Source organism: Camellia sinensis, chromosome 15 (assembly GCF_055761805.1).
Source record: "Camellia sinensis isolate YWXY chromosome 15, ASM5576180v1, whole genome shotgun sequence".
In the NCBI taxonomy this organism is placed as follows: Eukaryota; Viridiplantae; Streptophyta; class Magnoliopsida; order Ericales; family Theaceae; genus Camellia; species Camellia sinensis.
This window is the reverse complement of record NC_138975.1, coordinates 72,507,185-72,579,273: the sequence shown is the minus strand read 5'-3', so window position 1 is coordinate 72,579,273 and position 72,089 is coordinate 72,507,185. Positions and strand designations below refer to the sequence as shown.

The 72,089-nt window shown below is 37.6% G+C and overlaps 1 protein-coding gene across 6 annotated transcripts; it reads right to left on the bottom strand.

Moving 5' to 3' along the window:
* Positions 1 to 17,296: 17,296 nt before the first annotated feature.
* Positions 17,297 to 43,816, bottom strand: LOC114315579 (argininosuccinate synthase, chloroplastic). Of its 6 annotated transcripts, none has more exons than XM_082909391.1 (10): positions 43,501 to 43,816; positions 43,339 to 43,425; positions 40,972 to 41,056; positions 37,241 to 37,367; positions 36,820 to 36,868; positions 36,457 to 36,639; positions 19,088 to 19,162; positions 18,806 to 18,991; positions 18,124 to 18,212; positions 17,297 to 18,016 (listed from the first exon to the last, which is right to left on the bottom strand). In XM_082909391.1, the coding sequence occupies exons 3-10, from the start codon at positions 41,042 to 41,044 to the stop codon at positions 17,464 to 17,466; spliced, it is 1,335 nt and encodes a 444-aa protein (XP_082765517.1). In that variant the 5' UTR covers positions 41,045 to 41,056; positions 43,339 to 43,425; positions 43,501 to 43,816; the 3' UTR covers positions 17,297 to 17,463. The 6 variants fall into 6 exon arrangements, with proteins under 6 accessions (XP_082765517.1, XP_028117985.2, XP_028117983.2 ...); XM_028262184.2 differs by having other exon boundaries at positions 43,577 to 43,813; XM_028262182.2 differs by having other exon boundaries at positions 37,241 to 37,370; positions 43,577 to 43,798.
* Positions 43,817 to 72,089: the final 28,273 nt, after the last annotated feature.

The window sequence follows — 72,089 nt, the reverse complement described above, 5'->3', positions numbered from 1 at the left end:
AGAGCAACGCTAAATATGCAATAGGTGTAAAATGTAAGCATATAGCCTGAAGTAGCAAATAGCAAGGTAATAACCACATACCATAAATCCCTTGTGCACTGGCAGGATACACTCATCTACTAGAACAAAACCCCGCTGTGTCACCACATTGATCTGCAGAAAAACCAATACAACACTTGAAACACATCTTAACAAGATTCTATTGTACCACAAAACACTTAAAAACTACATTATGGGTTTAAATTACAGTCTTCCCCTATTTTAGATTGTTGACTCAATGCCTCTGCTCTGTATTTTTGTTGAAAGGGTTATGGATTTTAGATTGAGATTTGGGATTTGGTTTGTTTGTTTTGACACAGATAAGGAGATCATCATACCATGATGTGATCAAGGTTTCGGAATTATTAATTCAATTATTAATAATTTTACCATCACTTGCAAGGTAAAATTTTAAATTCTTAATTCAATTCTTAATTCAATTATTAATTCAATTTTAAATTTTAAACAGCAGGTTCATAATGGTTATGAGTTTTAGTTTTTTGACAGTTCAAAAGGTGGCCCACCAGTTACATGGAGTACACCTGGGCATACAAGAGAAAGAATCAAACAACACTTCTCAATAATAGAGGTTTCTGATGGGAATGGACAATTAGCTAATTAATTTGTTGATGCCTAAAAGTGATGTTACTTTAACAATCCAGACCCACCAGCCCAAAAACAAAAAAGAGATAAGTGAAGACCTGGTTAATAATATGTTACATATTAATGCCATCAGATTTAATATTCTTAACATTCTACAGCTGTAGATCACATTGTAAGTGGTTAATACTGAACTAAAAAGGCATAGTTATAGAATTTGCCATACCAAGAAGAAAATGAAACCAAAATTGACCACGACAAGGCCCTAAGGGAAGCATTATCGAACCATTTAAAGACAAAAAAAAAAATCAAGGATGACGTATCTGTATTACTATGCTTCCAGTATATAACCAAAATACAAGTATGAGGAATTAAATGGGACAGGGAAGTTGACCTAGTGGTCCATCTAGTTGTCCCTGGTCAATAATTTATTACACTTTTTCAATGAATATAGCATGAATTGATAACAAAAAAAATAAAATAATAATAATAATAACTAAAAGGTATTGTTTCGAAAGGATAATCTCATATCTAAACGATATTGTTTCGAATGAAAAAATTCAAATCTCAAACAAATATTTTTGGATGAGAAATTTCGAATCTTAAACATATATTTTTGAAAGATAAATCTCAGATCTGAAACATATGTTTTTGAATAAGAAATTTCAAATCTCAAACATAATTTTGAATCAGAAATCTCAGATCTGAAACATGTTATTGAGTAAGAAATTTCGATTACATGAAGACATTGGTGCTTCAAACTTCAAATCTTACCTTCTTGAGGGGGAAAAAGAGATGACCTAGTCTCAATAACTGTAGCGGTATTGCCTTCAAGGAACAAGAAGAACCCCCAAAACACAACAATCTAGGGCTTTCTTTACCGTTCGAACTCAGATCTCACAACATAGTCAGGCAAGAGGAGAGTTGATCCAAACCCTAGGAGAAGAATAGACGGAAGGAAGAGCTTGAAAGAGAGAGAGAGAGAGGATACGAAACTGAGATTGTAGACGGTGGTGCTCACCGAGCTGAAGAAGGTTGAATCGTAATCTCTGAGACCGAAGGGTTTAGAGAGAGAGAGAGAGAGAGAGAGAGAGAGAGAGAGAGAGAGCGAGTGAGTGAGAGATTTGAGAGATCAATAATGAAGTTTTGAAGAAAGAGTGAGGTTCTGATTCTCAGAGTTGTGGAGAGAGTGAGAGTGGGATAACATGGTAAGACATTTGAAGGCGTTCAAAAACGACTTCTATTAATAAACGGTACCGTTTTAATTAAATCAAAATGCGACGTTTATAAAGCGTCGCTAAAAATTAGAAAAAGTGACGTTTATAAAAACGCCATTAAGTAAACGCCGCTAAATCCCATTTTTCCTGTAGTGACACGTAGAGATGGCAATGGATAACCTACCCTGTAGGTATACATGGAGACCCAACCCAAATATATGGGTTTTCCTCTCTTTTTCTTATCCATTGGGTAGGGTAGGTGATATTCTTTAAATATCCACAGGGGATGGGTTGGGGATGGATACCCACTAATTTCCCCATATGTTTTTTTTTTTTTTTTTTAAGATTCATAACTAAAACTAAATATACATTCAATCTTTTTTCTTTTTTTTATTTATTTATTTTTTTAGGTTCACAACCAATTTTTTTTTTTTTTTTTTTTTTTTAAGATCCACAACCAAAGCTAAATATACCTCCAATCTTTTTTTATTTTATTTTTAAGGTTCACAACCATTTTTTTTTTAATTTTTAAGATTCACAACAAAAGCTAAATATATATTTAATTTTTTTCCTTTTTTTAATTTTTTTAATTTTTTTTAAGGTTCACAACCATTTTTTTTTTTTTTAAGATTCACAACCAAAGCTAAATATATATTTAATTTTTTTTTCTTTTTTTTTAAATTTTTTTTTTTAAGGTTCACAACCTTTTTTTTTTTTTTTTTTTTTAAGATTCACAACCAAAGCTATACATTCAATCTTATTTTATTTTATTTGGCTCAACAATAAAATCAAATACACATTAATTAACATTGTCACATTATTCTTGTCAAATTTTATGCATATCTAGAATTTTTTAAATTTATTTAAAAAAATTAAGGACATTGTCTAGTGTAGGTTTCGGTTTGCTTTTCTATGTTATTTTATTTTGTTGTGTATTGTAATTTTCAGAATGGTTTGCTTGTTCTGAAATTTCAATTAACGAGTATGAATCTATTTGTTTTATGTTATCACACAATTTATACAACATATATATATATATATATATATGAATGTATTTGAAAATAAGGAAATTGTAGAGAATCAAAACAAGCATGAGTTGTGATTGGTTAGAAATGATGGGTACATAGATGTGGGGATGTATTTTCTGAATACCAACACGTGGCATGGTGACGCCGACGTGTCAGCCGAGGTGCCACGTGCCCTGGTAGTTAAGCCGAGGTAATCTCGGAAAAGCCGAGGTCATCTACGAAGATATCGGAATCCGAGATAAGGGGCAAGAGTCCTAAGGCAAAGAGGGGGACTTAACCAAGATAAGGATAAAGCTCTTAGGGAGTTTATCTTTATCTCTTGAAGAGTCCAGAGTAAACAGTAAATTGGAGTTCATAGAAGTCATACTTCTAGTGGGACTTGGATTGAGTATATTATAAAAGAGAGGCACCCCCGTGGGTCTAAGGTATGTAATTTATACTTTGAGTATTCAGTTTAGTACTTAATTATCTTTGAAAGATATACTGACTTGATCGTCGGAGTGCCCCCGGGTGGAAGAACCACCGCCGGAGCTTTTTCTTTCTGTTTCAGGTTGCTTAAGCCATCTATTCTGCTTGTGCTCTCCAGCTGATCACTAAACGGTTAGTATGGTCAGATTTTCACCCACACAATTTGGCGCCGTCTGTGGGAACGAAGGAAGAATAGATGGCCAGTAACGGACAGCAGGAAAATATTGGGGATGACGCTCCCACTGGGAGTGGCAGACCAATTGACCTTGACATCGAAGGAGATAACCACAATGCAGAAGCCCGTGACCAGGGTCACAGAGAGAACGACATCATCCCAGAAGGCGACACGTCAAAAAGAGCAAACCAAGGAAAGTACTACAATGAAGATAACCTCCAGGTGTGGAGGGACAGGTGCCTACGGAGGGATGAGGAAGTGAAAGAACTAGCAAACAAGTTGGCGGACCTCCAGTCAGTCGTCAACTTCATGATGCAGAATAATGTTATGCAGCCACCATACCCGCTGCAAGATACGCCGATGCCGGCGAACAACACTCAGAAGGATGGAAGAAAAACAATCCCCGAGGTCCCTCAGCATACCAGAAGCGGAAGGCATTCTCACCGGCCTTCCAGGGAAGTCGGACAGGAAAAGCCGAGAGAAGAAGAGTCCCGAAGGACACACCACATGAAGAATCTAGACCCCAAAGAACATCGACATGTTCAGGGGCAAGTACTCCATTTTGACACAACCCATGAAGAAAGATCCAAACGACCCCACCACGAGGCCGAAAGCAGTGTACCAAAAAGACTAAAATCCAAAGACAGCCGAGCTCCAGGGAGGAGCAAAGAAGACTTAAGGGACTACCTCAAGAGGAGGCAGCAGAATGCAGAAGCCGAGGTAAACTCCCCAGTAAAACCGAAGACAGCCTTCTCGGTAGAACTGGACAAATTTGAACCGCCCAAAAGATTCAGTATGCCGAGGTTTCAAATCTATGATGGTAAGTCAGATCCAAACTTTCACGTCGGGCTATACCTAAATTCAATGGCGTTATATAGCGGGAACGAGCCGTTGCTCTGCAAAGTATTCCCTTCATCCTTTGGGGAAATTGCATCTGATTGGTTCCACAAGTTACCAAAAGGAAGCATAAAGACATGGGAAGGCTTGGCCGAGATGTTTGTGGCCAGATTCGTGACCAACAAGCTGCAACCCCTGAGGGTTGATGCTTTGATGGCTCTACGAATCACCAAGGAAGAAGGCCTCAGGGCCTATGCGAAGAGGTACTACGAGGTGTTCAACCGAATACCCGAATGCAACCAGGAAGTAGCAGTCGTGTCCTTTAAGAACGGCCTGAAAGATGACTGCCCACTACGGAAGTCTTTGGCAAAAACATTGCCAAAAAGTATGGAAGAACTCATGGCAAGAATTGAGAAATACGCCAGGGCCGAAGAAGATACATCGGGAAACAAAGAAGTGAAACAAGAAAAAGGAAACGGCTCGCCAAAGCGAGGCCGAGTCAACAATGGGCCGACTAAACAAGAAATAGAATTAAGAAATAAACAGGCGGTAACCACGGTATTCCGGATCCCAATCCATAAAATCTTAGATCGGATTCGAAATCAACCTTATTTCAGGGCTCCGGCAAGAGCACCGGGGGAATTCATGGGAAGGAACGTTGGTAGACGTTGTGCCTACCACAATGAAGAAGGGCATCCAACTCAAGGTTGCAGAGCCTTAAAAGCACACTTGGAGGACCTGGTAAGACAAGGCCTTCTGAGGGACCTGGTCGATGAGGCCAGAACAAAGGAAGAGCAGGCAAGGTTGCCTCAAGCACCAGCAGCACCCCCTCCCCCAGCACAGCTACTACAAGCAGGAGAACCGAGGGTGGTTAATGTGATCCACTCAAGGGTCAACGAAAACGAAGTCAGAGGAGAAACCCAGAGGGTAAGACATTTACAGCATATCTACCAAGTCGGGGAAAAGAGACATCGGCCAGAAGAATGCCAAGGGCCAATGATAGCCTTTACTGAAGCCGACCTAGAACTGGTCCAACATCCGCATAATGATGCCTTGGTAGTATCCCTCCAGGTTGGGGATTGCCAAGTAAAACGCATCCTAATAGATCAAGGCAGCTCCTGTGACATCATGTATGTCAGATGTTACAAAGAGCTAGGCCTTCACCCCGATGACCTAGAACAATCAAGCGGCCCGATGGTCGGCTTTAATGGAACACCGACATGGCCACTGAGTGCAACAAGCTTAGAAGTACAAGCCGGCACTAAGAAGATCAGGACAGAATTCCTGGTAATTGACACACCCTCACCATACAACATCATCATGGGAAGGCCGTGGTTGCATGCAATGGGGGCAGTTCCCTCAACGTTGCATCAACTACTCCGGTTCCCAACAGAGCATGGGATTGAAGAAGTTAGAGGGGATCAACTACAAGCCAAAACTTGCTCCATGGCAGCAATAAAATCCACCTGTAGTATACGGGAGCCAAAGAAAGCGGAAGTTGAAGATAAGGACATGGAAGTCCTAGAAGATGTCGGGAAAGAACCAGCCGAGAAAAGCGAAGAGGCGCTAAAGAAAATCCTCGTCCAGGAGGGCGACGAAGAACGATTTTTTCTTCTCGGCTCAGGCTTAGCTAGAGAAGAAGAAAAGGAACTGGAAGATTTTTTAAGGGCAAACATAGAGGCGTTCGCCTGGACACCTTATGAAATGCCTGGCATTGACCCCGAGGTCACCTGCCACAGTCTGAATGTCGACAGATCGGCAAAGCCAGTGATTCAACGAGCCAGAAGGCCGACGTTAATGCACGTCGAAGCAGTAGAGGAAGAGGTAGACAGACTCCTTGAAGCCAGGGCCATCCGAGAAGTCCAGTACCCAACATGGCTGTCCAACACAGTAGTAGTAAAAAAGAAGAAGTGGAGGGTTTGTGTAGACTTTACCAGCCTCAACAAAGCTTGCCCGAAAGACAGCTTTCCCCTGCCCAAAATCGACCAACTGGTAGACGCCACTTCGGGACATGAAAGGATGAGTTTTTTAGATGCATACAGAGGGTACCACCAGATTGTTATGTACCCTCCAGATGAGGAGAAGATCGCGTTTATCACCCCGAAAGGCCTGTACTGTTACAGGGTAATGCCTTTTGGGCTGAAAAACGCAGGAGCAACCTATCAGAGGTTAGTAACAAAGATGTTTAAACACCTGATTGGCAAAACGGTAGAAGTTTACATCGATGATATGGTCGTAAAGACCAAGGAATCAAAAGGTCATCTTGCCGACCTAAAAGAGGTCTTTGACATACTCAAAAGATATCGGCTCCGACTGAACGCCTCAAAGTGCGCCTTCGGAGTTGGGTCAGGTAAATTTCTAGGATATCTGGTAACAAGAAAGGGCATTGAAGCCAGCCCAGACCAAATCAAGGCCATCCTGGAACTACAGAGTCCAACATCGGCAAAACAAGTTCAAGTGCTCACTGGAAGGGCCGCAGCCCTAAACCGATTCATCAACAGAAGCTCAGACAAGTGCAGACCCTTCTTTAACCTAGTGAAAAAAGCCACAGACTTCCTATGGACGGAAGAATGTGAAGCTGCCTTAGCCAACCTAAAAAAGTACTTGACCACAACCCCGGTCCTTTCTAACCCAATCCCAGGGGAGGAATTGTTTTTGTACTTAGCAGTCTCTGAACACGCAGTCAGTGCAGTGCTAATCCGAGAAGAAAAAGGGGAGCAGAAGGCTGTCTATTATGTAAGCAAGACTCTGGCTAACGCAGAAACAAGGTACCTACCACTGGAAAAATTAATGCTAGCCTTGGTAATGGCCTCAAAGAAATTGAGCCATTACTTTCAGGCACACAAGATTGTGGTTCTAACAGAGCACCCACTGAAGTCCTTATTACATCAAAGAGACTTAACAGGAAGGATAGCAAAATGGGCAGTAACACTGGGCCAGTTTGACCTGGGATTCAGGCCAAGAACAGCAATAAAGGGCCAAGTTTTGGCCGACTTCATCGCAGAACTCACACCGGAAGCCATCACACCTCGGGCTCCGTCGAGCCAAGATGAGCATCACCCTAACAAGCAAAAAGAATCCCAGTCAAAGACAAAAAAGCAAGAGAAAGAAAAACTCAGACCGTGCAGCATCTACATCGGCGATTCATTCAGACTATTCGTCGATGGAAGTTCAAACCGCCAGGGAGCAGAAGCAGGAGTACTGCTGATATCTCCAGATGGAGAAATTGTAGAACAGTCCATCCGTCTGGGGTTCAAAGCCTCCAATAATGAAGCAGAATATGAAGCATTAATTGCAGGACTAAAGCTAGCAGCAGCAGCAGAGGTAGACGAGGTAATTGTTTTTTGTGATTCACAACTAATTGTTAACCAGTCAACAGGAGAATTTGCAGCCAGAGACGAAAGAATGTCGGCATATGCAAAGGAAGTCATCCGACTGGCAGCCCTATTCCAGAACTGCAGATTACTCCAAGTTAGCCAAGATGACAACACCCACGCCGACGCGTTAGCCAACCTGGCCAGCTCAATTCAAACTGGAAAAACAAGAACAATTATGATCGACTACATGTCGGCCCCGAGTATAGATAAACAGAGCAGCGAACAAGAAGCAATGTGCGTGGGCCTTGGACCAAGCTGGATGGATGCAATCATTGCATTCCTAAAAGAAGGGAAGCTGCCAGAAGACCATAAAGAAGCACATAAAATTAGGCTGAAATCGGCCAGATTCAGTCTAACAGCGGAAGGCCATCTCTACAGGAGGTCCTTCACTGGACCACTTTTAAGGTGCGTACACCCTTTGCAGGTTGAAGATTTTCTTTACGAGATTCATGAAGGAATTTGTGGAAGCCATGTTGGGGGCAGATCGCTAGCCCATAGGGCCATTACCCAAGGGTATTGGTGGCCCTACATGCAAAAGGATGCCGAAGCCTATGTAAAGAAGTGTGAACAATGTCAAAGGTTTGCACCTTTGATACATCAGCCAGCCGCCGACCTAAACCCAGTATCCAGCCCTTGGCCGTTTGCCCAATGGGGCATGGATCTGGTTGGACAACTTCCCCAGGCAACTGGGCAGAGAAAATACTTGCTGGTAGCAACAGACTACTTTACAAAATGGATAGAGGCAGAACCTCTTGCCAAAATCCGAGATGTGGACGTCAAGAATTTTATATGGAGAAACATTATCACCAGATTCGGGATTCCAAGGGCAATTGTTACCGACAACGGAACACAGTTCGACAGCAAACTTATCAAAAAATTTTGTGCAAAATTCAAGATCAAGAATTATTTCTCAACACTAAGTTTTCCTCAAAGTAATGGGCAAGCAGAGGCATCCAACAAAGTAATCCTGGATGGAATAAAGAAGAGGCTGCAGGCAGCAAAAGGAAAGTGGGTGGACGAGTTGCCCAACGTACTTTGGGCATATCGGACTACACCGAGAAGATCAACAGGAGAATCCCCCTTTGCCATGGCCTATGGCACAGAAGCAGTTATCCCATTAGAGATCGGCATCCCAGGGATCAGAACCCAGGGAGTAGAGAATGGCACCAATGACATACTCTTAGCCCGAGACCTAGATTTATTGGAAGAACGAAGAGAGAAAGCTGCGATTCAGCTCGCAGTATACCAGCAACAGCTTGCCAGAGCTTACAACAAGAAGGTTAATCCAAGAGATTTTCAAGTTGGCGACCTAGTCCTAAGAAAAGTCGTCGGAAACAAGAAAGATCCCAGAGAGGGCAAGCTTGGCCCAAACTGGGAAGGACCCTACAGAGTTACTTCAGTATTAGGCAATGGAGCATATCGGCTTGAGGACAATGAGGGCAAAGCATTGCCCAGACCTTGGAATACTTGTAATTTGAAATTTTTCTATCATTAGATAAACATCATTGTTTGGCCGATATTATCAATAAAGTCTTTTCAGAATCCTTTCAACATGTTCGATTGATAAAGTTATGCATGGATGTTTATTGAAGACATATCAAACTCAGGCAAAGTTAAGCCAAGATTATTCCTTAATTCACTTGTTGAAATTTGTAGCAATTTACAAGTTGGAATTAAGCTGATTCCTTATCTTCACTTGTTGAAATTTGTAGCAATTTACAAGTTGAAGTTAAGCTGATGTTATTCCTTAATTCACTTGTTGAAATTTGTAGCAATTTACAAGTTGGAATTAAGCTGATTCCTTATCTTCACTTGTTGAAATTTGTAGCAATTTACAAGTTGAAGTTAAACCGATGTTATTCCTCAATTCACTTGTTGAAATTTGTAGCAATTTACAAGTTGGAATTAAGCTGATTCCTTATCTTCACTTGTTGAAATTTGTAGCAATTTACAAGGTTGAAGTTAAGCCGATGTTATTCCTTAATTCACTTGTTGAAATTTGTAGCAATTTACAAGTTGGAATTAAGCTGATTCCTTATCTTCACTTGTTGAAATTTGTAGCAATTTACAAGTTGAAGTTAAGCCGATGTTATTCCTTAATTCACTTGTTGAAATTTGTAGCAATTTACAAGTTGGAATTAAGCTGATTCCTTATCTTCACTTGTTGAAATTTGTAGCAATTTACAAGTTGAAGTTAAGCCGATGTTATTCCTTAATTCACTTGTTGAAATTTGTAGCAATTTACAAGTTGGAATTAAGCTGATTCCTTATCTTCACTTGTTGAAATTTGTAGCAATTTACAAGTCGAAGATAGGCCGAGGTTATTGCTTAAGTTCTCATAGCAATATGTGGGTTGTTTAAACCCTAGCGAAGATGCTTAACACTTGTTGAAATTTGTAGCAATTACAAGTTTATATTAAGCCGACATACGATCACCCGCTGAGGTACACAGAAAGTTACAGGCTAAGTATATTACTTGTTGAAATTTGTAGCAATTTACAAGTGGGTAAGACTAAGATAACCGTTTAAAACTTGTTGAAACTTAAAGCTTGCAAAAGTTTACATTCCGAATTATATGTTCTATACTTGTTGAAATTTATGAAAAGATTGCAGGACAGTTTCTTGCCGAAGTAAAAGTTTTATGATTATACCCGAGGTATGTAACCCCGAGAAGATTGCACAAAGAAAGCAACATGCAAAAGATTTTTTCTAAGTACAAGACTATGCAGAAGCAGTCAACAGAATATCACAAGATCAAAACATCCAGAGAAAGAACTGTTGCAGTTATATATTGAAGAAACCACGTCGGCCAAAAGAAAGAGTTTTTGCATTATCCAGAAAGTAAAAAAGTACAAAGTGCAAAGTACAGAAAAAGAAGGAAAAAATATAAAAGGCAATTTTGTCAAGCTTCTTCAATGTTAGCCACTGCAGGGACTGGGACCTCGGACGATTCTGGAGGAACCTCGTCGGCCACTTTTTCCGCTTGTATCTCGGCATCAATCTCTGCGATTGTATTCTCCACACTTCTTTCTACCAATAGAAGATTGGACGATAGCTGCCCAGTGGCAGTCTCCTTGGGTGCCCCCTCAACCTCATCACCCTCCTCATCCAAAGTTAAGTCCATAACCTGCTCAGCAGGAGGAGGGGACTTGGCTTCGGCAGCATCCTTGGGTTTTCTCACCAAGGCGTCACCATCATCTTTTTCTTCATCTTCATCCACAGCATCGGCCTCAGATTCTGATTCACCTTCAGGAGGAGGTGGAGGAAATGGTAAGGGAATAGCGTCGGCCTTGCGCAATGGCGAGTCAGCAGGAAGATCAAGCTTCTTTATCAAGGACATCCAACCAAGGGAAAATCCCCTGTTGCATGCCTGCCTGACTTGAAGCTTGTAGTCTTCTGCGACATCGGCCATACCTTGAGCATAGGCCTTTTCATCGGCCTCTTTGACTTCGGCCTCTTTGGTGGCCAGAGCCTGCTGGAGTTCTTTCTCTGCTTGGGCCTTCCTAGCCTCAGCCTCTCTTTTCTCGGCTTCAGCTACTTTTTTAACGGCTTCAGCAGCCTCGGCCTTCTCAAGAGCTAAAGTTTGAACTTTCGTTGCAGCCTCGGCCTGATCCTCCAGTTTTTTCATTTTTGCTTCAAGGGCCCTTATCTCTCTTTTCATTGAAGATGCTTCCCTCTTCATATCAACCAATCTTTGACGATTTTCAAAGGATTGCATTGAAAATGAATGGGCGTGTTGGATAGCCTGAATGAAAACAGAAATATCAGAAAATTTTCTCAGAAAGAAACAGAAGGAAAAAACACAAATACAAACAGAAATACTTACTTGAGCAGAGTGTTGGAGCATAAGAGCGTAATTTTCATACTCACTAAGCTTGCCATTTCGCTCCAAGTCATTTGGTAGAAGAAGAGCAGTGCTAAGGGCGACAGCAACATTAATGTCATCAGCACTTTCACTAGCCATAATGGGTCTATCCTCCAGGGATAGATCAGGGGCCCAGGGGACGTCGGGCTTCTTCGAAGCCGAGGTCGTCGCATACGATGACCTTGGCCTCTTTGATTGTGTAGACCCTGAGGGTTGGCCCTCAGCAGACCTCTTTGTTGAAGTAGAGGCTGATTTTTTGCTTTCCGCTAGTTTGGAAATCGGCAAAGCATCCTCAGCCTCAGCATTTGAAGCCTTGGCCTTAGGCTGAGCCTTTTTAGCTCTCTTTGGTTTGGGTGGGAGCATTGGTTGCGTTGGTCCGGCTTCGGTGTCAGTTGGAAGGTCGGCGAGAAGGTCTTGAACGACGGGCCTTGGACGAACCATCTCGGCAATCTTTACAAGCCTTCTTCGGCGTTTACGTTCAGGAATTGGTATTAAGTAGGGGGCCGAAGTTGATGGAAGATCGGCTGGGTCAGATGTGGACTCTTGATCTGTTCGGGATGTAGAAGCAGTTAAGGTTGTGGCTGTGGGTGGAGAGAGACTCTTCTTCCTTTTTCTTGGGACGTCGGGTAAGGTGGATTTGTATGTAGGGATGAAGTTTAGTAGTACTGGGGCTTTTCGTTTATGGATTGGAAGGCCAAGAAGTGTTTTCAGATCTGTTCCTGGGAAGAAGGATTGGCGAAAATTTTTCGGTGGCTGATGAAGATCTGCAAAGAAACAGACGTCAGAAACAAAAAGTATTAAAGTCTTGAATAAAAACAACTAAGTGTTGACTCAGGGCTCTTACTCTTGCCCTCTGTAATTGTTCGAGGAAGAGGGTAGAGGTGGACATCTTCATCTGGGCCAAATTCCCAATTTCCAGAAGCAATGAGAAAATCATCTCCAGCCCCCTTGTTGGAGTCTGGGAGGTCGGCTATAATTTTGTACTGAGTGGATCTTGGCTTAAGGTAATAGACAAAACCCCTATCCTTCAGATCAAGAGGGCACATGGTATAACAATATTGAAGGTCGGCCAGGGTGATTCTAAGGTTTTCTTGCCTAGCTAAGGCAATAATACCGTTAATTACCCTATAGGAATTGATAGTAAGTTGCATAGGGTTCAGCTTATAGAAATGGAGAACTTGACGAAAGAGGGGATCAAGTGGAAGCCGAAGTCCACATTCGGTGAAAGCAACTATTGGAAAAGGCATTGTGTGGTCTGTGGGCATGATGGTATCATTATCCCCAGCCAGCTTAAGATGAACGTCGGCTGGGATAGAGAATTCTTGCCTAAAGTATTCAAGTTTTGTTGGGGTATTTACCCTATGCCTCCACATACCCATTATGTCGGCTTAAACTAAGAGGAATATGTTTTTAGAAGATGGGCGTTCTTCAGGTTTCCCTAAAGATTAAGGGTTCTACAGACAAATCCCAAATCTATGAACTATGAAGATAAAGATCGAGGGCACAGATCTGGGGCAGATACAAAAAAGAGAAAACAAAGACGAAGTTTCAGATTCAAGAACAGAGGTATAGTTCTCAGAAACAATAGAGATACAGAAAAAAATCAAGAACAGCGGCAAAAAGAATGATGAAAAAGCATAGAAGTTCAAGGTAAAGCCACAAATTCAAGATACAAATAAATCCAAGACCTCGAACAAAGATCAGTAATGGCAACAGACAGACAAAAGCACATAAAGAGAATGAAAGAATTCAAGAAAATGGTCTTACCAGGACAAATGAAGCCGAGGCAATGCTCGCCGAACCCAGAAACCGGTTGCAACAGCAAAGAAGGCTTTGCAAGAATGAGGGATTAAAAGCAATTCCAGAAGAGAGATTGAAGCGATGGCAGATTTGAAGAAGAATGAGCTTTCAGAGAGAGAAAGAGCAAGAAGACGGAATGAAAACGTGAAGAAAAGATAGAGGCAAAAAAGAGTTTTGTCAAAAATTTGAAACGGCGGCAAAATTAGGGCAATCATTACGCCTAGGGTAACGCACGCGTCAGACGGCGCAAGACGAACGAACAGACAGCTTCCAGGCGCGTCTCAGACACGCTCCAATGAAAACAAAGCACGTAAAAAGGAACGGTTAGATATGCATGACAGCTCATGCGCATGGGAGAGTACGACCGAAGCCTCGTTCTCCGAAGAGAACACGTCGGCTGAAAGTAGATAATCTTGGCTAAACAGTTTTTTTTGAGCCATTACTCAGAAAAGAGGTAACAAAATTTCGGAATAGATTCCATCACCTCAGAATGCCGAGGTAATAGAACCTAGGGGGCAGTTGTGGGGATGTATTTTCTGAATACTAACACGTGGCATGGTGACGCCGACGTGTCAGCCGAGGTGCCACGTGCCCTGGTAGTTAAGCCGAGGTAATCTCGGAGAAGCCGAGGTCATCTACGAAGATATCGGAATCCGAGATAAGGGGCAAGAGTCCTAAGGCAAAGAGGGGGACTTAACCAAGATAAGGATAAAGCTCTTAGGGAGTTTATCTTTATCTCTTGAAGAGTCCAGAGTAAACAGTAAATTGGAGTTCATAGAAGTCATACTTCTAGTGGGACTTGGATTGAGTATATTATAAAAGAGAGGCACCCCCGTGGGTCTAAGGTATGTAATTTATACTTTGAGTATTCAGTTTAGTACTTAATTATCTTTGAAAGATATACTGACTTGATCGTCGGAGTGCCCCCGGGTGGAAGAACCACCGCCGGAGCTTTTTCTTTCTGTTTCAGGTTGCTTAAGCCATCTATTCTGCTTGTGCTCTCCAGCTGATCACTAAACGGGCAGTGTGGTCAGATTTTCACCCACACAATAGATTTATTTGCTAGAAAAACAAAAAGGGGATACAAAGTCATACTAAATAATTTTTTTTAAATTAAAATAATTTTTCTTAGTTATGAACAGATTTAACTGAAATCAGCTTGTTTCCCAATGTTATGCTTCATTTATTTAGATAGAAAATATTTTTTAATGAAAAATATTTTTTATAAAAAAAATTCAAAATATATTTTTTTATATTTGGTGATGGTGGTGATGGAACGAAGGTGAAAGTAGAAATTGTTACATAGTGGTGGGGTGATGGCGGCAGTGATGATGGTAGTGGCTATGGTGATGGTAGTGTGACAGTGAAAGTGAGAATAGTGGTGATGGTGTTGTGAAATTAGTAAAAATTTAATTGAAAAAATATTTTTTGTTTTTTAAAAGTAACAAACAACAAAATTCGTGGGGGACTAAAGGAAGAAGATGGAGGATGGATTGGGTGTGGTAATGCATAGATATCTTAAAATGAGTGGTTCAGATTTGTTAAAGGTATAATTAGATTTTGGATAAATTAAAATGAATTGTTCAAATTTGCTAAGAGAAAGATGGTTTAATGTCTAAATTGTCCGTGGCTAACAATTCCTTATTTATGCCCTGATGCAATTTAATATGAGTCTTATAACACTTTCTTCAAACAAACTTTTTAATTAATTAATTAATGTGTATTTGATTTTGTTGTTGAACCAAATAAAATAAAATAAGATTGAATGTATATTTAACTTTTGTTGTGAACCTTAAAAAAATAAAAAATAAAATAAAAAAATAAGTTGTTAACATTAAATATATTAAAAAAGAAAGAAAAAAGATTGAAGGTATATTTAACTTTTGTTGTGAACCTTAAATAAAAAATAAAAATAAAAAAAAATTGTTAACATTAAATATATTAAAAAAGAAAGAAAAAAGATTGAAGGTATATTTAACTTTTGTTGTGAACCTTAAAAAAATAAATAAATAAATAAATAAATAAATAAATAAAAATTGTTAACATTAAATATATTAAAAAAAAAAAAAAGATTGAAGGTATATTTAACTTTTGTTGTGAACCTTAAAAAAATAAATAAATAAATAAATAAATAAATAAATAAAAATTGTTAACATTAAATATATTAAAAAAAAAAAAAGATTGAATGTATATTTAACTTTTGTTGTGAACCTTAAAAAAAAAAAAAAAAAAAAAAAAAAAAAAAAAAAGTGGTTGTTAACATTAAATATAAAAATTAAAAATGGGGATTAAAGTGGGTTGGGGAAAATCCATACCCATTAAAAAATGGAGAGGGTGGTACCCATAGGGAATGGGGAATGGGGAATGGGAAAAATTTATTATAGGGGAATGGAGATGGGGAATTAATATCCACCCCATTGTCCCCCATTGCCATTCCTAGTGACACACACATCTAGGGTTACAAGATGGTGGATTAAAGAAGAAAAAACAATGATGGCGATGACACATGATGGATATAGTGAGGATGCGATGGTGCACAATCAAGGGGGGAAGATCTGAGGGGGGTTTTGAGACAGTTCTAGGAGAAGGAGCTAGGGAAGGCAAGATAGAGGGTTTCAAAGTAGGTCAACGAATTGTGATGGTAGCAGTCGTAGGGCTAAAAGTGGTGGTTGTGGGACAATGAGAGTGGCAATAGTATAAAATTATGGGGCAGATTGATGGGGTTATAGGGTGGGAGATGTGGGAAATAGTTGTGGGGAGGTGGTATGACATGAAGGAAATGGTAGCAAGCGGTGGTGTTGTAGTAGTGACGTAAATGGGGCAGGTAATGGCACTTGCAAGAGAGGTAATGAAAGAGATGGGTGTTAGTGAAACCAAGGTTTGAAAATTTTAGGGTTTGTGCCTATTTTGGTAATTTGATATAAAGATAAAAGAGTAATGCTAGAGATCCTAAATATTCTATCAAAAGTTTTACTAAATGTCTCACATGTGAGTCTCACACCCATGTGAAACATTTGGTAAAATTTTTAGTGGGTGTGAAACATTTGGTAAAATTTTTAGTAGAATTTTTGAAGCCTCTAACATTTTTGAAGATAAAATTGTAATTAAAAAAAAAAGGGTGGAGTGTAATGAGGTAAAAGTCTGGTGCAATGCAAATGGAATTACCAAACCAATGTCCTTGGACTCTTAAAAAGAAGAGACTTTATTCATTAAAAATATTATTAAGGACTTTTTTTTCGTTGTGAAAAACGAATTAATAACAAAAAGGAAGTTAAATATTATATAAATTCAAATCTTATAAGAGTCTAACATAATTATAAATCTATTCTGTTTTTTCCAAACCTCGAAAAGATTAGTATAACTTACCCTTTTTATTTGACGTTTTCATTTTTTGAAAATTAGAAAATTTATTAGATGAAGTACTTTCAAAAACTATTTATTGGGGGAAAAAAACCTACTTTTTTTTTTTTTTTTAAAAAATGATTTCTATAATTTCAAAAAATATTTTTTATAAGAAATGAAAGTAAAATAAAAACTAAGGGATTGTTTAGGATGTTCTAAATAAGTGTATTTTTTAATTTTTTATAAAATATAAATTGGGTTTGAAGTGATGTAATAGAAAAATGATTTGACTTAAATAAAATGATGTGACTTAAATAAGATAATAACTTTTTAATTTTTTAATTTTTTTAAGACACCCCAAACAAGGTCTAAGATGTTTTCAAACTCCTCAAAGCAATTTCAGCGACTTTCGCTGGCAATGTACAATCTTCAACTCAGCAGGTTATGCTGATAATTTTTTTTTTTTTTTTAACTTCTGATGTATCCAAAAAAAAAAAAAAAATGCATTCATTAATTTAATTCTGTGTCACTTCTACATAACTAACACATTGAACATCAAACACTACCTCTGCTATTATTTATTTTCAAACATAATAAATTGCACTCAGCATATCATGGCATTGGCATTACCAGTTTAACTTAATTATAAAGCCCAATTCATAACAACATTCCATAAATGATGTCTCAAACAAAGCACAGATATCTAACTAAACTATCAGCCTGCATTCTCAAGCATTGCTCGAACCCTCATTGGAAGTCCATAAAGCCGAATGAATCCAGCAGCATCGGCCTGATCATAGATCTGACCACTCTCAAATGATGAAATATCTTGCCTGTACAGACTATAGGGGCTTTCGCGACCAGTTACAGTCACAGAACCTTTGTACAGTTTGAGAGTCACTGATCCCGTGGTAGTTGCTGTGATCTTCTCCATGAAAGCATCCATGGACTCACGAAGAGGGTCAAACCACCTCCCCGCGTACACCAGCTCTGCATATTTGAGGGCAAGAGAGTCTTTAACTTGGATTGTTTCGCGATCAAGCGTTAGAGACTCCAGCTCACGTGCAGCAGTGAAGAGGATGGTCCCACCGGGAGTTTCATAGACTCCACGGCTTTTCATTCCAACAAGCCGGTTTTCAACCATGTCAACACGCCCAATTCCATGTCGCCCACCAATTTCATTCAGCTCAGAAAGCAGAGATGCAGGGGAGAATTCCTTTCCATTGACTGAAACAGGAAGCCCTGAAACCATCCCAATTTGTACATATCTACATGGGGGGGGGGGGGGGGGGGGGGGGGAAAACAAAGCAAACGCATAAATCAAGATTTGACTAAATTAAAGGAATTGAAATGCACATCAAACAAGCAAACTTACTCAGGTTGGTTGGGTGCATCTTCTGGCTCAACAGTCATCATGTACATATCCTTGTTTGGCTCCTTTGCTGGATCTTCCAGGATGTCTCCCTTCGTTGCCACACCACGGCATGCACACACGTGAGAGAGAGATTAATTTATGAAGAGTTAACAATATGTAGGGTCTTAAATTCATCTTCTAAGGGAACAATTCTAAAAAGCTCAAATTAACTAGTCCCAGAAGTTTGACTGGGGAAGGCATGGTCGACATCAAGCACTTGTATTACAGAACCCAAGCAAGAAGTCGAAAATTAAGCATTTAATTCCAGATTATAAAAGACTCCGCTGATCATATTGACACATCAATTTGAATACTTTTTTATATTTTTTATTTAAAATAAGACTAGATAGACTCCAATTTGTTTCCCTTCATTTACAATTCCAAATGAAGCCGTTTTAAAGGTTATAAACTGCACACTATTGACAAAAGAAAATTAAGAGATTCATAGTGACAATCAAGAAGCATAAAGCCACAATCAGTCTTGGTACATGTCCTTATAAAGCAACTAGCAGACTTTACTCACGAGTCACAAAACTATGTGCCTAAATGCAAGATATTAAACTGTAACTGAGTGCAACAAAAACAAAAAATGAAGAGAGGGCAGGGGGTGTTGGTGGGCGGGGGAGAGGATATGCACATATACCTCATGACTGAGGTGCCATAGGTTTCTGTCTCTGCTGTAGATGGATTTCTTTGTCACGGGGACAGGCACGTAATGTTTCTTGGCATATTCAATGGCATCTTCTCTCCCTCGGATTTCCCATTCCCTCCAGGGAGCCACAACATTGAGTTCAGGATTTAGAGCAAAGAAAGTGAGCTCAAAGCGGACCTGTATATACAGTGCAGACAGAACTGTTGTGTAATTTACAAGAGCTTCTATAATAACTTTTAGAAACAACAAAGGGACTGTGTAGAAGAAGAATACCTGATCATTTCCTTTCCCAGTGCATCCATGAGAAACAGCATCAGCTCCAACTTCTCTAGCAACGTCAACCATGGCCTGCCATTTGCAAGTAATGGTGAGACACTAAAGGCATGTTTGATTAGTAGGATTGGGATTGTTAGTCCATGGACTCACAATCCCATGTTTGATTGCAAATTTTATTAACCGGATTCCATGTACGGTAGACATTCAGTCTAACAAAATTGGCAAATTTTTAATATTGAGAGGGACTATGATCATAATTTCAAGTATGAAAGAATAAAACAAAATGAATACATAATAAATAGTTATCTCACTAATTTAATTGGATAGCTAATCCTACACTAATTCATGAGATTATTAATCCTTTCACTATTAATCATTTTAATCAAACAAGGCCTAAGAGTATATAACTCTTAAAAGAAAAGTAAAACAGATATCAAATGTTACTTAAAAATGCAAACTTTTGAGATCTTAACAAGCTAAGCAACAACACAGAGGATCATTATGCAGATGAGAAAACTTTGCTTCATAATTTTATTTTGGGGACATTACCAAAAAAAAAAAAAAAAAACAAACAAACAAACAAAAAAACCAGAGTTTGACCCTTATCACAAAATAAACCCAGAGTTTTAAACTTTGTCTATTTAAACCTTAATCTTTTGATTTATTTTCAATCTAAACCATTCAAATCGATGGAAAAAGTAGCCATTAAACTATGTAGGTGTACATTAAATCTCTAAAATACCCTTTTTCGTTGAGTTTAATGACTAAAATACAATTTTCAATCGGTTTTACTTACAAATATAGGCAGATGGTTTAGATTGAAAATAAATCAAAAAATTAAGGTTTAAATTGACAAAATTATAAACTTGGGTTTATTTTGTTTCAAAGGTTAAATCTTGGGTTTTTAATTTTTTGTAATTTCTCCTTTTTGATATGATATCTAAATGCATTAGAAGATGTGCATGTGCTAAAACCCCCATTTCATGAAGCAGCAAATTGATGATACAACCAGCCAGTAGCAGGAAAAATGCTCCTCTTCAAAAGCTACAATGCCAAGAAGGCATCATTTGTTTTCCATTTATTCACAAGATCAAAAGTTTCCTAAACTACTTCAATCCATCACATTTCATAGAAATTAGTCATGACAATTACAGCCATCAAAGAAGCATTTGTGTACAGCAGCATTCATATAGGGGAAAAGAAGTCTACTTCTCCACCAACAGATAGTTGACTATTGCCCTCCCATCTCCTGATAAGAAGGGTATTATTACTACAAGGCTTATGTTTCATTCCCAGACGTTCAGGTTGTTTACTGAGAAGTCCATCCTGAAATCAACTGAGGGATCAATTTGTTATAGGGTGCTGCATTCATCTCTGAGGCATAATAGCACGTGCCAAAGAGCCAAACTTCAGTCCCATTTTCTTGCGAAGATAAAACACATGCATTTACCAATAATAGGTGTTATCAATCTTATAAACAAGGCAATAGTTCTGACATTAGATAACACAAACAAGTGAAACCATGAAATATCACATAAACTATAGGTACTTTAAATCATCAATTAACAAGATGTTGACCATTTAGAAGATGATGGAGAAAACAAGAAGTCTGTACTTGAAGGCAAAGAGAAGAATAAGAGAGTGGGAGAGTTCACCAACTACAGTAGCTCTTTGTCATCTCAAGAGGAAAGAAAGCTTTCTCAATTGCACTAGTAAACAGTAATAAAAGGAAATGCTTTTAGAGCCATGCCTATCATTCTTTGTGCATGCCAAAGTGCACAAGAACATTGAGAAGTGAACAGAAGGGACAGTGTAGGTTATGTCCAAGTGTGAGTGTTGAGTCTGCTGACAGTGCAGAATAAGGAAAGCTTAAAAATTGCAAGATAAATCAAAATACCCATACCATAATTAACATTTACTAAAGGGTTGTAGTTAAATAGAAGTCGGTGAGCATTTCTATACTGTAGTCTTGATGTTTCATAAGCTCTTCTCGATTTATCAGATTTTTAGCCCAAAATCAAAGCTTAGGCTACTTATATATATATATTTAGTTCATTCCAAATCTTATACTTCCTTTTCTTTAAAAAATAACTCATAATTTACGAGAAAATTACCACAAACCAACACATTTCCTAGAAATTAGGTGTAACAATTTCAGTCATCAAAGAATCATCCATACATGGGAAAAGAACATTGCTCCTCCATTAACAGATAATTGACTACTGTTCTCTGTACCTTACTCCATCACATGCCCTGTCCCTGTAGATGTTTCCTTCCCTCCAGATACTGAAGCATCCATTTATCGGACTAGAATATCACTTCTCCATTAACTAATAATTGACCAATGTCATCCACCCTGTCTGTCTGGCCTATGTTTCCCAAATGATTAGGTAGGTGTTAGAATACGTTCTTATTTCCCTATTTAGATTAGATTGTGATTGATTGATTGATTGTGATTCCTTAATCAGTCAATCAATCAATCAATATAAAAGGTAATTCCTTTATCAGTGCCTTATGGCTTCGTTTTGTAACAGTTGATTGATTAACATAAAAGGTGGTGATATCATAATCATCACCCAAGCTTTGTATTCTCTTAAACTACATACCGTTGCCCACACAGCCGCTGCCACCAACCAGCCATTATCTATCATCACCCATCCTCCACCACTGGTCCCTGAATCTCTATCAAAACCAGCCAAGGTCCCACAGAGCTATTTCAGCTTCAGCCGAAGGCCTTTCTGGCCTAGTCGACCCTTGTGAAGGCTGCCTAGCCTCTCTTTGTGTATTTCGGCTATTGTGGATGAGTGTTTGAGGGTTACCCATCTTCTGTTGCCCCAAGTTTCTTTCCCTCCACTTTCTTGAACACTGTTCAACATTTGTTTTGATTGGAGGTTCGTTTTCCTATATTTGATTTATTTTTTGGGTTCATAGATGACCCATTAATTTGGCTGTTATGCTCCCATAGCAGTCTGTATGTGATTTTGGTTGTTCCAACCCATTCCATTCCTCTTTCCATTCTTGTGATTCGTGCAAGGTTTTTGGGTTGAAATTGTAGAGTTCTTATGGCTGACCTAACTAGTGAATCCACCACTACTTTTCACCCATCTAAAGGGGAGAGCTCCAGTTATAACTACTACATCTGAGAACCTGAACCCTAGCCTCAAAATCACCACCGCTTTATTTAATGGTCAAAAATTACCTTTCATGGTCTCAATGTCTGACATTTTTTTCGAAGAGTAGAGGGAAGATGGGATATGTTAATGGGAGAGTTCAAGCACCAGGTATTATAGATCCTGACTATGACCAATGGAAGATTACCAACTCTTTGATCATGGGGTGGCTCATTCATTCCATGGTTCCTGAAATTGGTGAAAGCTATTTATCCATGGATACTGCCCAGGATATTTGGGAAGCAGTCATTGCTACATATCTTGGAAAAGGGAATTTTCTCAACCTTTTGAGTTGCGCCGGTCTATTGAGCGCTCAGTACAGGGGGAGCAGATAGTTTTCCAGTATTACACCTTTCTAACTAATGGTTGGAAATGCTTAGATCATCTCCTGGATTACAAGCCTCTTTGTACAGTTGACTTGGTTGGTTACCAGAAGTTTCTTGCATAGGAGAGGGTCTTCAAGTTTCTGGAAGGCCTCAATGTGGAGTTCGATCTGGTTTGGAGTCGTGTCGTTGGCATGGATGTTCTTCCATCTCTTCAAGAGGCCTTTGCATATGTACAGAATGAGGAGAGGCGTCGTTCTACTATGTTACCACTAGCTACTGGAGACTGTTCAACATTACTTTCTGCTCCTTTTTGAGATGGAATTGCTTTGTCACTACCTCTTTCCCATCCTTCAGGGAAGGATACTGTGACGACCCAGAATTTTTCCCTCCGCTCAAGCGGAAGAGTTAACGCTCGAGCGGACTTTTGGGGTTCCCAGTAATTGTGCAGACGGCTTGAGATTCTGGGAGTTGTTATTTCCCGCTCGAGCGGGGGAGTATACGCTCGAGCGGATTGCTTTGTTGGTCTGCACGCTCGAGCGCAAGGTTGGGCGCTCGAGCGGGTCGTCTGGTTAAGTTTGCTTCTGAGGCATGTGGGCTCATTTTTGATGTTCTTCTTCGTGTATTTGGAATGTTTTTACCTTATTTTGGGGTATTGATTGAGATGATAATATGATGGTAAAGTAAGATTGGACCAAAAACTTTAATTTGAATAATTCGTTTACGACCAACCTTCACTCATTTGCCCTTTTATTTTTCCACACTTTGAATTTAGATGTGAGGTTAGAACCATTGGAAAGCTTATTTCCGGGGCTTCAATTTGGACACAAGAACGACCTAAAACGGAGTCCGGATGGGAGAGTTACGCATGTTTGAAGTTTCAGAATCTGTGCTGGGAGCAGGTCCGCTCGAGCGGGAATAGGGACGCTCGAGCGGAAATAGCGGGTACAGCAGCTTAAAAACGGGATTTTGAGATCATTTCTTATGTTTTCCTTTCCTCTCTTGATCCCTCTTGCCCTAAGTCCGAAAACCCTAGGGTTTTGATCCCCAAATACCTCCATTTCCCTTAGGTTTGAGCAAGATCTTCCACCAAGAAGTAAAGAAGGCAAGAAGATGAACATTTTCAACCGATTGGAATTTCGAGATTTTGGTGTATTTTTCTCAAAGCTTTGCTCCTTGCTTGGTTCTTGAGGTAGGGGTCCTTGTTCTCTTACAATACTTGCATTCATGGATGGATTTGTGGTATTTTGATTATATAAATACAAAATCTATGGTTTTGAGCATTTTGTGTCAACTTGAGATTTGGGGTTTTATGGTTTGTGATGTTGGGAGTTAATTGTTGGGTTTAAATGATGGATTGTGAATCCTAGGTGTAGAATTATTGGGAAAATTGGAATTAAAAGTGGTGATTTAAGAAGTTTGAATTTTTGCTAAAAATCATCATTTTCCTTGAAACCCTAGGTTGATTAATGATGAAAACCAATGAATTGGTCCAAATTGAAAGTAGAGTAATGAAATTGAGATATTGAATTAGATGTGTTCAAGTTTAATTGGAATTTGGAAATGTTTGGAAATTATGTTTAAAATTTGCGAATGAACTAAATGATGTTGTACTATGATGGATTATGTTTGGGTTACGTGATTTGTGTAGGGTTAGCTTCAAGGGCGGACCACGCACCTGAATACTGTGAGTAATAGTACTTTGATGTACCTTTAACCATTTATCGTTATTGATGTTAAATCTTCGTCGTAAGAATTATGTTGACATAAATGTTATAAATGCTATGTGAGAAACACTGTGATATTAGGGAAACTTCAAAAGAGTTTATGAAGTTATGTATGTTATGTGAGAAACATTATGGAATTATGAAAACATCAAAGGAACTTGTGAATGTGTGAACCCCTCAGGCCAAGGGCCGAACTGTGAAATTGTGAAACCAATAAAGTCATCTATAATCTAACGAAAATGTACTTACTTTTCGTTACTAATTATCAGGAATGTCCTGTTAACCTTACGTTAATTATGTCAACTCATGGGAATGATGTAACAGTTACCATTAGGACTATGTTAATTACAAGACAAGGCAACTATGTTAACATATAAGAATGATTAAACAAAGGTGTATGCTATTGATAAGAGAGCACGTAAAGTAAGTCATTTACCCAAAAGAATTTATGTTCATTCTTGAAGAATGGATTCTGAGTAAATATAAGAGTAGCTACATGTATCCAGATGAATTGAAGTTAATTTGTCATGTTGCTTACGAATTGGAAGTGATCCAGAATCTACGATATAAGTGCAAAGTTTAGCATCATTATGTGACCCTCATGAGAATGTGAATTAGTCTCTCATTGTTAAGCGTACGATAATGACACGACACAACAAGAAATGCTCTAGTTATGATATGTTTCGTTTGAATTAATGAATGATGTTGAAGTATGTTTCAGGCATGTTTCCAGTATGTCACAAGTTCAAGTATGTTCAGGTATGTTTCAAGTATATGTTACAAGTTTAAGTTTATTACAAGTTGATGTATGTTACGAGTTTATGTTGTTACAAGTTGATGTATGTTCCAAGTTGATGTATGTTACAAGTTTATGTTGTTACAAGTTTATGTATGTTACAAGTTCTTGTTTTAAGGGCTTTCATGCCAACTTTTCAAGGGCTTAATGCCAATCTTTCAAGGGCTTAATGCCAATCTTTCAAGGGCTTCATGCCAACTTTACAAGGGCTTTATGCCATATGTTTCAAGGGCCTTAGTGCCACAAGTTTCAAGGGCTTATAGCCACCATGTTTCAAGGGCTTATAGCCACCATGTTTCAAGGGCCTTAGAGCCATATGTCACAAGGGCTTTATGCCATATGTTTCAAGGGCCTTAGTGCCATATGTCACAAGGGCTTTATGCCATATGTTTCAAGGGCCTTAGTGCCATACGTTACAAGGGCTTTATGCCATATGTTTCAAGGGCCTTAGTGCCACAAGTTTCAAGAGCTTATAGCCGCCATGTTTATGTTGCAAGATTGAACTTAAGGTTGTTCTGTATATATACTTCTAGGCCAAAAGGCTATTCTGTTATATATATATATATATAGATATGCACTTCTGGGCCTATGGCCATTTTGTATCTGCAGACCTATGGAAGTTCTGTACATACGGGGTTTAAAACTACTCTGTTAAGAAAACTGAATTCATGGCTGTTTTGAAGTGATTATGGAATGAAGTTAATCATATGTCTCTGCAGTCTTATGCCTTACTATTCAGGTTACACTTTACATTATTTATGTACTATTATTCATTGAGTTTCACTCATTCTGTATTTTGTCTGTTTCTGTAGGTGATCAACTGGGAAGCTAGTCCTAACCCTTAACGCTCGTCTCTTTCTTGTCAACCTCGATGTGTCCAGGCACTAACCGAAGCCCGTGTATTTGTTATTGAGTTTTTGGGGTTATGCTTCGGTTGTCTTTCATTAATATGCTTTGTTATATGCCCAATTATGGGCAGAGTCAATGTATGTGTATGTATGTTTTCTGTATATTATTTACTTTTATGATGTTGTGATCCTGGCATGATAGTGGTAGCTCAATGGAATAGATTTTTGTTTATCAGGTGCTTCCGTTCAGGCCCCATAGGTTATATTTATCAGGTTCTATGTCCATTTTTTTGAGGTGGTCATGCCCAAACTTTTAGGGGCGGGTCTAGGGCGTGACAGATACTGTGTTCTGTGATTACTGCCGTAAGCCGCGGCATACTCGTGAGACGTGTGTGAAGCTTCATAGGGCTCCATCAAGGAGTAAGGGTGATCGGTCTGATACTAGAGGCAGTCGATCATGCCAATCTAGAGGACGTGGCTCTAATCCACGGGCCTATCAGTCTAGTGCTATTGACACCCTTGATCATACTTCCGCTTCAGTTGGTCCGACTTCTGATAGTTTATCTAGCATGACTTCTCCTGAGTTTGAGGCTGTTCTGCATTATTTACTGGCCCGTCAGTCCATTGTTTAGAAATCCGAACTGGACCGGCCGATCGGACCGGTTGGACAGGGAACCGGGCCTTGTTCTGGTTCGGAAAACCCTCTAAACCCGGACTAAGGCCAAAGCCGGTGTAAAATTGAAAAACCGGTAGACCTGGCGGTCGAACTGGTAGAACTGGTGACCCAGACTGGGTTTTGAGGGTTGGCCCGTTCTTTTTTTTTTTTTTTTTCAATTCTGTCTTTAACTTTTTTTTTTCTTTTCTTTATTTCTTTCTTTCTTTCTTATATATTTATATATATATATATATATATTTCAAAATTTTGACTAAAAATTCTTATTTCAAGAGTCTCCTCTCATAAGGAGGAGTCTCATTGGAAACTTGAGGAGATTATAAAAGTTTATTGCTATTTATAGGAAAAAAAATTTCAAAGAGAACCTACAAAATTCTATGTGGAATTCAATCAAATTATTTGAATCATATTGATTGGAGGGAGAGTTGAAAATTTTATTTCCCTTCAAAATTAAATCTAGCATTCAATCAATTTGTTTGGAGGGAATGTCAAAAAAATTTAGTTTCTTTAAAACAAGTGACTTTTTCTTATCAGTTATGATTTTATTAAATATTATTAATAAATACTATGCAACAATTTTTATTTTTATTTGAGTATTTATATATATATATATATATATTTATTTATTTATAATGTATAATTATATTTTTTAATTATATAATATTAATTATGACGTCACGGTTCAACCGCTTTGACCCAACGGTTGAACTGGTGACCTGTCTACCCGGTCCCTTTTCCGGTTCGCTCACCGGTCCGGTTTTCAAAACATTGCGTCAGTCTTCTACTGCTCTCAGTGCATCTTCCTTGTCGTTTGCCCACTCAGGTAACTTAGCCTCTTCTCCTAGTGCTTTTCTTTCCCATAAGTCTTTGCCATAGATTATTAATTCTGGTGCCTTAGATCATATGTATGGGTCTTCTGACCTTTTCTCAGCATATAAGCTCTCTTCAAGTCAAGACAAAGTTAAGATTGCAGATGGTTCTGTTTCTTCTATCTCTAGGAAAGGTTTAATACACATCACCCCTACCTTACCTCTGTCTTCAGTGCTCCACATTCCCAATTTTTCTATTAATCTTCTATCCTTGAGTCATATTACTAAGGATTCGAATTGTAGTGACATATTTTCCTGATCATTGTCTTTTTCAAGACCTTGCCACGAGGAGGATGATTAGCAGTGGTAGTGTAGAAAATGGAATTTATTTCTTGGATCAACCGAACAAGCTTGCTCATCATTCCATCTAGTTTCCAACCACTAAAGAGGATTTATGGTTGTGACATCGGCATCTTGGGCATCCTTCTTTTCATTTACTTAGGTATTTATTTCCGTCTGTTTTTACAAACAATAATGTATCTGAGTTTCTTTGTGAGTCTTGTCAACTTGGCAAACAAAACCGAGCTTTTTTTGCTCAAAGTCTTAATAAAAGTTTCTCCTTTTTCTTTAATACATTTTGATGTGTGGGGTTCATCTTCTGTTGTGTCTTTAAAACGTCATAAATGGTTTGTTACCCTTATCGATGATTTTTCTTGTACTACTTAGGCTCTCATGAAAGAAAAAAGTGAGGTTTTTTCTATATTTCAAAATTTTCATAAAATGATTTGTACTCAGTTTGGGGCAATTGTCAAAATCTTGCGTTCTGATAATAAGAGTGAATACATCGATTCAGGGTTAGAGAGCTATTTTTCCACTCATGGCATTATATATCAGACATCTTGCACTAATATCCCTCAACAAAATGGAGTTGTTAAGCGCAAGAATCATCATCTTCTTGATATTGCTCGTTGCATGTGTTTTTCAATGAGTGTGCCTCGGTCCTACTGGGGCAAGGTTGTTCTCACCACAACCTATCTCATTAATCCTCCTATCCAGGTTTTGCAAAAACAAACTCCACTTCAAGTCCTTCTCGGTTCAGAGTCTTTGTTTTCGATTCCCCCTAAAATATTTGGTTGTGTCTATTTTGTCTACAATTATTCTCCTACTCGTGGTAAGTTGGACCCTCGCTCTCTCAAGTGTGCTTTCCTCAGATACTTGCCTACTCAAAAGGGGTATAAGTATTATTACCCTCCTTCTCATAAGTGGTTTGTGTCCATAGATGTCACCTTTTTTGAGTCTCAGTCCTACTTCTTGTCTTCTTCAGTGTCACAGTCATCCATTCAGGGGGAGCCTTGGTGTGAAGAGATTCTTGTTGTCCCTATTGCTCCTATGGTGGAACCAATTGCTCCTTCACCACCTATTATTGGAACTATAGAATCCAATGCCACCAAAGACAGAGAAGGGCAAATTTATGTCAGTGACAAAGACAGACAGAAAGTTACTTGGATATAAGAGACCACTTCTGCTCACCCACTGCCATCTCCTGCATCTGATAAGAGTCCAGGTAACTGTGAACCTCTTGTTTCTCTTGAGTCTACTGATATTGGTATTCCTGACACTTCTGATCTTAATATTCCTATTGCCAAGAGAAAGGGTATGAGATCTTGTACTCAACATCCTATCTTAAACTTTGTGTCCTACTCTCATTTGTCTTCCTCTTATAGAGCCTTTGTGTCAAACATTTCCTCCATTAGTATTCCTAACCATTTTCTAGATGCTCTCGCTACCACTGAATGGAAACTTGCCATGATTAAAGAAATGAAAACACTTCATAAGAATGACACTTGGGAATTAACAGAGTCACCTAAGGGCAAACGACCGGTAGGATGCAAATGGGTGTATACTGTGAAGCACAAAGCAGATGGTTTCATTGAGCGTTACAAGGCTCAACTTGTGGCAAAAGACTTCACTTAGACTTATGGAGTAGACTATCAAAAAACTTTTGCACCAGTGGCTAAGATGAATTCAGTCAGAATACTTCTCTCTCTAGCAGCTAATTTGGATTAGCCATTTCATCAGTTTGATGTAAAGAATGCTTTCTTACATGGTGATCTAGAAGAAGAGGTATATATGGACATTTCTCCTGGTTTTGAGGATCATCAAACAGAGGGTAAAGTATGCAGGCTTCGGAAGTCTTTATATGGTCTTAAATAGTCTCCAAGGGCTTGGTTTGGGAGATTCACTCAAGCTATGCTTAAATATGGTTTCAATCAGAGTCAGAAAGATCACACTTTGTTTGTGAAACATTCCTCACGTGGTAAGACTACAGCTCTCATTGTTTATGTGGATGCCACAGTGTTTACAGGCGATGTTAATGAGAAAATACCCCTGTTGAAAAAATATTTAGCTAGTGAGTTTGAAATCAAAAACTTGGGGAACTTGAAGTATTTTCTGAGAATTGAAGTTGCTCACTCCAAGGATGGGATTTTCATCTCACAAAGGACATATGTTCTTGACCTTTTGAAGAAAACAAGAATGCTGAAATTTAAGACCTGTAATACCCTACTGGAACCTAATCAGAAACTTAGTGATGATGAAGAGGGAGCAGCTGTTGATAGGGGAGTTATCAGTGATTAATGGGTAAACTCATTTACTTGTCTCACTCTCGTCCTGATATTATTATTGCTGACAATATGGTTAGCCAGTTTATGCATACTTCTCATCAAATTCACTTAGAGACTGTTATGAGAATTCATAAGTACTTGAAATCTTCTTCTGGAAAGGGCCTTTACTTTTCCAAACATGATCACCTCAGAGTGGAGACTATATAGATGCTGATTGGGCAGGGTCAATAACTGATACGAGATCTACATTAGGATATTGTACCTTTGTGGGCAGCAATCTTGTTACTTGGAGTAAGAAATAGAATGTGGTGGCTAGATCAAGTGCAGAAGCTGAATTTAGAGTTATGACACAAGGTGTATGTGAAACATTGTGGATGGATCAGACTGTTGTTGAGTGATCTGGGGATGGGCCAGACAGACTCTATGCGGCTATACTGTGATAATAAGGCTGCCATCAACATAGCTCATAATCATGTTCAACATGACAGGGCAAAGCATGTTGAGATTGATCGCCACTTCATCAAGGATAAACTCACCAGCGGCACGATATGTACTCCTTTTGTAAATTCAGGCGAACAACTTGCAGACATCCTCACCAAGGGAGTTGAGAGTAAACCATTTCATAACATTTTAGGCAAGCTGGGCATGTGAGATATCTTCGCACCAGCTTGAGTTAGAATATTTTCTTATTTCCTTATTTAGATTAAATTGTGATTGATTGTGATTGCTTAATCAGTCAATCAATTAATCAATATAAAAGGTGATTCCTTAATAAGTGCCTTAGGACTTTTTTTTGTAACAGTTGATTGATTAATATAAAAGTGATGATATCATAATCATCACCCAAGCTTTGTATTCTCTTAAATTACAGTAGGTTTCTAAGAAGTATATTTGAATTCAACTGAAGGACCCATTTGTTACAAGGGTGCTGCATGTGAGAATATTCCGATTATGAAAATATATATTTTAGGTTGATTGTATCTTTTAGATTGATTGGTGCATATTAGATTGATTGTATAAGGTTATTTCCTATTTTAGATTAGATTTAGGATTGCTATATATATATCAGTTGTACTCTTTGTATTTTACATACTGAATATACAAGTTAATTATCTTTAGAAAACTTATATGGTATCAAAGCTTGGTTTGAAAACCTAGCCTCCACTGCCTTTATCTTCGTGTACGAAACCCAAGTTTCTCAGTCTCGTCTTGGGTCGCGATCATCTTCAGTCCCCTATTTCGTCACGACTTAGTCCTAGTACTTTTGGTTCGCAAACTCAATCCCTCTAGTTCGCAAACTCCATCATTATGCTTTTGATTCAGGTCGCGATCGTCTTCAACCGTCGTCTTCAACCATCGCGACTCATCTCGCGATCGTCTTCAGCCATCGCGACTCTATCCTGGTCTTTTGAAGCTTCTCTAGTTTGCAATCAGTCCTGGTATTGATACATATAACTGATTTGCTAGTATTTACACTTTGACCCCAAAATTTCATTGATTATTAAACTTGGACTGATTCTCTCGTGACTCGCCTTCTGCTACGCAGCTGGTCATCTAAGTGAGTAACTCTTTTGGTTCGCATTGCAAAGCTCTCTGATTGTTCTCTAATTCGTCTTCGCTGATTGCTGGTTTGTCTACTCTGGTTCTTTGCTTCTATGGTCTGGCCCACGACAATTCACTTGTGATATTAATTTTCGGGTTATTACAGTTTGACCCCTCACTTTTCTTAGACTTGACCTTTTGATTTGGCTATTTTGCTCTAGTTTGCTCAGTTTTCTGGTTAGTAGATGTCTTTGGCTTCGGATGTGTGTGCCTTTTGCCATCAGAGGGGCCATTGGAAGTATCACTATCCCAAGAAGGGATGCATGTCTGTCTTGTCTTCTCAGCAATGTCAGACCCAGTTTTGCCCTTCTCCTCTAAGTAATTTTCAGGCTTCCGCCGGTTCTACTGCATCTACTCCAGCTCTTGATCTTGACTTGGCTTCCTTGAGAGCTCAGATTAATCAGCTTCAGCATACACTGTCTACCTCCTAACCCTCCCCGACTGCCTCCATTGTTTCCTCTCTTCATTCAGGTTTGCTTAGGACTTCTTCAGGTATCTTTTCGTCTGTCTAGATTTTTTACTCTGGTGCTTCTTATCATATGACTCCACATCTTTTCTTACTTCAAAATTGTACTCCCCCTCCTTCTTCTATTACTGTTAACGCTGCTATTGGGTTTGGTATGCTTATTACATCTGTTGGGTCTGTGTTACCATTTGCTATGTCTGCTATCTCTATTCCATCTGTCTTTCATGTTCCTCAATTATCTGTTAGTTTATTATCTATCAGTCAGTTTGATTCCTCCGGTTTTGATATTGTCTTATCTTCTTCTATCTATTCTGTGCAGGATCGGATGTCTAAGCAACAGATTGGGATTGGCTGTAGAGTTGGAGACCTCTATGTGGTGGAGATCCTACATCTACCTATGGCACCCTCTTCGACTGCCTTTTCCACTTTTCAGTTAGATTCTGTGTCTAGTCCTTTCTACTTGTGGCATTCTAGATTAGGGCATTTGTCTGCTGACCGCTTACGGTCTTTAGCTCAGTCTGGTATATTGGGTAAAGTTTCTCCTAGTGAACTTACTGAGTGTTGGGGGTGTAAGTTTGCCAAAATGATAGCCTTACCTTTCGTAAAAGTACTTCCATATCTGATATACCGTTTTCTTTAGTTCATACTGATATTTGGGACCCTTTCTCCTGTTCTCACCAAAGGGGGTTATGCATACTGTGTCATTTGTTGATGACTGCACCCGTTACACTTAGGTTTATCATATGACTCATAAGTCTAACGTCTATCAGATATACCGTACCTTTCAGTCTATGATCACTACTCAGTTTGGGTCTACAATTAAAGTGTTACGATCTGACTTGGGTGTGGAATATTTTAAAAATGAGTTCTGTGAGTATTTGGCCAATTTGGTTACCATTCACCAAACTTCCTGTACTGATATACCTGTCCAAAATGGTCGTGCTGAGCGTAAACATTGTCATCTCCCTGAGACAGCTAGATCTGTTCTTCTCTTTGCCTCAGTCCTAGCTCCGTTTTGGGGAGAAGCAGTTTTTATTGCTGCTTTTCTTCTCAACCATATGCCTACTCCTCTTCTTTTTGGTCGGTCTTCTTATGAGGCTTTGTTTTCTCACCTTCCCAATTACTCCTTCCTTCGTATGTTTGGGTTTGCTTGTTTTGTCCTTCTTCCCCATAAAGATCGAACAAAACTTAGTGCCCGGTTTGTCCTATGTGTCTTTTTGGGTTATAGTCATCCTACTCAGAAAAGCTATTGGTGTTACGACTCTGTTTTTCGTCATCTTTATGTCTCCCGTCATGTTTCTTTTCTCGAACGTCTGCCTTACTTTCAGCTTCCTTCTGTCACTGCTCCAGTTTCCAAAGAGGATTTGGTTCAAATTGACCTATTTCCTTTTGCGGTACCGTCTGATGAATACATCTCCACTGTCTCTCCTGAGCTTGTTTCGTCTTCTCCACCTTCCACCCCTTCTGTTGAGTATCTTTCCACTGACTCCCCCAAGGCTATTCCTAATTCACCTCTGGCCACTTCTCCTCCTCTGTTGTTAGTCTATTCTTGTCGCAAGGCTCCTCCTCCACCAGTTGTCTCAGCTCCAGTTGCTCCTCCTTCTGCTTCTGAAAACTCTGATCCTACTCACCGATTTCCTACTCAAGAGCATCGTCCTCCAAACAGGTTGGGTTGGTCTAATACATGTTTTTCTGCTTCCTATCGTATTTTTTTGTCTACTATTCATTCTTTTACAGAACCTCAAACTTACAAGAAGGCCTGTCAGGATCCGAATTGGATACAAACTATGGAGGATGAGTTGTTTGCCTTGCTGAAGACTAACACTCGGACATTGGTTCCTTTGCCTGTTGGCAAGAATTTGGTTGGTTGCAAATGGGTCTATAAAGTCAAGACCCATTCTGATGGTTCTCTCGAGCGATATAAAGCTTGGTTGGTTGCCAAGGGTTTCTCGCAAGAGTATGGTATTGATTATGAGACCTTTGCCCTTGTTGCCAAGATGATTGCTGTCCATACTTTGATTTTTGTTGCTACTGTTCGACATTGGCCTCTCTATCAGATGGATGTTAAGAATGCTTTTCTTAATGGTCATCTCACTGAGGAGATCTACATGCGTCCACCTCTTGGCCTTTCCTCATTCATCTGGGCCGGTTTGCCGACTTTGGCGTGCTTTCTATGTTTTGAGGCAATCTGCTCGTGCTTGGTATGATCTCTTTTAGACTGCTGTTACCGAGCTTGGATTTCACCCTTCTACCTCCGACTTTGCTTTGTTTCTGAGACATACCTCGGCTGGCTTTGTTGCTCTCTTACTATATGTGGATGACATCATCATCAGTGGTTATGACTCTTTTGCTATCTCTGAGGTCAAGCAGCATCTCTTCCACACCTTTGAAATGAAGGATCTCGGTCCTTTGCGGTATTTTCTCGGTATTAAGATTGCTTATTCTCCAAAGGGCTATTTTCTATCCCAGGCTAAGTATGCCAATGAGGTCATTTAGTGTGTTGGTCTTACTAATACTAAGATTTCTGATACACCCCTTGAGCTTAATGTGAAGCTCAACTCTACTGATGGTGTCCCATTGGATGATCCTACTTTATATCGAGAGCTTGTGGGTTGTTCGCTCTATCTGATGGTTACTCGTCCTGATCTTGCCTATGCTGTTCATGTGATTAGCCAGTTTGTTTCTACTCCTCGCTCTGCACATTGGGCTATTTTGGTTCGAATTTTTTGCTATCTCCGGGACACTATCTTTCAGGGTTTACTGTTGGCTTCTATTTCCTCTTTGAACTTGTGACTTATGCTGATTCTGATTGGACTGGTGATGTCACTGATCGCAAGTCCATTTCTGGCTTCTGCATGTTTCTTGGTGATTCCTTAATTTCTTGGAAGAGCAAGAAACGGACTGTTGTTGCACGTTCCACTGCCGAGGCTGAGTACCATGCTAGGGCTCATGCCACTGCTAAGATTGTTTGGCTTAGTCGTCTCTTGACTGATTTGGGTGTCCCTCGGTCTTCTCCAACATCCCTTTACTGTGATAACCGCAGTGCTATTCAGATTGCCCATTACATTGTCTTTCATGAGCGGACAAAGCACATTGAGATTGATTGTCATTTTATTTGTCAACATCTGCAGTCTGGCTCTATCTCGCTTCCTTTTGTCTCTTCGGCGTTGCCACTTGCTGATTTCTTTACCAAGACTCACACCACTGCTCATTTTTAGTTTCTTCTTGGCAAACTCTCAGTGTTTTCTGCTTAAACACCTTGAGTTTGAGCGGGGGTGTGAGAATATTCCGATTATGAAAATATATATTTTAGGTTGATTATGTGCATATTAGATTGATTATATAGGGTCATTCCCTATTTTAGATTAGGTTTAGGATTGCTATATATATCGGTTGTACTCTTTGTATTTTACATATTGAATATATGAGTTAATTATCTTCAGAAAACTTACATTAAATTGCGATTGGTTATGATTCCTTAATCAGTCAATCAATCAATCAATCAATATAAAAGGTGATTCCTTAATAAGTGTCTTAGGGCTTCTTTTGGTAACAGTTGATTGATTAATATAAAAAGTAATGATATCATAATCATCACCCAAGCTTTGTATTCTCTTAAATTACAGTAGGTTTCTATTAAGTCTATCTGAATTCAACTGAAGGACCCATTTGTTACAAGGGTGCTACATTCATCTGAGGCATAATATCACGTGGCAAAGAGCCAAATTTTCAGCCACATTATCATGAGTGATTAAAATTAATTCCCATGAATAGAAATGCATGTAATTACTAAAATGGGTGCTATTGAACATACAAACAAGGCCTTAGTTCTTCTGAAAAACAATCCAAAAAATTAAAATTTCAAATAAAAACAGACATGGCAGGTTTGAACCAATGAAATAGCACATACAACTATGGGCACTTTAATTCATCAATAATTATGATGTAGGGCATTTAGAGATTATGGAGAAAGTTCATACTTGAAGGTGAAGAGAAGAATAGGAGAATGGGAGAAGGCATCAATTACAGGAGTTCTTTCCTAAATTTTTTTGGGTTGGTAAAGCTTCCTCAATTGCCTGAATGAACAATAATAAAGCAGAATCGCTTCCACAGCCATGCCTATTATCTTTTTGCATGCGGAAGTGCATGCACAAGAAGTGGACGGAGGGGTATAGGTATGTGGCTAATGCCCAAGTAGAAGTGCAGAAAGTGTTAAATGAGGAAAGCTTAAAAAATGAAGTCATACTTCCAGGTAAACAATAGTTAACAGAAGCAATTACATATCACACCTCATTCATCTTATTGTTTAATTCATTCTTTCTGCTTACCTTTGCAATAACAGGCCGGGCCATTGAGGTCCCCAGCAGGTACTTCCTTTCATAGATTGCGCCAGCTCGCAAACAAGGAAATATGTAGTCTCTCACAAATTCCTCCTTCAAATCCTTCACAACTAATTGACAAGCTCCACTTGCCTTAGCCTTCGCTTCTAAACCTTCCAGTTCACTAATACCCTGTGAAAATTTAGCATTTGGTAACAAGCAAGTGGTAAAACAAGGAGGGACCAGTAGGAGTTCATCATGCTCTTGTACAAACAAAAGAATATCACCTCAGCTTAAACTGCTTTTTATTAACAGAATTCAACAACAAATAGATATTAAATAAAAAGTTCAATGTTTCAAATTACAGCATACTTGGCCAACGTCTGCAGTGAAGCAAACAACTTCACAGCCATAATTCTCCCTGCAATACGCAAATTGGAATATGTCACAGGAATGAACATGAGATCAACAGAAATGCTATTTGCAGCATTAAACTGAAGAATACACAAGCATTTCCCCCCAAAGGCCACCCTCTTTAAACAGTGGAGTGCTACTCCATAAACTTGACTTTACATCAGAAATTTTACCCAGAACATGCCATGTTTGCATGTCTCATCCAATGAATTAGAAATCAGCACTATTTAAAGATGAATATACCACACCTCTTAGTGTGGTAGGTGCACTTTGGGAAAATAGATTGGCGTGTTTGTAAATAAAGATGTTTTTCAGGTACAACACACCACAGTATACATGCCTTGGCCATATTCAAATTAAAAGAAGAAGAAGAGCATACCTTAACCATGGCACAATGACTGAGGTATCTAAGCCACCACTATAGGCTAGAACCACTTTATTTAATTTTCTGCGTATGAATCCCCCATTCCCAGAAGAACCTTCTGTCTCTTTTTCACTGGTCAAAACTGCTTGAATGGAGTTTTGAAGGCCAGACAATAAAGACAATGCAGGAAATAAGTACAAACAAAACCTCAAACAGACTAGCAAAAAAGCATCAGACATCTCAAATAGTATTTACAAGTAAAATACCGTTAAGTAAAATAATACACACGGTTATCCAAGATTGAAATCTTTCCCAAACTTGATTCTGTTTTAAAATTAGGTAACAATACAAGAAAACAGAACTTGCAGAAACTGTAGTTATAAATTGAACATGTATAATCGTGTCAATACTAATGATTTAGGAGAATATAGACTGGCATTGTTGAAAATGAAGGTTAATCTTGGCAAATGAAAGGGAAAAACACAAAAGGTATTATTAGAAGGACATTACAATAACAGCAAGAAGGCCTAAATATTATACTTTAATGGTGCATTTATTTTGACGGAAACATTTTCCTACAGAAAAGATTTTCCAAAAAATATTTATTTTGTTAAAAAATGTCTTCCTGTGTTTAGTTGCAATCTTGAAATTAATGTGTTAGTGGTAATCGTGGCAGTGGTGGCAGGGTGGTTGCAGTGATGGGGTGACAACAGGGTGGGGAGTGGGGGTAATGGCGGTAGGGTGGTGGTGGTTGTTATGCCCAAGGTCCAGAAACAAATACCAATACACAAAAAAGAGACAAGATTTACATGGTTCGGCAATGTACCTACGTCCACAGTCGGTGGATTTCACTATATTTGGAAAGAAAATTACAACGTTGTGTTTCACTCACCCAAACCCCTTACAAACCCAGTACCACACCTCACTCTCTTGCCTCTACACACTCAAATTCTACACTCAACCCATCGCATACACTCCCTATTTTATACATGAAATGGCAGAGCCAAAGTCAGCACAACCACCAACAAGGGCCCCCAAGATTGGCTAGCATACCATCTTCCCAAGTCGGCAGCCACTTTGACTTTCATGCCACCATTCGGTTGGGAGAAACTAAACCACCAAACAACAAATCTCTACCTTGGCGAGGATTCTCCATCCAACCTAGTGATCGATCAACGTTGCCATGCACCCGAAGGTGCTCAATTCCGAGAGACGTTGACCAAGTTCAAACAATGTTGGAACTTGATCCCAATTACCACTTTAGTGAGCATATCAGCAGGATTATTTGTAGTACCAACCTTCTAAAGTAGAATATCCCCTTCATTCACACGAGATCAATGAGGTATTGTTACCTGTCATTCAGCACGTGTCTATTCATATACTGCTAGCTTTAGTTGCCCATTTTGATCTTGAGCTAGCCCAACTCGACATCAAAACTGCTTTCTTACATGGAGATTTGGAAGAATAGATATACATGTCCCAGCCAGATGGTTTAAAGTCACTAGAAAGGAGAATTGGACCTGCAAGCTAAAAAAAATCGTTGTATGATTTCAAGCAGTCTCCAAGATAGTAGTACAAGCAATTTGATCGGTTTGTGACAAAACAAAGGTACACAAGAAGCCATTTTGATCATTGTGTATATTTCCCTAAGCTTCCTAATAGTTCATTCATCTATTTGCTCTTATATGTGGATGACATGCTAATTGCATCTAAGAGCAAGGTGGAGATTGACTGACTATTGACATACTGAAGGCACAATCAAAGGGTGAGTTTGAAATGAAGGATCTCGGAGAAGCAAAGAAAATCCTTATAATAGAGATTAAGAGAGACAAAAAGAAGGGCATAGTTTGATTGACACAAACACGGTACTTGAAGAAGGTATTACACAAGCTTGGAGTAGATGGGCAAACAGAGCTTGTAAGCACACTATTGGCCCCCCATTTTAAGCTTAGTGCTTCGATGTCTCCACACACAAAAGATGAATGCAAGCATATGGCTTAGATTTTGTATGCAAATGTATTCGGTGCCCTAATGTATATTATGGTTTGTACAAGACTTCACATTTCACATGTTTTTAGTATAGTGCACAGGTATATGCGTGGTTTAGGGAAAGGTCACTGGCAGGCAATGAAATGGATCTTATGATACATTCATGGCACGGTTGATGTTAGTTTGAAGTTCAAGAGAGATAATAGAACTGGCCAAAATTTGGTTGGATACATAGATTCAAACAATGCTGGTGATTTGGATAATCGCTAGTCGACTACAGGGAATGTCATTACTCTTACTAAAGGGCCGATGAGTTGGATGCTAACATTAATGGTGGCTTTGTCTACTACAGTGGTAGAGTACATGGTAGTGACATAAACCTTTAAGGAGGCCATTTGGCTACATAGGTTGATTGGGGATTGTTTAGGAGCACGTTGAGGTCTACTGCAACAATCAGAGTGCCATTTATTTAGCAAAAACTAGGTTCATCATTCCCACACCAAGCACATTGATGTTTGTTTCCATGTCATTCAAGAAATTGTGAATGGAGGGATAATTTGCTTTAGAAGATTGGTATTGCAGATAATCCAGCTGATATACTAACTAAAGTGGTATCTGGGATCAAGTTGCAACATTGTTTGAACTTGGTCAACATCTCTTGGAACTAAGCATCTTCGGGTGCATGTGAGCATTAATCAATCAATAGGTTGGATGGATAATCCTCGCCAATGTAAAGATTTTTTGTTTGTAGGCTCAATTTCTCCCAGCCGAATGATGGCCTGAAAGTCAAAGTGGCAGCTAACTTGGGAAGATGACATGCTAACCAAACTATTCTGTTGTAGGGTGGTTGTTGTCTGGTTGATCTTGTTGGTGGCTGTGTAGATTTTGACTTTGGGTCTACCATTTCATGTATAAATAAGGACTGTATGGGATGGGTAGAGTGTGTTGAATTCGAGTCAACAAACAACAGTGGTAAAGTGGTGGTGATAGTAGTATGTACTAGAGACTGGGTGTTTTTGTGTGATTTATATTTCTTGGTTTGTTTTAGCTTTGCTCATAGATACTTGTTTAATTATAGAGAACTTCTTGTCCTCCTTTGTATTTTTTCCCCTTTTGTTTAATAAATTTCTTTTTGTTGTTTATAGAATAAAAATTAAAAAGAAAAAGAAAAAAAAATACATTGGTAAGACTTTAGAAAAATCACATTTTCAAAATAGGAAAAAAACTGCAACCAAGGTAGACTTGTTTTTCGTAAATTAAGACCATTTTTTATTCATTCCTTTTCTATGTACCAAACGTAATATATATATATATATATATATATTTCTTCCAAAACAAACTGAACCTAAAAAATTATGGAAAATGCTAAGTCTTGATTTGTTTGTAAAAAATGTATAGATATAAGTACACAGTGTGTTGAAATTTGCAGAAGTGTTAAAAATATATAAAAATAAATATTGAAATTATAAAAAAAATTTCTTTTTTCATTTCTTATTGATAGCTTAAGACTATCATTAGTATGACCGAAAACTTATTGCCAATATCAAAGAAACGGACAACGTGGTTTCCTATTATTTGGGAGGGAAAAACTCCAATCACAGCTCCCATTGTATTCAGTATACAAGTGTCTGTCTTTCTCTTTCTCAACATATGCAAGAAGAAATAAAACCAAAATATAATAAATGAATAAATAAATATGCGGCATCAAATAGATTATGGAGTTGCAGAATTTTTAACGGCAAAACTTAGATTGATACCTTGATTGTTGTTACAAGCTTTAGCAAGCTGCCCAGTGCTATCAACAATTGGGTTCCCATGGATCTCACTCATTTTCGACCTTAACTGCCATACCCAACAAGAAAAAATAATTAAAACAAAAAAACACAAGTAGATGGTAAGAAAACCTACTTGTTGGGATGAAGAAAACTTGTTTGAACTACATAATTTATCAGGATGTGGGAAAAGCTTTGTAGATGAAAATAATGCCACATAATGCTGTTAAAATTAGAAGCTTAAGGAATACCAAAAGAAAAAGGATTGCCGGTAGCAAAACAGAGAAATATCAGGGTTTCTGCAGTAGGCTAGGCTGTGTTTGCTTTGACAGAATATTTCACTGGATCTAGTTGACATTATTTAACAGGACTCCCCTAAGAGCTTCACCTTCAGGCTGATGGGAGGACCAAATGAATACAAACATATATATAGATAGATGGGTAGATAGATTACTAGTGAGCTGGCCGCGTGCAAGGCACACTAGCTAATGCCCGTTATGAGAAAAAACTTGATACTTGTAAAATTCATTCTTTCACCCAACTGCATAATTAGATCTTAAAGAGGGGAAAAAATCAACATAATTTCCAGTTGGGTCATCTCTGTCATGCACTTTGAAGGAGTAATCCTACTCTCCTACCCATAGAAACTAATCCGGGCCCAGAACAATTACAAGAAACTAGGAAGAGAGAAAAAATGACAGATTAAGAAAAAGATTAAGGGTCAATTACACTGACACCTCCTCTATTTTTCTGAAAAATCACGGTGATTGCTTTAAAAGATTGTGTAACAATTTAGCCCAATCATTAGTAAACCGTCTACTTCTTGGATGGAAAAACATGACATCAACATAAATAATTCTTTAAATGCCAACTTTGCCCTTCTATACATCTCTCTTTCCTTTTTCTTCTATCTTACCATCTCCTCTTTTATAGCCAAAACCATGAAGATTTCTTACCACACCACTCACAAATACACACTCACACTCCAACTTTGCCTGGATTGAGACCCCTTAACCCTCTTACTTATTAATGAGGGTAAACTACCAATAAGTCCTAATAGTTGGACTTAATTCTTATCAAATCCTATTGAAAATAAGTGCTAATTCGCTAAAAACAATTTTTTGTGACGATTTTTTGCATGTCGCTAAAAATTGACAATAAGTGACTGTTTTTGTCACGATTTTTATAAATTATCGCTAAAATTTACAATTTCTGTGACAAAATTTTCAAATTATTGCTGAAAGTTGAAAATTAGTAGTTTTTTTTTTATGAGGATTTTTTTAAACTGCCGCTAAAACTTATAGTTAGGCCTCGTTTGGCAACCTGCCGGTTTAGTAAAAAAGTCAAAAAGTTACTAAAAAAGTCAAAAAGCCAACAACCCATACTAAAAAGTCAAAGGTTCTCTTTTCTCTCTACTTTTTGCACATCTTTTCGTAAAAAGCTAAAAAGTCATCCCAAACATACTAATTTTTTTTAGCTCATATTTTAGCCAAATAGCCAAAAAGTTACTAAATTAGCCTGTTCCCAAACGAGGCCTTAGTGACATTTTTTGTGACAATTTTCAAACTATTGCTGAAAATTAACAATTAGTGACTTTTTTTTTTATAGTGTTTGATGAAAAACGCCATTAATTATCATAGAACGTATTGGACAATAAGTCTACCTATTAGAATCTACGCGCAAGTCCCCCTAATTAATTAATAGGGGAAAATGCACTCACAAGGGAGGAATCATGACACCTTTGTTCCAGGTGGGCTTTGAAGGAGATAAATGAGTGTTCAACGATCGGTGGTTAGATAAATGGGTGTTGAAGAATAATAGATAAAGAGGAAGAAGAGCCAACCACCTCCATAGACATACCTCCCTGTCCACTGACCCTTTTTCAGCCATATCCCATCCACTCCCACAATCCTCTCCACTGCAACTCATCCATTCCCGTCTTCCTACAGTTTCGAAATCTCAATGGGAGACCGCACTACCACTACCTCTCCATACCCACAATTCCACCAAACAACCTCTGTTTTTCATCAATATTTTTTGCAGACGTTCTTGGTAAATTTCACAACCTCTGTGAGGTAGATCAATAGATGTCGCAAAGGAGATAGGAATTGTTGCCGCTGCAACTCGTTAATTGATCTACCTCACAGAGCAGTCATTGTTGTTGGAACTCTAAATTGATCCAATGGGTACTTTTGGGTTTATCATATGTTGCTATGGAGGTATCTATTGGGGATTGAATTCTATATGTGGCAACGCTTGATGAAGACAATGAAATTATATGCCAATGCAACAATTATGATATAATAATGAAGAAAAAAAAGGTTTTACTGAACCATGTAGAATGTTTTTGACCTGAAAAGCAGGAGAACCAAGTCCAAGATCTATGAAAAACTGAAGCTTCTGATGGATTTTGTGATCCCCTACAATTTATTCCTCAATCTGAATTTGAACATAGAAAAACCCAACATCATTAATGGAATTGAAAATCAACAGGAATAATTGAAAAATACATACATGGAATATAATGAGGTTTCCACCAAACAAAATCAAAGAACTCCAACATTGAAACTAAAAACGCAGATTGTATTACAGAATCGAAAATTACAAGTCATTGAAGAGTCTGAGTTGGGAAACGCTCCTTTTCTGTTTGTTTTTTTTTGTTTAGAAAGTGCAGCGCATCACATGTAATGGAACAATTGAAAATTGGAAGCTAGTGAAGAGTCTGAATTGGGAATCGTTCCTTTTTTGGTTTTTTCCATAGGAAGTGCTGTGCTATATGCCCATGGTGATACGATAAAGGCAGACAATTGCTTTTGCCTTTTTCTTTAAAAAGTGCAGTGCTATAGGATGACGGGAAAGACTAGTAAATGGTCTGTATGATATGCCTCTCATAATTAACGAAAGAAAAAAAATATGGAAATAGTCCTTATACTTTATACTTTATATGATGTGTTAATTTATTTTTTTTAATTTTAATTTGTTTAATTTTATTCTTTAATTTATCAGATTGTGTCATTTTATTCAATAAATAACGGTTATTAAGTTAATTTAACGAAAAGTCAAATAATGTGTCAATTTGGTCCCTATATTTTTCACAATGTGTCAATTTAGACCTTGTTAAATTCGAGAAAATTGAACTTATAATGATCAAATTGACACATCGTGTAAAGTACATGGACCAAATTAACACATTATTTGACATTCCGTTAAATTAATTTAACAACCGTTATTTATTGGTCTAAAACGACACAATCCGTTAAATTAATTGGCAAAATCGAGCAAATTTAAATTACAGGGACCAAATTGACATATCGCGTAAAGTATAGAGACTATTTGCATAATTTACCCTTAAAAAAAAGAAAAAAAAATGAAAAAGAAAACATGATAGTACACACGTTTTAAAGGAGAAATATTATATAATTCTATTTTTTTTAATTATAATTAAATATCTTAAAATAATGTTATAATTAAAAAAATTAATCATAATTAAAGAAGAAAATAATGTAATTAAGGGTGCACATGCTATTAAGTGTGTACAATAGAATTCTCTTAAAAACAATATCATAATTTTACTTTTTGAGTCATAATTTATACGGATTTACGGGTCGTGTCATATACGTGTTTGTGTCAAAAAATGTTCAACTCTAACTTGCTAACTTTGTGTATGGTTCAAGTTCGTGTTATCGTGTCGTGTCAGGAATTTCCACCCCTTCTTTCTCTATCTATGATCAAATCGATGAAGGCAACAATCTCTCTCTCTACGTGATCGAATCGATGAAGGCAGCAATTGATGAACTGAACGTGATCAAGAATCAAAGTCTGAGGCAACAATTGATGAACTGAAATTTGAGGCAAAAATCAATGAACTGAAATCTAAAGAAATCTAAAGTCTGAGCTTTCTGAAATCTGAAGTTTGGAATTTGAAGTCAAATAGTAAAAATTCTTCCTACACTCTCGATTTCTAGAGTTTTGAAGGCTTTACACGATTCACTCTCAAGTTTGTATATATATATTTTCAAAATTTCTGGGTAATTTTCGATTGGAATTATGATTCTTTTACATGATCTTTTTACGGTTTTTAATTTTAATGATATGCAGTGAAATTTTTGTTAGTGTTGCCTCATTTATTTATTTTTTTCCCCTGTTTATTGAATACTACTATGTTCTATTCAGTATTGCAATGTTTGAATCTTGAATTTGTTCTTGTATTATGTTAAAATTGGCTTTGGAGGATTTAGAGTTGCAAAAATTTTCTGGGTATGTAGACTCAAATTTTGAAACGTGAAATGTTTCAATACATTTCGAAGTTCATGTTACAAATGTCCACTGCTTAATTATTTGCCTAAACAGTGTTGATTATTTGAATAGTAAGTTCCTATTTCCGATCTATGTTTCAGATCGTTAATTACATATTTTAATTAAATAAAACCTTTAATTGATGAAGAATAAAAAACAATAATAGCAAACAAATTAAGGAGAAGAAATATTTTATTGAAATTGTAGAGATTTAGAACCTATAGATACAATATACAATCGTTGGGTTTGGAACCCTTTACCTATTGCTTGTCATGTTTGCAGTATAGTGTAGGCTTTTGAGTTCTCTTGTTTCTTCTCTTCTTTCTTGTAAAGACTTCTTTAACTCTTGATTTCTTTCTCTCTCTCTTTCTCTCTCTCTCTCTCTAATCTTCTGACTTTTGATTTTCGATCTCTTCTCTTGTGTGATGGTCCTCATATTTATAGAGGGCTATCCATGTGATAAGAGTGCCTCATCTTCAATTTGAATTTCAAATTGAATGATAACGCCATTTGAATTTAGGCGTAATCATATCTGATTAATCGAATATCAGATTAATCATATTGATCCCGTGGATTTCATCTCGTGTGATGTCCTTACTGTAGACTCTACAGGTGTCATCTTTTGTAAGATCCACGTGTCATTTGAGTATCTTGAATAACATTGCTGAGATACGATGTTGTTTTATTTATGCACTTTAATGGATCATATTGATCATTTTAGGAAGTGATTAGCTACAACATTGGTATCATGGGCCCTATACATGTCATTAATTGATTGATCGTATTTGAAATCTTAACATAAATTTAGTTGAAATTTATGTGCCAACAAATGTCCCATCATGATTTGCACAAGTGAATTTTCTTAACTATGCAAGTTACGATAACTTGACACTTTTATCTAGACCCTCTTTAGATCCTCGATGGGATTATTTCTTAGCCTTAGCCACTTTCGGCCTCTTTACTCTTTCCTTTTTTTTTTTAATGACCCTTTCTGGGTGATGTTTTCTTTTTTTACTGTGTTCCTTTCACCTTAATGGCTTGAATCATTGGCAGTGACTGTGTTCCTTTCACCCCAATGGCTTGGATCCTTGGCAATAACAGTGTTCCTTTCACCCCGAGGATTGAATTTGACAAAAGCCACAGTGAGACTAAACACCTCACTATGTTCCTCTCACCCCCAATGTGTGATTGTGTTCCTTTCATCCCAGTGGCTTGAGTCCTTGGCAATGATTGTGTTCCTCTTACCCCAATGTGGTTGGCTCTAGTCTCTTCAAAGAGGCTTTTGTCACTTAATAACTTTAGCCTCAAAAGGGGCTTTTGTCAACTTCTTTAGCTTATTGCATTATTATTGTATTAGTGTATGCCCGGCATGGTGTAAATAATATTAGGATCAAAATGTAATTGTAATTTATATGTATCATGTTGAAATTTGTGAAGTTTGTGTCATTTTTGATAAGGATACTGAAAAAACATATATTGAAATATTTTTCTTCTTAGAGAACTTGTAACAATGTTACTTGTATTACACGCTCTACAAAACTCAAATAAAATAACAACTCTCATTATCCTTAATGCAAATTAAGAACACAAACATATAAGATTTATAATGTTCACCAATATTACAAATCAAAATATAAGAGCAAGTAAAAAAATTGTAAACATTGAACAAAATACAGAAATCAAAAATATTGTATCCTTGTTAACGTTCTATACTAAAAGGAAAAAAAATTACTAAATAGCACATAAAACACATCAGTAAGTTCTCTACAATCTCAACAAATTAAATTGCAAATTAAATATCAAACAATACATACCAGCCTGTACTCTACAATTCCAAACAAATCAAATATATAAAAAAAAATTAAATATCAAATAATGTGCACCAGCTAGTGCTCTACAATCTAAAAAAATTAAAATTAAAATACACACCAGTTAGTGCTACTGCTGCCAATCAAATTATAACTACATAAGAAAAACAAACAATATATTGTCATACACTAAAAGAGTGGGTTAAAACTTTACAAAAAGTGGGTTAAAGCTTTCCAAAATATGTATGCTTTACAAAAGATGTGTCAATAACATGTCTTCAAATATATGTTTGCCCAAACTTCCTCCTTATTACTTTCCAAAAAGTCTTCATATCAACCTGTATGTATCCCCAATAAGGAATATACACAACAATCTAGTAATTTGTGGAAACAAAAAAAAAATATAGATTAGTACATTTGTTGGAAATATACATATCAAAACACTTTGAGATTAAAATTACCTTATTACATCCCCATCAAAGCAAGCTAGTCGTATTTCTCCTTTTAAGCTCCATAGATTTTTCGATTCAATCCTACAAAAATCTATATTAAATTGAAATTTTATAAAAAGTTATATAATCAATAGAAATAAATCTACATGGTTACCTTTTGATAAAACGTGATTTAATCTACATAGAACACAACAACAACACTTCAAGATAAACAATATTTGTAGTAGAATCCAAACTATCTTTAGAGAGGAGAATACTTATACAATCAAAGGATATACATCTGGACAATGCCACATATAATTGCCCATGGCTAAACACTGTTATGCGCAAATAAACCCCAACAAAGTTCACAGATTGTTCTTGAGATTTATTATTGGTCAAAACATATGCTAATCGGACTGGAAGTTGACGTCTTGTCATTTGGAAAGGCATTTCTGAAGAAGATGGCATCAAAGATATCTTTGGTATGAATGCTAAATTGCTAAACTCTTCTCTAGTTAAAATTTAAGCTTTAATTATGCAAGTATCGCACCTAGTAACCATCAATCTTGTATCATTACATAGTTGATCTTTCGGTGCAATGTTTCTTAACAATATTATAGAACATCCCACTTTCAACTCGAACTTAAAAGTTGGTAGCCCAGGAGGATCCAATGAATTTAAATATTCATTAGGATATCTATTTTTAATGGTAGGATCAATTTCATTATCTTCAGACATTTTATCTGCTACAAGATAAGTATATAATCTCCGTGAAAAGATATTCAATGCAGTAGTATTAATGTCACTGACATCATCATTACGCGCAGATAGAATTGTGTATTCAGTTAAAAATGTTGGGGTCGACGACTCTATCATATTCAATTGTGGGTGTACTATAGAGAGTAATTCATTCAAATCTTGACATTTGTGTATTGTTAATGGAAGGTTGATGATTTCTTGAGGACTGGTCCCAATCTAAAAAAAAGTGAAATCAATAAAAAAAAAAAAAAAAAGAGTGTAAACACAATTTATTAATTTAAAATAATTTATATAATAAAGAAAAAGGTTAAAGTAGTGTTACCTCCATCAATAAATTTGCAAAATTAGCATTTTCATTGTCTTCATGATTCAATTGCATATTCAAATCCAAAGTTAAGATATGTATATGATTCCATAGAACAGAGTGTCTTAATGATGCATTCACAATTTGCTCACGAACTCCTTTGGATATAACTGGTAAGATTTGTAGAAAGTTTTCACCAAGAACAACAGTAATATCCCCAAATGACTTTTCACTATTAGAAATATCCCTAAATGTATGATCAACTGTCTCAACACAATGTCTATGTTGCATATCAACTTCATCCCAAACTATGAGTTTTCTTTCTCTAAACAACTCAGCTTGTAATGATTGTTTGCTAAACCCACAAAGTGAATTTTCCAAGACATCTAACAGAATGGAAAATGTTGAATGTGCAGTGCACCTCATACCAATAACAATTATGCAATTCTAGATGAAGCCACAGTAACAATGATATGCCCAAGGCTGTGCCATTTTAATGCAATCGTATTGTACAAGAATGTTTTCTCTGTTCTAGCACCCCCATTTAGAAAAAAAACATTTCCTTTATTTTGAAAAACTGAAGAAGTGAATGTATTATAAGTATTCCGCTGTCCATTGTTGAGACAATCAATAATAATTTGTGGATCTTCCTGTTGTGCCTTATTTTGCAGTTGTTGATGTTCGAATATCAATCGATTACCAACTATTGCACTCCAATATTCAATAGGTTGTGGCATAGGTGGGAAGTCAATTAAACTTTTGCATGATTCATAAAGCATTTGATTCAAAAGATGGAGACTATAATCTTCAATTTGAGTCTCAGTTGGGTTAGAAATGGCAAACAATGTACGAATCTTATGTGCAAGATCATCATCACATATATGCATTGAGAATTGATTCCATAATGTACATAGATTTAGTAGAGAGCACTGGGTGAGAATAATACTAAACAATCTCCTCAATTGGTATCCAGTTTTCATAATTGTAGCCTCTTTCAAGCATTGCATTCTTCATCATCTTCTAAAAGCCCCCTTGCAACATATGATAATTTAAAATGTATCATGCACAATATTATGTAAAGACTGAAACGACTTTGGTCCTTTGACAACAGTTAGTATCAAACACAGATAAAATCTTTCACCACAATTAGGGCTAGCAAAGTACATTTTACCAATTGCATATCCCCTTTCTCTTGATTTCCATCTCTTTTCTGACTTGAGCCAAACAAAATGTTATGGAAATTCTTGATAAGTGAATGGACATTCATCATCACTGGCAGCACAATATGCAAAGAAGCTAGTAAGAGTTGACATTTGTTGACTAGCTCTAGATTGAATAGTTTCTAATGACTCTTCTAGGTTAAAAACAACGCGATGCATTCCTGGTAAATGACGTGCCAATCGTACAACTGTTGGCATCTCTGCATGCAAAGGATTTTGGAGGTCCAATATACCTTGCATCGAGATATTGTTGAATCTCATTTATCAATCCCAACACCATCGTTGTACGATCATAACACTTGTAAATTTACTTATGTATATACTTGACACATTTCATTCCGACACAAACTTTCACATTTATATGACAGTTGAAAAGTTTAGAAAGATATGCATTGTATAGTATGACATCCCTGTTATCAACTTCTTGCCCTTTCATAGTATGTACTTGACCATTATTACGACGACGATAGATAGAGTATCCATCTTGATCCATAGTTGTTGTTTCTGTGAAAGCTAGAAGGTATCTCTTAGTGCATCTACCATTTTCCATACATGGTGCTTGCGGATTTTGAGCACCACATGGTCCATGTAGCATACAACATTTAACAATTTCAAAAAGCATAGGATCATCTTTTGGGTTAGGAAATTCTGTACAGACCAATTTGTCTACTTGAGCACATGTCTGAATTTTGTTTAGACCTTTAAGAAATAAAAGTGCATGCATATGAGGAAGGCCTCATTTTTGAAATTCAATTGTAAAAACATGTGCAACTTTATTTACAAACACTTTATTTGTTTTTATCTCCTTCATCAAACACTTTCTCTTCAACTCAAAAACCCGGGCAATTAAATCAAGATGATCAATAGGTTTTTGATGTGGTAATAATGCTGAAATAATTTCTAGCCAATTGGGATTTGGAGTCATGGTAAGAAAAATATCTAAGTGTCGGTTGTATCGCGTGATAGCCATTGAATCTTGAAAGATTTCAAACATATGTCTAGAACTACCAGTGAATAAAGATGGAAAAGAAACCATTGAGTAATTTGACCAGGTCACACATAATCTGGATCAATATTTGACAACTCTTGGTAAAGGTCAACCCAAAGTTTCCCTTGATTAAGTTTGTAGTATGTCAATCGATTTTGCTCAATTGCGACCCAAGGATCTACCAAATACTCTTGAAATAGTTTCCTACCTCTCAAAATTGTTGAATACTCTGTGGGTCATTCAAACAAATAATAACTATAAAAATTCATTTGAGTAAGTCGATCAATTGAAGGTCGATCATACTGAACGTTCCACAATTTCAACTTAGGTTCCCATCCATGCTCACCATATGGAAATAATAAAACATAATGTAATGACAAGTATGCTGGATGATATTCATTAATTTGCATTAACTCATTATTTCCTTGGAAATGTTAGATAATATCTCTCATTCCACTTACCTCTGTTCTATCACCTGGTATTACAATCGCAATTTCATCTGCAGTTGGTAGGTTATATCGACGTCAATCAGTTGTTGAATTGTAATGAAGATGAGCAGGTAGATTGTGTCCTGTCGAGTCTAATTGATGTAAAATAGCATGAGCCTGGCAAAATTTATCTACAAGTGCATTGACTTGCAACAAACTATCTTGAATAGTTTTGAGAACATCCATTCTCAAGTTAGGATTTCTACGATTACAAATTTCTAAAGCTGAATCAGGGACATAGCGTAACTCGCATCCTACCCTGGATATGGTTGTAGTAATCCTGTTTGATGTTGCAATTTCCTGTGAATTATGAATGATGTAGGGCCCCTTCCACTAAATACTCTAGGATCCGATGTAGTACCAAGACTTGTAAAAGCATTGGATGCATTGTACACTTGAGTATAACTTCAAAAGGATTTTGATTGCTCATTATTCCCATCATACAATGCCTGAAGTAGTGGAGGGGGTGTAATAAGTAAAGGTAGCCTAATCTTTCCTTTCAAACAAGTTCCAAATATAGGACACTTCATAGATGATTTCGTCAACTTTTCATCCATCCAATGTAAGGCTGAACAATAAGGACATAATACATCCATCTTGCCAAGATAATGGCGGCAAGAATCTTTGTGTGCCCAGGCGTCAATTGATATACTCATAGGCATATCTTCTAATTCATCATCAGTACATAGATCTTCTTAAAGAAATTGATTTATAGGAGTAGACCTACAAATATTTGTGTATAAGTAAAATTCTATAAAACAAAATGATATGCGTAAGAGTATGTATTTCAAGATTAGACATAGTAGTTTACCGATTCCTTCATAGAGCTAAAGATGTTCTTGGCATAGAAAACGAACATATAGAATGATGGGTAACCATTGTTTGTTTTTGTGCCGAATGAGAATTTTCAGTTATTGTTTCCCATTCCAAGCAAGCATGATTGCGACGAATTGGTGTTAAAGAAGGTTGTCTTAGTTGAATACATTTTTCTGATCCCTCTTGTTCTCGTTGCAAGCATTGAAATTTAAAGTATGACTTTTCATTTTTTTCATACTCCCGCCGTGCACGTTGGGCCTGTAACGCCCTCAAAATAATAACATTAAACCCATCAAATAAGACATTCATTGACATATAAAATAACCACATTCTTCTATTCATCAGAGTTTCATTACATAAGTATTACATGTTAACAACAAAAGCAAAATGCCCTACGGGCTTACAACTTTCCAAGTTAACACTTGGTTACAACAAAAAGAGTACTAACTCATTTACACATTAAGCCCTTGGCTTGAAATTACATGTAATACATCAAAAAGAAAACGACAAAAGTATGTCCGCCTCTAGCCTCCCAAGCTATGTCCTTGGAGGTGGCATGCTACCTGTACCTGAAAATGATATTCCCATATAGGGTGAGCCACAGCCCAGTAGAAATACACAAAACCAACCATGAATAATGACTAAAAGATTAGCAATTGATAGCTGGCCAACACTGATACATTCACATAAATCACATATTTATGTCATACTACTTATGAGTCCAAGTTACCTTTCATTTTCCCTTTTTCAACAGATAAGCATGTTAGCTCTATCATTATTTCAATAGATATGTATAAAAACTATATCCCACATTCACAGATAAGCATATAAGCTGTATCCACACTTCACAAAGATAAGCATATAAGCTCTATCTTCACTTCTCTAGACAAGCATATGAGCTGTATCTACGGAGTTCATTCCCTATCTTCTCCCAACACTATCCGGTTTAGAGGTACATCCCTCATCTTCCCCTAAACCGCGGAGTACATCCCACATCTCCTCTTCTACACATAACGTATACAAACACATTGGTTCTATATACAATCACTCAATACATACAGTTAATGTATTCTATCAACCGTCAAATTCTATGACACATTCCATTGATTAGTTTCCGTTTGCCTAATCATCATGCATTGTCTACAACAATCACGACTATCCTCCACCGATAGCCCAAAGCAATTATTTCTAAACAGAAAATAAATGCACAACTGGATATTCAATCAACATTTCATTTCCTCATTTCTCACAATTAATTATCCCAATTAATCAAACAATGTAATTAGGTCATTTTCCATAATTAACATTTCAACCCTTAGGTCCCATTTTCATCAATGATTCAACATTTATTCCATTTCTCTATGCCAAACATGCATCTAGGTTTATTATAAATAAAACCCCAACTTTTGTAAAATTACACAAAAGCCCCAAACTTTCACAAAATTACCAAACCAACCCCAACATCTCAAAATACTAAAATTAAAAGACAAAACCCATAGAGAGGAGTAGGATATCCCTACCTCGAAGTTTGAGCCAAAAAGGAGATGAAGACTCGAAGATCAACGTGTTCCAAATCCAAACTTTTTCAGATTAAGTCGAAGCTCTCAACGCCTTCTATCTTTTTAACAAAGGCCCTAGGCTAGATTCACACTCTAGGGAGATCAAATCTTAGAGAGAGTGTAAGTTTAGAGAGAGAGAGTCTCGGATCTAGGGTTTGAAAGAAAAAGAAAGTGAAAAACTGATGTTCAAAAACGCTACTGTCCGCTGATATAAAGCACGCTTGCTCGAGCGAAGCCTTTGTCGCTCGAGCGACCAGACACAGAAAACTCTCGCTCGAGCCAAGAAGTTCTCGCTCGAGCCAAAAACTCAGAAGTGCGCTCGAGCGAAAGAATGCTCGCTCGAGCCAACAACTCAAACCCTCAGGTCTGCAACCAGAAGCACGCTCGAGCGACAGACTTCTCGCTCGAGCGAAGAATAAACCAGACCGCTCGAGCGAAGAAAGCTCGCTCAAGCCAAGAAATGCAACTCTCAGGTCCAGAACCAGATGCAATCGCTCGCTCGAGCGAAGCCACTCTGGCTCGACCCACCAAACACGAACTCAACTCTCGCTCGAGCGACAAACTCCTCGCTCGAGCGAAGGTCCAAAAATCTGGGCAGCAGCACTAGGCTCCCCAAACACAACCAACCTGTAACAAACCTGCCCAACACATCCTATAACTTAATATACAAAGTAGAAAGGATGCAAACACGATAATAAACAACTACCAACATCCACGGACACATGTCCGGATCACTGTACAACAAGGGTAAACCCGGGATCGCTATAACACAAGTTAACACTTGGTTACAACAAAAAGAGTACTAACTCATTTACACATTAAGCCCTTGGCTTGAAATTACATGTAATACATCAAAAAGAAAACGACAAAAGTATGTCCGCCTCTAGCCTCCCAAGCTATGTCCTTGGAGGTGGCATGCTACCTGTACCTGAAAATGATATTCCCATATAGGGTGAGCCACAGCCCAGTAGAAATACACAAAACCAACCATGAATAATGACTAAAAGATTAGCGATTGATAGCTGGCCAACACTGATACATTCACATAAATTACATATTTATGTCATACGACTTATGAGTCCAAGTTACCTTTCATTTTCCCTTTTTCAACAGATAAGCATGTTAGCTCTATCATTATTTCAATAGATATGTATAAAAACTATATCCCACATTCACAGATAAGCATATAAGCTGTATCCACACTTCACAAAGATAAGCATATAAGCTCTATCTTCACTTCTCTAGACAAGCATATGAGCTGTATCTACGGAGTTCATCCCCTATCTTCTCCCAACACTATCCGGTTTAGATGCAGCTCTTGATATTACATTATCATTTTATGCCTAAAATGAAAATATTTTATCATTGGTGCAAAATATATGAATATTTTGTGCTTAAAATGAAAATATCTTCTTGTTTATTTCCTTTCTCTTAATCTTGTTTTCTATTTTATTTGTTTTATACCTTTAATAGTGTTATCTTTATTTCTTTCTTTCTTCATGCATTTTGTTTTTTATTAAAAAAATAAATAAGAATTAAAAACCTGTCTTATTTAGTTTCACCTTTCATTATATATTATTTTCTTTATTCCTTCGTTTCTTTTTTCCTATTCTCTTCATATAAGTAGCAATTTATGGATGGCACATTATGAATATACATGTATCTATGCAAAATAAAAATAAATAAATTTGGAAAACACATATAAATAATAGAAAGTTACAGGAAAATATATTACATTCATTCAACAAAAACAACATAAAATAACAAATTCATTTTATAAACTCATAGCTTTTAACTATTCAAAATTTTGATTAATTTTGCTTCATATTTTTTAAAAAGAATATATACCATTTGACATGCATTTGTTATTCTCTTGTTAGAAGGAGTCATCTTTTCTTTTCTCTTAGACATTGGGTTGACCTTTATTTTTTCTTTTTCCTAACAAATATAAATAAAATATTCAAAAGATTAAAAAAATCTTATATAAATAAAATGCATATAATGTTTGACTTAATTTTGTACTTACGAACACAAATAACATTAAGGTCGTGCTCATCACGAATGACTACACCAACATTTCTAGATGGGGTTGTAGGTGCAGGTTTACAGAAATGGATTATGAACAAATTAAAATCTATATAATAAAGTGGTAATAGTAAGAGTATATATTTCAAGAATTAAACACAGTTGTTTACTAATTTGGTGTTAAAGAAGGTTGTCTTGGGTTAATACATCCCTTTGATATATCTCTCTCGTTCTCGTTGCAGGCGTTGTCCTAATTGGTATGTAGAACAAGGCTTTTGATTTTTTTTTTTCACGTTCTTGCCGTGCACGTTGAGCCAATGCAACTTTTGATAACACATTATCATTGTGTGCCTAAAATGAGAATATTATATAATTAGGTGCATAAAATGTGAAGATTATACCCTCTCTTCCCTTTCATCATGTATTTTTTCTTCCTTTTAAATAATTTTTCCTCTTTGCTCAGTTCAGTTGTTAGTCACATAAGAACCAATGCATGTATTTATGAAAATTAAAAAGGGAGAAAAAAATAATTTGAAAACATATTAAGCACACAAAACTACAAATGCACTATGCACTTATTGCTTTAAAGACACTACCCATCTCTTTACAAAATATTCGTTGAAAAGTTAAATATTAGATCATTGGGTAGGTAAAATGTGACTATTAATGTGTAATGTTTTCTACTTTCCTCTTCCCTCTTCTTGTTCTTTCCGTTATATTAAATTTTATTTTTGTCTTTTTCTTCTTTCCTTAAGAACTTCTTATAAGAAAAAATAAAAAAATAAAAAATAAATTATATTCTATATCATTACATATTTGTTCCTTCTTCTTCCTTTCCTTTTTCGTTTTCTTCTCTTATATTTTTATTATGATATGTTGTAAATGCAACATGTGTTCATACAAATAGAAAAACATATTAAAAATTCAGATTAATGTTCATACAAATGCATTAGCATTTTGTACAAATGCTTACTTTAACATGCTTCAGAAAAATATTTCACAATCAATCAAAAGAATTGAATAAATATTTGGAAAAAAAAATGTACATAAAAAAGAGTATATGACACTATGCAATTCTTAAGAAAATCTATATAAAAACAAAAATTTAATAAACATTTGAAAAACAAACTTTTAAAAAATGTGGAGAAACCATACTACGTGATATGCATTTTCCTTTCCTTTGCCAGAAGGGATAGCTTCTTTTTTTTTTTTTGTCTCATTTGATATTGCTTTGTCTTTTTCCTTTTCCTTTGCCTATAAAAAATTAGAGAAAATATTTATAAATTACTTTTAAAGTGATAAGAAAATGCATGTCCAGTGTTCAACTTACTTTTAGGCTTATCTCACGAATGCGAATAATATTAAGGTCACGCTCATCACGGATAACAACATTAACATTTCTTTCTTGAAGAAATTGAATCTATATATACAAAAACTTTAAAGTGATAAATAAAACTTCATACACATGCATAAGAAAAGTAGTAAACGGAGTTGATATTATGGTTCGGTGTAAGTCTTCATCCACCTATAAAGTATGAGAAAAAAAGCATTTATTAGAAGAAAATTAGATATGATAAGTTTAAAAAAATAAATCTATATGCACAAATAAAAAAATAGGCCTTACATTATAAGAGAGGTATTTATATTTATATGAAGAGAAAAAAAAAAGAAACTTGCTTGACCAAAAATAGTGATATTGTCCATAACTGTTGCACTTCAACCTAAAATGTTTGGTTATATAATTTTTGACCAATCAATGATGTATTTTAACAATCACATTAAAATGATAAAATTAAATATTAAAATCAGTCCTAGCAACATGAAGAGTATTAAAATCGGAGCACAATAATTGTCCAAATTTGAACTCTTCTCTTCCCTAACTGACTTCGATTTTATAGAGATGAAATTAAAACCAAAATCAAAACCCGTTATAATCATAAGTATTTTGAAGTTCACCATTTATCACTTAGAAAGTCCAAACATAAATTTATGTCAAAAAAAAAAAAAAAACTATTTCATTAGCCATTTTATAAGCAATAATGAATATTTATTTCATGAAGGCAACTAAAGCAATACACATATATACATTCACCAGCCTATTTTGTTTCATCAAAAGCAAACACTATTTAATGTGATCAATTAAATACTTTTGCATTATAAGCAAAAACTGTTCAACACCCAGCCCATTGATTATGGCTTTATTTGATGAAATTCTTATATTTCAGTAGCAATCACCCATTATAATCATTATAATCATAGGTTAGTTGATAAGAGAAATGTTTTGGACCCCCTTTTTTGGGGGTTCCATGACCCCCAATTTGATCTTGGCCCTTGATGTGTGTGTGGGGTCCACACATGTATGTGTGGGTCCCATATTATAAGTGGTTGGGGTGAGAGTGTGTGACGACCTGGTTTATTCTTTCTTCGCTCCGTCCTCCTTTGTTCTCATTAGGTTTGAAATGTCCGGAAATAATTCTCAAAATTAAAGTCCTTGTTCTTGTTTTCTCTCGGTGTTGAATTTCACTTGTTCCAGAGAGTGTGAGGACAAGTTTGGATTGCCCGGGGGTTGAACCAAAACTTTTCTGGACTGTTTGGCTAGCCGCACGTGCGGGGGACTAGGGCCGCACGTGAGGGAGAGGGCCGTACGTATGGGGAGTGAGGCCGCATGTGTGGATTTTAGGGGGAAGCTGGGGTAGCACACTGGAATATATGCAGCTGCGGAGCAAGGTGCGTGTGGGGAGGGCCGCACGTGCGGTTGTGGGGCTCTGCACGTGCGGGGCGCGTGCTGCACGTGCGAGACGTCTGGCAGTCCAAAAACCCTGTTTTTATTTCCCTCTTTTGGCTGGATGTATCACTTTAATTCCATCTCTCTCTCTCTCTAAAAATACATATCTCTCCATTCTCTCTATATTTCTACCTCAAAAACAAGATTAAATATTTGATCCTTCATCATCCATTGAAGGTTGACTCATAGTTCCTTTACCAAAGATTGAAAACTCCTCAAGAACTTCGTTGTGTACGGTGGAGATCAACTTCTACAACCTTTGATTTCTAGGGTTTTCTTCTCTCTTCATCTTCATTTCATCATCAAACATTGAGGTAAGGATTTCATGAGTTATATATACATGTTTTGCTATATTAATGATGATTCAAAAGTTTTCTTGAAGTTATTGCGTTGAGTTGGATTTTACTCCAAATGTAGAGAGAGTTTTGAAAGGATGGGTTTAAATCTCAACCCTTTTGTTAATCCTAGGGATTTATCCTTTTTACTAAACTCATCAAAAATGATTTTTGGAAGGATTTCATCAAGGAAATGGAAATGTTTGTTTTATGATGAAAAACCCTAGAAATTGGGGATTTTGGAAAGTATGGAAATGTCTATAGTGTTCTTACTCTTCTTGTGTTAAAAGAATGGATGAGTCTAGGCTTCATGATGTATTTTGCAAGATGACAATCTTATGATATGTCGAAATGGAGGATTTGTTTTAAAAACTATTGTTAAATACATGATGATAAATGGTTGTGAGATGACAAATTGTTGTGCACCATGGATTGTGAGAATTATAAATGTTGGAGATTTATGTTTGAAACATCACATGTAGTCTTGAAGAGACTAATTTGTTATGAATTGTGCCATGGTAGACAAAGAGGATAAGAAATGTTTTGTTGTATACAAATGTTTATACATATATGTTTACATTGATGAAGAATTTCTTAGCATATGAAAGATTTTGGAACATGAAGATGACATTCACACATTGTTATGGTTTGAAATGATCAAATGATGAAAGAACACATAGTATGGTTAATTATTGCATTGGCATTATGAACATCCTGCATACCATGAAAATTGGATTGAAATTTTGAACTTCTATGGAGAACAAAATGTTGTGATTGAAACAATGGAAATATTATGGGGTAAATACGTTGGTAAGTCCGGTTAGGGGGTGTAGTTGAATTGATAAGTTGGCTTGAGTGTCCTAGGTGAAAGACCGAGAACATGCGCGGAGGAGGTACCACTTCCCTTCCGGTTAGCAACCGATAAAGTGGGGTTATTGGTAGTGCTTGTTGAGCCTACTTGCAAACACTAACCTAGGGATTGCCAGTGTCGTATTTATCGCCCCTATTGTTTTAAAAATTAGAAGTTTCGGAAAATGTTGAGTTAGCAAAATGTAATGAAACATGATGCATTTCAAGAAGCGCATGAAAGGAAAATTTTCTTTAAATTGGCACGGCATAGCATTGGCATTTGCATTTCACATTGGGAGTCTAGCATAACTGTATATACTTTGTAAGGAATCTCTACTGGGCTTTATGCTCACCCCTATGGGATTTGTTACAGGTAAAGATGTAGTGATCCCGCCGAGCTGAGGGCGTGGACATGTTTTGTGAAGAGTAGATTACTCTTGTATTTTGTTGCAAATTCTTGTAAAGCCAAGGTCTAACATGCATGGGTCCGATGGATCATTTTGGTGTAACCAGGCTCATGCCTCGGAATTTGTAAACCCTTGAGGGCCTTTATTCATTTTGGTTTAATAATTTCACATGCTATAGATTCATGCACTAGCTTTCAATGAATGCATATTCGCATATGAGATTACTTTTGTATAAACATTTGAAGTTATGTAATAGAATATGGCGATTACGACCTACCGGCATCTCTCGTGCATCGGGATTATTATTTAATGATTGTGGGTTGATGTATTATACTTATATTGGATTATTTCGGGGCATTACAGAGTGGGGGTTGTGGGGGTCATGTATGTGTGGGGGTCTCTATTACAATTGAGTTGATAAAACCCATCAATGAAATAGAAATATATAAACCCATCAATGTAGAGAGAGAAAATGTAAAGAGAGGAAATGTAAACCCACTTCAATGAAATCAAAGCCCATCATATTTATTTTATGATAAATATACCCCATCAATGCTTGTATGTGATTGGTGAATCAAAAAAATGAGTGAATACGAAGGATCCACGTGATTGGTTTTGTTTTTTGGACTAGACTAAAAGTTACAAAAAAAATATTTATAGACTAAAAATACGAATGTTCAACAGGTTCTAACTGTAAAATTTGTGAAGTAGACATAATTAAGTTTGAGAGTCACCCATCCACAACATAATTAAGTTTTAATTTAATTGAAATCAATTATGTGTAATGTGACAACAAAATGGACACTTTTTTTCATCACTGACCTCAGTCTACAATCCTTTTATTTATTTATTTCCAAACATAAATTTATGCCCAAAAAAAAAAAAAATTCACCAAATAACAAAGCCAATTTATAAGCAATAATGAAGGCAACTAAAGCAATATGATAATATAAAATAGTAGCTCTATTCACCATTGTGAATAATTCAAGAGGGTAGGAAGCAGTTTATCTGCACATTGGGATGAAAGTTTAAATATTTAAATTGATAAAAAAAAAAAAATCTAAAACTGACCCAATACATTGGTTAAACCATACCTATTGTTTTCAATGTGTTTGATGGAGGGAAGTTTTTATTTCCATGAAATTGGGATTAGTTTCTATAGCAAGTGCAGCAAGGGAAATTCAAAATATTTATACTAACTATCAAGTAAAACTAACCCAACATATTGAAAATACAATGGAACATTCCCAAATCTTAGAAACAAAAAACAAAAACAAAGAGAGAAGGGGAGAGGCAAAAGCAAAAACAAAAAAAAATTTACTGTAATGAACAGCCGAGCAGCCGAAGTGAACAACGGTGAGAGAACCCAAATAAAACTAACCTAACAAATTGAAAATATAGGGGAACACACATACAGAGCTATAAGCAAATGAATAACCAAAAACAAAAACAGAGAGAGAGAGAGAGAGAGAGAGAGAGAGAGAGAGAAATGGAGAGGCAAAAGCAAAAACAAAAAAATTACTGTAATGAACAGCCAAGCACCCGAAGTGATCTCGTAGCTGGAGTGAACAATGGTGAGAGTGGTCAGAGTGGTCTACAGTCGGAGCGAGCTTTGATGAAGGCAAGAGCAGAGAAAGGAAAAAAAAAACATAATCAACAATAGCGACCAAAACAATAATCTACAACACGATGTACATATATATAATTAAAATCAAATGAATAAAAAAATACTAAAACAATTCTCAATCTTACCTTGCGAGTTCGAAGGGTTGTAAGGGCAAGAGGAGTAGCGTCGCTAGCGAAGATGGTGGGTGTCGATGAAGAGGAGGTGACGCAAAGGGTGAGAATTGGGATGAGGTTTTTTTTTTATTCTGTTCAAGAAGAAGAATAGAGAGGGAGAGAGAGAGAGAGAGGGAAGGTGGGAGGCAGACATGGATAGGTGGGAAAGCAAACAGTTGTAATGCTTAGGGAGAGAAGTGTTTAGGAAAGAACCATCCATTGATCTAAACCATTGATATAAACTTAGGATTCATCTCAGCCATTGAAACAAAATATATCTCTTAGACATTTTGATACATTTTCTATTGGAAATTGGGTCGTGTTTAGAACCCGGACCCAATTGGGTTGCCCATGGTGGCATGACCCGATTAAAAGAGATCCAAATAATCTTAATAGATTATATTTCAAGATATGAGATAATCTTGATATGGATAATTGTCAATATATTAGATGATAATTATTAATTAGATATTGTTGATATAAGATAGACATTATCTGTGATAATACATCTATTTTATGGGTCTCCTAACTCTCCTATATAAACAGAACTAGGGTTCTATAATTGACACAACAAAAATTATACGTTCTCTATTCTCATAAACCATTCCTCCTTTGTACTGTGAATAGTGTGGGTAGTTCTCTAGTCGTTCTACTCCACTGTTGGAAATTATTCAAAAACATCCATGGAGGCACGTGATTTATCCATATGATCCATGGATTGAGTTTGAACGTAAAAGGTATGCCTGAATCCGTTTATTTCCACTGTGTATACAGTATACTAATTTCTACATTGGTATCAAAGCCATTGTTGGGTGTTTTTGTGTTATTTGTGAATGAACATATGTATAGATATGATTTGTGCATAAAATTGATGTTTTTTGAACCATCTCTGATCGTCCTGAATTTGATATATGCTGTAGTCTATATTATTTAGACCATATTTGCAAAGTTTTGCAAAAATTGGACGGTAAATATTACATATACGTTCAAAAGGTAAAATATACGTTGAAAAGGTAAATATTAGATCATTGGGTATGTAAAATGTGACTATGTTTTGGGTACACTAAATAATACAAAAAGTCAGAAAGTCACTATCCTATTTAAGTCACATTATCTTATTTAAATCACATCACCTCTCTAACACATCACATTAAACCCAACCCAAACCCAACTCATATAAGCCAATAAGTCAAAAGTGCACTTTTTTAGAACATCCCAAACCATTAGTGTGTAATGTTTTTTACTTTCCTCTTCTTGTTCTTTCCGTTATATTAAATCTTATTTTTGTCTTTTTCTTCTTTCCTTAAGAACTTCTTATAAGAAAATAAAAAAAAAAAAATTATATTCTATATCATTACATATTTGTTCCTTCTTCTCCCTTTCCTTTTTCGATTTCTTCTCTTATATTTTTATTATGATATGTTGTAAATGCAACATGTGTTCATACAAATAGACAAACATATTAAAAATTCAGATTAATGTTCATACAAATGCATTAGCATTTTGTACAAATGCTTACTTTAACATGCTTCAGAAAAATATTTCACAATCAGTCAAAAGAATTGAATAAATATTTGAAAAAAAAACTTTTAAAAATGTACATAAAAAAGAGTATATGACACTACGCAATTCTTAAGAAAATCTATACAAAAACAAAAATTTAATAAATATTCGAAAAACAAACTTTTAAAAAATGTGGAGAAACCATACTACGTGATATGCATTTTCCTTTCCTTTGCCAGAAGGGATAGCTTTTTTTTTTTTTTTTTTTTTTGTCTCATTTGATATTGCTTTGTCTTTTTCCTTTTCCTTTGCCTATAAAAAATAAGAGAAAATATTTATAAATTACTTTTAAAATGATAAGAAAATGCATGTCTAGTGTTCAACTTACTTTTAGGCTTACCTCACGAATGCGAATAATATTAAGGCTATGCTCATCACGGATAACAACATTAACATTTCTTTCTTGAAGAAATTGAATCTATATATACAAAAACTTTAAAGTGATAAATAAAACTTCAGACACATACATAAGAAAATTAGTAAACGGAGTTGATATTATGGTTTGGTGTAAGTCTTCATCCACCTATAAAGTATGAGAAAAAAAGCATTTATTAGAAGAAAATTATATATGATAAGTTTAAAAAAATAAATCTATATGCATAAATTAAAAAATAGGCCTTACATTATAAGAGAGGTACTTATATTTATATGAAGGGGAAAAAAAAAAAAAAGCTTGCTTGACTGAAAATAGTGATATTGTCCATAACTGTTGTACTTCAACCTAAAAATGTTTGGTTATATAATTTTTGACCAATCAATGATGTATTTTAACAATCACATTAAAATGATAAAGTTAAATATTAAAATCAACCCTAGCAACATGAAGAGTATTAAAATCGGAGCACAATAATTGTCCAAATTTGAACTCTTCTCTTCCCTAACTGACTTCGATTTCATAGAGATGAAATTAAAACCAAAATCAAAACCCGTTATAATCATAAGTATTTTGAAGTTCACCATTTATCATTTAGAAAGTCCAAACATAAATTTATGTCAAAAAAAAAAAAAAAACTATTTCATTAGCCATTTTATAAGCAATAATGAATATTTATTTCATGAAGGCAACTAAAGCAATACACATATATACATTCACCAGCCTATTTTGTTTCATCAAAAGCAAAAACTATTTAATGTATAGCGATCCCGGATTTACCCTTGTTGTATAGTGATCCGGACATGTGTCCGTGGATGTTGGTAGTTGTTTATTATCTTGTTTACATCCTTTCTTACGTTGTATTTGAGTTATAGGATGTGTTGAGCGGGTTTGTTACAGGTTGGTTGAGTTTAGAAACCAAAACTAGTTGCCCAGATTTTTGGCCTGTACGCTCGAGCGGAGGCGTTGGCGCTCGAGCGTAGATTACGTCCATCCAGTATCTTGTTGTGCAGTGTTGTGAGCTCGAGCGGAGTCCTGGTTCTGCAAAAGTGCTGGGCGAGTGCATTCTGCGCTCGAGCGGGAGGTTGGCCGCTCGAGCGGAAGTCTGTGAGTGGCCGCTCGAGCGGGGTGTTTTACGCTCGAGCGGAAGACTGGGTTTAAATCCCGAAATTGTGACTTTTCAAATCACTTTTTCACTTTCTCTTCTCTCTCTTACTTTTCCAAAATCACCATTGTTGAGCCTCTCACTCTAGACTCTACCTTCTCTCTAGGTTTTGATCTAGTAGGAGTGATTTACTCACCTTTGGCCTTTACAAAAAGGTTGTTGATCGTCGATGGCTTCATTTTAATCTGAAAATCTCGGGTTTTGGAGCACGTTGGGTTTTGTCGTCTTCTCCTTTGGGACTCCGAGTTTGAGGTAGGGATATCCTACTCCTCTCTATGGGTTTTGTCTTTAAATTTTGGTATTTTGAGATGTTGGGCTTGGTTTGGTAATTTTGTGAAAAGTTGGGACTTTTGTGTAATTTTACAAAAGTTGGGGTTTTATTCATAATAAACCTAGATGCATGTTTGGCATAGAAAAATGGAATGATTGTTGAATCATTGATGAAAATGGGACCTAAGGGTTGAAATGGTAATTATGGAAAATGGCCTAATTACATTGTTTAATTAATTGGGATAATTAATTGGTGAGAAATGAGGAATTGAAATGTTGATTGAATATCCATTTGTGCATTTATTTTCTGTTTTAGAAATAACTGCTTTGGGCTATCGGTGGAGGATAGTCGAGATTGTTGTAGACAATGCATGATGATTAGGTAAACGGAAACTAATCAATGGAATGTGTCATGGAACTTGACGGTTGATAGAATACATTAATTGTGTGTATTGTGTGATTGTATATAGAACCAATGTGTTTATATACGTTATGTGTAGAGGAGGAGATAGGGGATGTACTCCGCGGTTTAGGGGAAGATAGGGGATGTACCTCTAAACCGGATAGGTATTGGGAGGAGATAGGGGATGAACTCCGTAGACAGAGCTCATATGCTTGTCTAGAGAAGTGAAGATAGAGCTCATATGCTTATCTTTGTGAAGTGTGGATACAGCTTGTATGCTTATCTGTGGATATTGTTGATATACATATCTGTTGTAGAGTGTGGATACAGCTTGTATGCTTATCTGTGGATATTGTTGATATACATATCTGTCGAGAATGTGGATAAAGCTTTTATGCTTATCTGAATGTGAGATATAGTTTTTATACATATCTGTGGAAATGATGGTAGAGCTAGCAAGCTTATCTGTTGAAAAAGGGAAAATGAAAAGTAATTGGGACTTGTAAGTCGTTGACATAAATATGTAATTTATGTGATTGTATCAGTGTTGACCAACTATCAATTGCTAATGTTTTAGTCATTATCCATGGTTGGTTTAGTGTATTTCTACTGGGCTGTGGCTCACCCTATATGGGAATATCATTTTCAGGTACAGGAAGCATGCCACCTCCAAGGACATAGCTGGGAGGCTTGTGGCGGGCATAGTTTTGTCGTTTTACTTTGATGTATTACATGTAATTTCAAGCCAAGGGCTTAATGTGTAAACGAGTTAGAACTCTTTGTTGTAACCAAGTGTTAACTTGGAAAGCTGTAAGCCCGTAGGGCATTTTGTTATGAGGTTAAACATGTAATACTTAAGTCTTGGAATTCTAATGAATGAAAGGAATGCGGATAGTTTAAATGTAAATTCATGTCTTATCTGATGGGTTTATTGTTATTATTTTGAGGGCGTTACAACTTGGTATCAGAGCGTACCGGGTTTGAATACTTTGGGTACGTGGGAAGTGATTAGGATCACAATGGGTTTGTCTCGCTTGATAGAGACGTAGATGTAGTACCATATGCTATGTGTTTATTTGATAACATGCTTATGTGACTATGTGGGTATGGGATTTAATTTCTGGGATAATGATTGGATCCTTGAGTTTCTGGGAGTCTTGTTGGAAAAGTACTTGATCAATGCTGTTTCTAACCGGAACTCTAGTAACGCCTCGGGACTATTATTATCCGGAAATGAAATTCGTAAGTGCTTATGTGTTTATGTGCTTATGTGGAGTGAATTACACTTGTCCATGCATTAGGACGTGAGTGTTTAGTTTCGGCACACCTATGAATGTGCTAACGTTCTGTGTTACCTTTATGAGGATGTCAGGACGAGGAAGAGGTGCTAGGCGTGGTAGACCTGCGAGGCAGGAAGTACCGTTACAGGGTGAGATTCCGGCAGTGCAGGAGGGAGTTGGGCAGGCCAATGTGGCCGAGCCAGTAGGTCAGCAGGCTATGGGTGCCTTGGCCAGAGAGATAGCAGGAGCTTTGGGTATTCTTAGAGCTGGGAATCAGGCAGCTGAGGCAGGGCCTTCCTTCTTGAAGAGGGAGTTCTTCCGGTGTAATCCGGACGAATTTATCGGGGATCCTAAAGAGCCGCTTAAGGCAGATGAATGGCTCGAACAGACAATGAAGACGTTTGAGATGCTTGGCATCGAGGACGGAGCACTGAAAGTGACCTTGGCATCCTTCCAACTGAAGGGAGATGCGGGTCAATGGTGGAAATACGAGAAAGCTCGTGTTGGTGGTACTTGGGAGGCGTTTGTGAATGCTTTTCAGGAGAGGTTTTTATCAGCAGCAGCTAGGGAGAAGCTGAGGGATCAGTTTAGCCGGCTTAATCAGCAGGGCTTGTCAGTGGCCGAGTTTGAGGCTACTTTTACCAGTCTGTCTAGGTTTGCACCTGAACTGGTGGCGTCTGAGGAACGCCGTTGCTATGAGTTTGAGCGGAAGTTGAGGCGGGGCCTCAAGTTGAGAATTGGTGGGTCTTACATTCGAGAGTATAGACACCTGGTAGACGCTGCAGCTCATATGGAGCTTATGATGCAGGAGGAGGATGAGGGTCAGAGAGGCTCCAAGAGGAGCCAGGATAGTCAGAGTGATGGCAGGAGACAGAAGGGTAATAACCCTCAGCAGTCTCAGGGTGCAGTCTCTAGATCGACCTTTCCAGTGCCTAGTGTAGGCTCGGGGAGAGGCAGTCAGGGAGAATTCACTTGTTACAAGTGTGGCCAGCTGGGTCACAAGGTATCTGTTTGCCCGCAGAAGGGTGGGGGTCAGAAAGCTGCTTCTTCTTCAGCTAGACCGCAGAGTCAGAGTTTGGGCAGGGGGCAGCTCTTGACTTGTTATCAGTGTGGACAACCTGGGCAGATGAAGAGGTTTTGCCCACAGTTGAGTGCCACTTCGGGAGCGTCTGGTTCTAGGCAGACGCAGGGTTTTCAGCCAGCTCAGTCTGTGCAGGCCTCGAGGGCCAATCCGGGAGCTTCGTCATCCCAGTCTGTGCAGCAGTCTTTTGCTCCGAGAGGTGAGCAGGTAGACCAGGGGCCTACGGGGCGCGTGTATGCTGTTACCGCGCAGGATTTAGTACCGGCTCCATCAGTAGTGAGAGGTACTTTTCTGTTTTGCAACTCAGTTGCTAATGTGTTGATAGACACGGGTGCATCTCATTCTTTTGTATCTGCTGCATTTGCATCTGTTTTGGAATTGGAGTTAGCACAGTTAGCATCTCCTATTTGTGTGGTATCACCTTTGGGTGGTGAGTTGATTCTGAAACAGGGTGTTAGAGGATGTGATATAGAGGTCGCCGACTATAGGCTTCCTTTTCCGTTTGTTGTCATGCCCATGAAGGGTTTTGATGTTATTTTGGGTATGGACTGGTTATCGTCATACCGGGCTGTTATTGATTGCTACCGCCAGAGGGTTACATTATGTACCTTGAGCGGGGAGTGGTTCCATTTCTTGGGAGACCGGGTTGGTAGTGTTTTGCCACCGGGGTATGATTCGCGAGGGCGAAGTGAGCTTAGTGGTCTACTTGCTAGCTTTGAGAGTAGTAAGTGTGATGAGACACTGATTGTGTTGCCGAGGGTGGTTTGTGAGTATTCGGATGTTTTTTCCCGAAGATCTTGTTAGTTTGCCACCTCACCGAGAGATAGAGTTCTCTATTGATTTAGTGCCTGGTACGGCGCCGATTTCTATGGCACCTTACCGTTTTGCTCCAGCAGAGTTGGTTGAGTTGAAAGTTCAGCTCCAGGAATTGCTAGATAAGGGCTTTGTTCGCCCTAGTGTTTCACCGTGGGGAGCACCGGCCCTCTTTGTTAAAAAGAAAGATGGTGCCTTGAGATTGTGTATAGACTACCGGAAGTTGAATCGGGCTACGGTTAAGAATAAGTATCCTATGCCCCGTATAGATGATTTGTTTGACCAGTTGAAGGGTTCCCGTTGTTTCTCTAAGATAGACTTGAGATCGGGTTACCATCAGTTGAGGGTCAGGGAGGAAGATATTCCTAAGACGGCATTCCGTACGCGGTATGGCCATTATGAGTTTCTAGTGATGTCATTCGGACTTACCAATGCACCGGCAGTCTTTATGGACTTGATGAACCGGATTTTCCGGGAGTTCTTAGATCGATTTGTGGTTGTCTTTGTGGACGACATCCTTATCTATTCGTCTTCTGAGGAGGAGCACGAGGCACACTTGAGAGTGGTGCTTGAGTTACTTAGAGTTCATAGGCTGTATGCCAAGTTTGGGAAGTGTGAGTTCTGGCTGAGGGAAGTCAAATTCTTAGGCCACGTGGTATCCGGGGAAGGGGTGTCTGTTGATACATCCAAGGTTGAGGCAGTGCAAGATTGGGCACAGCCTAAGAGTGTGTTTGAGATCCGCAGTTTTCTGGGATTAGCTGGGTATTACCGTCGGTTTGTGAAAGATTTCTCCAGGTTAGCGTCACCGTTGACTAGACTGACTCGGAAGGGAGTCAAGTTTGTGTGGAGTGAGGCTTGTGAAAAGTCGTTCCAAGAGTTGAAAGTTAGATTGACCACCGCTCCGGTATTGATTATTCCGGAGAGAGGGTTGGGTTATGCGGTTTATTGTGATGCCTCACGAGAGGGTTTGGGTTGTGTGTTGATGCAAGAGGGGAAAGTGGTAGCTTATGGCTCACGTCAGTTGAAAATACACGAGAAGAATTACCCCACACACGACCTAGAGTTAGCAACAGTGATCTTTGCCTTGAAAATTTGGAGGCACTACCTTTATGGTGAGAAGTTCGAGGTGTTCTCGGACCACAAGAGTTTGAAGTATCTGTTTACCCAGAGAGACTTGAATTTGAGGCAGAGGAGATGGATGGAGTTCATCGAAGACTATGATTTTGAGTTACATTATCATCCGGGAAAGGCCAATGTTGTGGCCGATGCCCTTAGTAGGAAGACCATTAGTGATGTTGCTAGTATAGCCATCCGGGAATGGGTGATGTTGGGAGCACTTGGCGAGTTTGATTTGCTACTGGGCGAATCTGTTAAGGCTGCGGCCTTGTTTTCTGTTGTTGCGCAGCCTACACTTGTGACTAGAGTGTTAGAGGCACAGAGAGGTGACCTTGAGGTAGGATCCCTCCGAGAGAAGATCTCCAGTGGGAAAGTTGAGAAGGGTTTGACGGTGTATCCCGACCTGAGTGTGAGATACCGAGACCATTTGTTTGTACCGGAGTCTTGCCGAGAGGAAGTACTCCGAGAGTTTCATCATTCGCGCCTTGCGGTGCATCCGGGAGGTACTAAGATGTATCAGGATTTGGGTCGCCAATTTTGGTGGCGGGGTATGAAGAGAGATGTGGCTGTTTTCGTATCGAAGTGCCTTACTTGCCAGCAAGTGAAGGCCGAGCATCAGAGGCCAGCGGGTTTGTTGCAACCCTTGCCTATTGCAGAGTGGAAGTGGGAGCATGTCACTATGGACTTCGTTATAGGTCTTCCGAGGACTCAGCGGGGTAGTGATGCTATTTGGGTGGTTGTAGACCGGTTGACTAAGTCGGCGCACTTTATTCCTATGCGCGTGAGAGATTCGGTAGATCATCTTGCCGACTTGTATATTCGGGACGTAGTGAGATTGCACGGGGTCCCAGTGACGATCGTCTCAGATAGAGATCCTCGTTTTACTGCCAGGTTGTGGCAGAGTTTGCAGAGTGCCTTGGGCACTAAGTTGACCTTTAGTACGGCCTATCATCCTCAGACTGATGGGCAGTCCGAGCGTACTATTCAGATCCTCGAGGATATGCTTCGGGGTTGTGTCCTGGACTTCAGTGGGACGTGGGAGAGGCACTTGCCATTGGTAGAGTTTGCCTACAACAACAGTTTTCAGTCTAGCATCGGTATGGCACCGTTTGAGGCCTTGTATGGCCGACCGTGTAGGTCTCCAGTTTGTTGGGCCGAGGTGGGTGATGCACCTTTGTTGGGTCCGGAGTTGGTTAGGGAGACGACGGAGAAAGTTGAGCTTATCCGTAGGAGGCTTGTTACAGCCCAGAGTCGACAAAAGAGTTATGCCGACCGTAGGAGGAGGCCTTTGGCGTTTGAGGTAGGTGATCATGTCTTTTTGAAGATATCACCTAGACGAGGCCTGATGAGGTTTGGGAAGAGTGGGAAGTTATCCCCTCGGTTTATTGGTCCTTTTGAGATCCTTGAGAGGATTGGTGAGGTTGCTTATCGATTGGCCTTACCACCGCAGTTGTCCGGAGTGCATGACGTGTTTCATGTGAGTATGCTTCGGAAGTATGAGCCAGATCCATCACATGTGCTGGATTGGAGCGATTTAGAGGTAGATGAGGATGCCTCGTATGAGGAGAGACCGGTTCGGGTCTTGGATAGGCGGGATCAGGTCCTACGTGGTAAGACCATTCCTTTGGTGAAAGTCTTGTGGAAACATCACGGAGTGGAGGAAGCCACTTGGGAACGTGAGTTGGAAGTCCGTGAGAAATATCCGGACTTGTTTGTTGATGTGTGATCTTGTATTTAAATTTTACATTATGTTGAACTTAAGAGCTTTTATATATGTCTTAAGTTGTAAAACATTGAGAATGTTTTGATTATTGGAAGCATGTTTTGGAACTTGCCTCATATGGTAGTTGGATGTAACGCTATATATGTTGAATATATTGTTGACATTGGAAAGTTAGTGCATAATGTTGGTGCATGTTAATAATACATATGTTGTTTACATATTGTGATATGTCTCTTGTTAAAGGGATGGGATGACCGGTAATGGGTCGAATTGTTGAATGTTAAAATGTAACATTGTTTAAAATGGAGGAAAACTTGTTTTTGAAAACTTGTGTTTAATTTCGGGGACGAAATTCTTTAAGGGGGGGAGGTTATAGCGATCCCGGATTTACCCTTGTTGTATAGTGATCCGGACATGTGTCCGTGGATGTTGGTAGTTGTTTATTATCTTGTTTACATCCTTTC

Coding starts and splice junctions, on each gene's coding strand:
- LOC114315579 (XM_028262182.2), bottom strand. CDS start 41,044: ATGAGTGAGATCCATGGGAACCCAATTGTTGATAGCACTGGGCAGCTT. Junction 36,869..37,240: donor GTCATTGTGCCATGGTTAAG/GTATGCTCTTCT, acceptor TGCGTATTGCAG/GGAGAATTATGGCTGTGAAG. Junction 18,992..19,087: donor CTGGGAAAGGAAATGATCAG/GTATTCTTCTTC, acceptor CTGTATATACAG/GTCCGCTTTGAGCTCACTTT.